At 36.0% G+C, this 72,089-nt stretch overlaps 1 protein-coding gene across 1 annotated transcript; it reads left to right on the forward strand.

Annotated features, from left to right (window-relative positions):
- Positions 1-13,658: 13,658 nt before the first annotated feature.
- Positions 13,659-41,915, forward strand: LOC129269583 (arf-GAP with dual PH domain-containing protein 1-like). The gene is made up of 5 exons (XM_054907095.2): positions 13,659-13,861; positions 22,630-22,776; positions 28,713-28,796; positions 32,405-32,539; positions 38,214-41,915. Exons 1-5 carry the CDS (start codon positions 13,718-13,720, stop codon positions 38,463-38,465), a joined length of 762 nt encoding a protein of 253 aa, XP_054763070.2. The 5' UTR covers positions 13,659-13,717; the 3' UTR covers positions 38,466-41,915.
- The last annotated feature ends 30,174 nt before the right edge of the window (positions 41,916-72,089 follow it).

A 72,089-nucleotide genomic window follows, 5' to 3' on the forward strand; every position in this document is an offset into this window, starting at 1 on the left:
AAGAATTCGTCTCAACTGGGCCCGGGAGCATGTCAGATGGACCAGACAGCAATGGCGTAGAGTTCTGTTCACAGATGAGAGCAGATTTTCCCTTGACCACAATGATGGACGTTCGAGAGTCTGGAGGCGACCAGGAGAGAGATTTGCAGACCCCTGTATTGCAGAACATGACCGTTATGGGGGAGGCAGCGTCATGGTGTGGGGAGGCATCACCTACGCCAACCGTACTCGTCTCTACGTGGTCCCAGGGGGAGCAATGACAGGAGTGAGGTACAGGGATGAGGTCCTTGAACCTATAGTGGTGCCATTTGCAGAAAATGTGGGACAAAACATCATTTTCATGGATGACAATGCCCGTGCCCACCGAGCTAGGGTGGTGACCGAGTTCCTTGAGGGCCAGGGGATTGAGCGTATGGAGTGGCCAGCGAGGTCCCCGGACTTAAACCCGATAGAGCACGTCTGGGACATGATGGGGAGGAGTCTCGAGCAGCTCGAAGCCCATCCACTTGGACTGCAGCAGCTGGGTGTGGCTCTGGAGGCTGCATGGGATGCACTGGACGTCAGAGACATCAATCGCCTCATCAGCTCCATGAGACAGCGCTGTGAAGCCGTTATTGATGCAGGAGGTGGTCACACTCGTTACTGAACTGCCTGAAAGACACTCAGACATTTGTTTTTACCACTTCATGTCGGTAGCTGATACCCCTCGGGGCCCACTTTTCAGGATGTGCAGTGATGCGAGAGACATTGTGCAACAACTGAAACCACCCATGCGTGAAATTGATTACAGCGTGTTTAAGGACATTTGTACACTTGTGATTTTCATTACAGATCGAGCATGCGATCTTAAGCACAAAGGAGTAATGCCGAAAATTTGTTTACAAATTATAATTTCCTCTTATTAAAGCCTCTTTATTAATACTATCTATTGTCCACGGCGGGCTGCATTTGCATATTAATGAGTCAGAAAGAACGAGGATCAAGGGTATTTGAATTCCAGACTTAATTCCAGACTTAAATTCATGTAGTCTCAATATAATGTCAAAACATGGAATGATGTATTAAAATCATGCATTTTAATAGGAGACTGAGTTTTTTTTTTTAAGTCAAGCATAGACATAAAATGTCTTATAAAAACTGGAAAAGTTAGATTTACATTTATTTATTCTTTTTGTCAATTCCTTTCTTTCTTACTTGTTTCTTCAAAAGTAATCATAATAACAGAAATAACTCCTCGTATATAAGTACACTTGATTTTATAATAGAGTTTACATAATAATGATAATCTAGCTGTTTGTTGCAATGTTCAGAATCGTAACACCAAACAAACTAGAATCTGGGGATTTTAGGTAAATTTCTGCAAATGTCCTAGCGTTAGACCAATCAGCTCTCTTCATAATCTCATTTAGGGTGACACCTTGAGAAAAGGCTAATGATGTTGATGCACTACAAAAAACTATTAATGAGCAGAAAAAATGTTTGTATCTATGCCAGATGCAGAAATGAAGGCTTTCATCCACCTAGCCAAAGTACATGTAGTAACATACTGATGCAGCTTTCTTGAGGAGATGAAAAGCTTTGTTTCTTTACTTTCTTTACTCAGAAGTTCAGTATGCTTAATATATTCTTTGAGAGTAGACAAAACACAAAGCTTAGTATAAGCGGGGTACGCTGGTAATTTTTACTATTTTGTGTGTTGATACCCTTTTGGGGTGTTGAAATCTTTTTAAAGTAGTTCCTTAACATGAAAAACTACAAATTTTTTGGAAATGTGCATTGAACAAATGTCAAGATACACAAGAGACTGTGTCTGTTGGTTGGAAACAAGAGTCATTAATGCTAGTTACTTTTGACTTAAACTAAGTAAGGACATTCTCTGGGAATGAAGAAAGATAATAGATATAATTATATATAATTATAAGTTTAATTATACTTTGGCCTAGGGGGTCTTTATTGAATTTTCATTTTAACAGACGACCAAATAGTGGGTGTTTCCCAACAGGAAAGCCATCAATCGCCGTTAAAATAGACAAAAGTAAGTTTGTTTGTTTTATTTTTATTTCTGCGTTCACGATACATTGTCCAAAATATAATTTACATTGTTTGCAATATATATACAAAAAAATCCATAATGTGTACAATATATGGAGCGTTGTGGCCCAGTGGATTAATCTTCTGACTTTGAAACAGAGGGTTGTGTGTTCGAATCCCAGCCAAGTTATGCGATCCTGTAAAAATGCGAATAACTCTCTTTTGTAATTTAAAAATAGAAGTCAGCTTTGTAGAGCCACAATTTGCCCAATGTTACAATACTGTAGGTTATACTGGAGTACTAAGGAATTATACAATAGGAATAAAGTTTTAAGAGGCAAAATAAATTTTAACTTGGAAATAATTCCAATGCTTCTCGAAATACACATTATGATATGATAGAGATGCTCATTCCAAGATAACGCTTCATCTATGATAACCCCTAAAAATCTAGAGTGAGTTTTCCGTTCTAATGACTTGCCATCATTCTGTAAGTGAATTTGAGTGTTCGAAATATGAGAATGATGTTTTAAATTCATGTAAAGAGTTTTTTGTGTGTTCAAAGATAATTTGTTAGCTTTGCACCACTGTGATACTTTATTTATTTCATGATTCAAAATACATGAGGAAATAAGATTTTAATGAGAAAAATATATTTGTGTCGTCAGCAAATAATACAAAAGATAAAATGGATGATGTATTCATAATGTCATTGACATATAGTAAAAATAATAGTGGGCCTAAGATGGAGCCTTGAGGAACACCGCAAAGTGAATCAGAGTCATAACCATAAAATGCGACGTATTGTTTTTGATTTCTTGAGTAATATTTAACCCCCAATAGACTGGGCTATTTCGATGCCTAAGAAGACTGGGGGGGTGATTCAGCCCCCCTTATGATCTCGGCCGTTGATCGCGCGATCGCGACGGAAATTGGCATGCGCGTTACCCATGGCATTATCTACAAAACTATAATATCAAATTCTGCGAAAAATCTCATTGCTCATTAACTCTTTGTCCGCCAAGTTCGCCGATTGGCACACTTGCTGCTTCGCCAAGTACGCCGATCGGCACAAATCTCATGACAATCCGATTACATTGATTTATAAAATGCTATCAATCACAAAAGCTAAGCTCCCTAAGCTGCACTTCCTGCCTTGCCATTGAAAAAAAATAGCCTAGGCTTAGAGTATTGGGCCTTTACTATTTTTCTTTGACAAAGGGGTTATAAGTAGCTTGTTCTCATATTTTGTAAAAATCTGGGAATGAATAGCCTGTACACTTATAGTTTGCCAATTGAAACTTGAAGGTTTCCATTGATCAGAGATATATCTTCTAACCATGAGTAAATATTTATGAAATATACATCAATAGAAAGCTAATTTCATACAACTTTACTGTAGAACATTTTTCTGTAGGAAAAAGCATAAAAACGTTAAAGCCATGTAAACTACGCATGCAAATCCAGAGCACCAATTTCTGGTGTCCACAGAATTAATCCGGCAATAGGGGATTCCGTGCACGGCGGACAAAGAGTTAATTATGCTAATTTATGCGTAAAATCATAAGTTTGCTCTAATTAATAAAATAATGCCCCTAAAATGCAAATTTTTGTTTCACATACTCTAGATAGGCATCTGATCAAATTTATTTTTCAGAAATTTCAACATCACATTTATTTTCTTGTGTATTCTATTGTTTTCTAAATTTCTTATGTATTTCTTTGTTTTTTTACTTTTTGTTTTTTATTGTTTTTTCAATGGAAATTGTTGGGGACTTTATTTTGACCATAAAAAAGATAAAGTTAATTGATTTTAAGCAGTAAAAGGAAAATAATGATACATTTATGAATTTTGGCTAAAAACACTATGTGCATTGGATTTGTACACAAATTCACGTTTTTGAGTAATTTTGGGTCTGCATGCACTTACAAAATGTTGCATAATTTCGGAACCGCGTACCCGGGGGTCACAATTTTGGTCTCAAAAGTTGCGCGAGACTTGAAAGGAAAAAATCAGCGAGCGACGCGGTCAAAAAATTTCAAGCGCCGGATTTATCGCGAAAAATGTTCTTAGGGTTAAATCAAAGGTAGGATTGACCTCGTACGCCATAATAATTAAAGGTCAAGTCCACCCCAGGAAAATGCTGACCTGAATAAATAGAGAAAACTAGCATAGTGCTGAAAATTTCATCAAAATCGGATGTAAATAAGAGAGTTATGATATTTTAAAGTTTTGCTTATTTTTCACAAAACAGTGATATGCACAACTAGGTGAGTCAGTCGATGATGTCCATCACTCACTATTTCTTTTGTTTTTTATTATTTGAATTACACAATATTTCATTTTTTATAGATTTGACAATAAGGACCAACTTGACTGAACCATATAGTATTAAACAATGCTAATTCCACATGTTCAGGGAGGAATTAATCATTGTCACTTGACAATGAGAAAATTAGAATATTTCATTTTTTATATAATTAACAACAAAAGAAATAGTGAGTGGATGATGTCATAGTCTCCTCATTTGCATACCAGCCAGGATGAGCATATAACTGTTTTGTGAAATTTAGCAAAAATTTAAAATGTCATAACTTTCTTATTTTACATCTGATTTAGATGAAATTTTCAGTGTTATGCTTGTTGGATTTTTCTCTTTTTACTCAAATCAAATTAAAGAATTGCTGGCACATCAAAGCCTACCTACCCCCTCTGTATTTTACCAATTTATGGAAAAATCTGCAAATTTTGAGCCCCATTGAGGTAAAAAAGTGTTTCTGCTATTATAGCAATCCACTTTCATTGTCTTAGAACCACATAGAGACGAAAGAGTAATTTTTGTCTTGCCTGCATAGCAGAGCGAGACTATAGACGCTGCTTTTCCGACGGCGGCGGCGTCATCAACATTGAAATCTTAAACAAGGTTAAGTTTTTGAAACGTCATCATAACTTAGAAAGTTTATGGACCTAGTTCATAAAACTTAGACATAAGGGTAAAAGTGTATCCTTGAATATCATGAACGAGTTTCAGGTCACATGATTAAGGTCAAAGGTCATTTAGGGTCAACATACTTTGGCCATGTTGGGGGTATTTGAGAAATTGTCATAATAACTATGAAATTTTATGGATCTAGTTCATGAAACTTGGTCAGAAGAGCAATCAAGTATCCTTGAAAGGTCCTATGAAATACAGCAAATATGCTGATTTATTCTTTAGCTTAGTGGTTACTAATTACGATTCCATCTAAATTTTACCCAAAAAACATCCAACATCAGGTTCAAGGCAGTTTTATATTGAAAATTAAGCCAAATTCGCCCCGCCCACAAAAAATTCAGCCCGATTTGGTTTCGTTTATCACGTGACAATTATGACGTCAGGGAAGGAAGTTGCTGAGTGTTGCTGATGTTTGGAGCGTGAAGTGCCTATTGTGGTTGCACGTGTGGATTAAAAGTAAATAAATTGAACTGCTAGAATAATATTCAGAACGTGAATCTTCAAAGTCTGAAGAATCAGACGCAGCTGATGACGATGCTGCAGCCATGATCAAAACCTCATAAAAATCTTTAAAACTCTGTTAAGGATGAGCTCGGTCGAAACAGCAACTACACGAGGAACGTGTACAATAACTCGGGGTCCGGCTGCACAGCTGGGAAAGCCTTCCTTTGATGACGTCACAATGATTGACAGGTCGATCGGTAGACTCTTTCAAAAATTTTAGTGGGCATTCCCGTTGAAGTTTATTTCCATGGAATAACTCAACACCGGTTCGTCGTACACAGGAACCGATGGCAAATTCGTATTTTTCAAGTAAAACTACCTAATAATAGATAAGTATCTAGAATAAGATGGAATTTGGTGTCATAGGACCTTTGAACATCCTGTGCTAGTTTCAGGTCACATGACCAAGGTCAAAGGTCATTTAGAGTCAACAAACTTTGGTAATGTTGGGGTTATTTGTGGAATGGTCATCATACATGTAACTTTAAAAGTTTATGGATCTAGTTCATGAAACTTGGACATAAGAACAGCAATGTATCCCGAAATACCCTGTGCGCATTCCAGGAACATGACCAAAATCATTTAAAGGTCAATGAACTCTGGCTGTGTTGGGAGTATGTGTTGAATTGGCATCATAACTTAGAAAGTTTATGGATCGTCATGTAGCTCATGAAACATCGATATAAGGATAATCAAGTATGAATGATTGTTTTGCACATGTCTTAGGTCACATGATCATGGTCAAAAGTCATTTTGGGTCAATGGACAATATTTTATTATCATATTAGTGTTTTCTTCTGTGAATAATTATTAGCTGTTTTCAAAAGCAGCACTGCTGCTTTATCGAATTGCGTAATGCAGGCGAGACTGTCAGAGGCGTTCCACTTGTTCCTCTTATCAGTTACATATAATGAAGTGCTGCCACATTGACGCCTACCGCCATCAGGGGGTTGCCAAAATCAATCTCCCCTTTTCCTTATTCTACCTATTCATTGGAAAATCTACAAATTTGGAGCCCACATTGAGGCAAAAATATGTTCCTACTATGTAGCAAACCACTTTCATTGTCTTAAAACCACTTGGATATGAAAAAGTAGCATTTTCTCTATCTGATACATAGTGCTTGATATATGGTTGGTATGTTTTAGTTGTTCATGGGTTCTGTGACAGATTAATGACTCGACAACTGACGAATCTAGACGGTAATTTGTAGTTAGTGACCATCGGCTTTAATCAACATATCTCGGCTTTCTGTTTTCTCGGATGGGGGCGCTCTTGCAACATGCGATACATTACATTCACCCCTTTGTTTTTAATAGTTTGTTTCCATATAAATATAGATTTTTGAAGAAAAACTGAGCCTTTGGTTTCAATAACTGAGTTCAATCGGGTAGTAGATCTAAGTTTTTAAAAATAACGAATTTCCGCTGGTAGTCTTGTAGTCATTTCCACACATATTATAGGCTGTAAAATATTGTCCAAAAGTTTGAGTTCTGTTCCGGGTGGCAGTTGTAAATTAACTAGTCATCGCAATCAAAACGCTGAGTTTCCAAATGGTCCAACAAAGAACTAAACTCTAGAAATTTATAACTAAAACGTTTTTCCTTTGAACGTAAACTATATACAGAAGTTCTGGGGCGGTATTCTGAGGTCATTTTATCTTTAAAATATTTTATTTTATCTCTTAAAATGAAATTGGTATTCTGAGATGACATTTTATCTCTCAGATAAATTTCAAAATTTTATCTTGAGCTTCTATAAATGATACGCAACAGAACAGTGCCTGCGTAGACATACCCATCGCATATCTGGACATTGAAACGCGGATGATGTGCTTGCGCCCATGTTACTTTGATGTGCTTGCACCCATGTTACTTTGAAGGAAAAAAATAAATGAACTTAAAAGAGGGTAGGGGCTATTTTATATCCATGACGTTGATTTCATCAATATTTCAAGGTGAATAAACCCCAAATGTTGACATGAAATGAACAAGAAATATATATTTATTGAGAATAACACCTTAACGTTATTCCTGTACTATCAGGAAGTATTTTGTAACTTTTCTTGACTAATATTTTCTTTGAAATGATGCTTGAAAAGATGCGATATAGACTTCGAAAAAAATATGAGATTAGTGTCATTTTTGTTTAAAAGAAATCTCTGTAAAGACATGCATGCTATAGTGCAAGCATATTTGAGGTCAATAAATTGACGCAATCTTACTCCTTTGCCACACCTGGTGGAATGGATTTCCATTGGTTGAGTGGCATGAGAGAGCTATAAAAGCATTTTCTAATTGGATAATTATTAAAAAATAGGTGTGTCTTATAGAGATAAAATGAAGATAAAATTGTTCTCAGAATACCAATTAAGAGATTTTAAGGGTATTTTATATCACTGATTTTAACGGAGATAAAATATTTTATTATATCTGAGATAAAATGGATCTCAGAATACCACCCCTGGGCTTGATCTCAATAAACTCCTCCATTTTGTTGCCATCTGTGTGGACATTACGTAATCCTGAAATTGTACTGGCAATTGTCTTTCTCTGTGACGATGATCCCGAAGTATGGGCCTTGGCCGTGCAATGTCATTATCTGGCGGGTCACCTGGAATGCCTGGGACATTGGCTTCGAAGTTGTCGATAGATCTCTCACATTCACCTTCTTGAGGAATGATATGTTCCTTCTTATGACCTGATTTCCTCTCTTTGCAACAATTGTGCTGCAATGTCTATGGATCACTCTCATTGGTCTCGGGTCAAATGGTGAACTTGCTTTAGACGTCTTGGGTTAACAAACAAGGACAACATTTCCTTCTTTCAGGTCACTCTCTTTATTATGCAGTTCTTTGTCTGCATTCTCCTTCATCCTTTGTTTCTGATCTTCATCTCTGACTTTCAACTCTCTTTGTTCAGCTGTTTCTGCTTCAGGTTGTGTGAATTGAGGTAATTCACACTTCTGTTCTTGTCCATTCAGAGCTTTGCTTGGAGAAATGTTTGTTGTGTGTGGAGTAGCTCTTTACATTCAAAGAAGTTTGAAGAGTTGTTGTTTCCAACTTCTTCCTTCTGTGTGAGCTGTTCTAATGACTTTGACTAGGCTGTTAAATCTGTTAAATCGCTCAACGGCTCCATTGGCTCTTGGCCATAGTGGTGTCACTTTCCTGTGTCGGGATCCAAGGTGGGCAGCAAATTTTCCAAACTCATGACAGCTGAATGGAGGGCCATTGTCCGTTTTCAGTATGTGAGGTACTCCTTGCCTGGCAAAAATGGCATGGAACTAGGGTAATGCTGCTTTCGCAGAAGTTGTGGACACGAATTCTACTTCTGGATATCGGCTGTAGTCGTCAATAACAACCGATAAGTATTCTCTGGATGGAAGTGGTACTAGGAAATCGGCTGAAATCTCTTTCCATGGTCCACTTGTTAGTGATGTCATTCTGAATGGTTCTGGTTTTTCAGCGGTGCTGTTCCTGCTGCTTGACAAGGTATGCATGATTTAACTTCCTCTATGACCATTCTGTCTATTTCTGGGAACCATACCTTTTCCCTTATTAGGGCTTTTGTTTTCACAATACCTTGATGAGAGCTGTGTGCAATTTCAGTTGCCTTTTGTAAGTGAGATGGGAAGCACCAGTCTTCTTCTTCTAAGTATGAGCCCATCATGAATTATGAACTCGTCTATACAATGTTTGTATGGCTTCAATTGAGAAGGTTCCCAGTCCTCTCGGTTCTGCATTTCAACGGCTTTTCTCAGTTTCTCCAACTTGTGATCTTCTGATGTTGCTGTTCGAACTTCGGTGGTCATTGCTTTAGGGACTGCATTAGCACTTATATAGTTCAAGTAGTGTTCGTCTGTATTAACTGTTTGTTCTTGTTGTTGGGGGTGTCTGCTCAGGTAGTCAGCTGGATTTTCCTCATCTCTACCAGGTTTGTACCGAAGAGTACAGTTGTAGGGCATCAGTCTCAGCCTCCACCTTTCTATTCTTGCTGACATTGGAGTTTGTTTCTCAAAGATTCTTAGTAGTGGTTTGTGATCTGTAATCACCTTGAATTTGGCTCCATAGAGGTACAGATGGAAATGTTCTATCCCCAAACCACTGCAAGCATTTCTCTTTCTGTCTGAGAATATCTGGACTCTGTCTCTGATAGTGTTTTGCTGGCATAGAATATGGGTTGGTTATTCTGGCACAGCATTGCTCCTAGTCCAACTGGACTTCCATCCACTATTAACTCTGTTGGCTGAGTTGGGTTATAGTATGGCATTGTGTGAGAGTTTGCCATGGCCTTCTTGAGTTTCTTGAATGCTTCCATTTCTGGCCTTTCCCATTTCCACTCTATATCTTGGTGTGTTAGCTGTCTGAGTGGAGCTGTGACAGTTGAATAATCTGGTATGAATCTGGAAATGTAAGATGCTAGGCCAAGTAGACACTTCACCTCTTGACACATGTGATACATTACAGTGCTGGCACATCAAAGCCTACCCACTTAGGGGGCTGCCAGCTCTATCAGCTACATATGAAGATGTGCTCACACGCCAAAGCCTATCCCCATCAGGGGCTGCTGAAATCTGCCCACCCTTTTGCCTATTTTCTCCCCTCATTCAGGCAAAAGGGCATTCCTGCTGTATAGTCAAGCCAATTTTATTTTTGAAACCACTTAAAGATGAAAGAATAGATTTTGTTCTATCAGCTGTATGCAAAAAAGTTCTAGCACATCCACGCTACTCAATTCAGGGGCTGCTGAAATTGTCCTACCTTTTTGCCTATAGATTTCCCTCTTTATTAGAAAAGTCAATGTTTAGCCCCATTGAGGCAAAAAGATATTTCTGCTATGAAGTAAAGCCACTTTTATTTTTTGAACCCCCCTTGGATGAAAGAGTAGACTTTTTATATAAAGAAGTCCTGGTACATCGACACTGACCCTCTTCAGGGGCTGCCGAAGTCTAGATTTTGCCTAATCATTAGGAAATTTGTCATCTTGGAGTCACCATTAAGGAAAAAAGCATTTATGATAATAGTAAAGTCACTTTAATTTTTTGAAACCACCTAGAAAAGAAAGAGAGGCTTATTTCTATCAGCTACATAATTAAGAAATGCTGGTACAGCGGCCCCTACCCTTGTCAGGGGCTCCAAATTGGCAGATTTTCCTATAAATTGGCAAAATACAGAAAAAATGTGGGTGACTTCAGCAGCCCCCTAAGGGGGTAGGCTTCCATGTGCCAAAACTTCTTTATAATTATATGTAGAAGATAGAGGAAATTCTTTTTTTTTTTCAAGTGGCTTCCAAGGAATAAAAGTGAATTTATTACATGGCAGAAATGGGGAGGGGGTGGTCTCAATGAGGGCAAAAAAATGGCAGATTTCCCCATAAATTGGCAAAATATGGAAAACGGGAGGGTGACTTCAGCAACCTCCTGAGGGGAACAGGTTTCGATGTGCCAGCACTATGTTATATGTAAGTGATAGAGGTAAAACTACTCTTTCATCTCCATGTGGTTTTAAGACAATGAAAATGGATTGCTATGTAGCAGAAACACCTTTTTGCCTCATTGGGGGCTCCAAATTTGCAGATTTTTCCATCAATTGACAAAATACGGAAAAGGGGAAGGTTACTTTGGCAACCCCCTGAGGGGGTAGGCTTTGATGTGCCAGCAATTCTTTATATGTAGCAGTGTGAATAGCACGCGCTTACATGTATGTATGCTAGTCACACCAACAAAGGCAAGGCAATACCAATTGAGTCTATTGTACTCTCTTGAAAGGTATAGCGAGCGCATTGTAGTCGATGTGACTATCACACAGAGGTTGCTTTTTGGTGTCATTTTATCACAATACATTCGGAGGTATTTTCTAAGCAAGCTAAGACATTAATACTGTTATGAAGCATATCAGTATTCCCATTAATATATCCTCTTTCGTGTCGAATGCTGAAAGTTTCCATTAGTTGTTGATGTTAATGACAAAACAAAGATATCAATGCACATGCAAATTTTTGACCAAAAACATGGAAATTTTGGTATGAATTCTAATATTTTTCAAAAAATATTTACTGGACTGTCCAAAAAACGATTGCAATCGTTTTTTACTATCTAAATCATTGTGAAATGCGTATTCTTTTAAGATTTTCCCATTGTCTGTGCAAAAAATATGATTTTCATGAAAAATACAAGATGGCTGACAAAATTGTGGTCCTCTAGGCCTTCCATACAGGATATGACCTGGCAGGAACACATTTCCTTGACCACTGTCTTCATGCCAACATGATGGGATTATCAAACCTTTTGTACCCATTCAACTTAATAAATTCTCCAAGCCCCTGGTCTATATGTGTAATATGAATTACATGTTTCTCTCGCATTGCAATCTTGCCAAATGTATTGACAATAAGTATTTTTTTATCCTTTGATTCTTTGTTGTAATTTGAGTAGGCCTACACACACATTTGCATGAAAGAAATTCCCTGTTTTTCTACCAATATACAAGACTCGATGTTTATATTGAATATATATTAGCCATTTCTTAATTTTATTCAAACGAATGTCATCCATCTTTTAAATTTGTTATCTTAGTCCAGGATAGAAGCGGCATAACCTAGTTTTTTCATATATACAATATTTTTTTGATGGTTTCTTGTCAATTCGAGGGTGCTGATTACGAATCTGAATGATACCACTCGTGTAACCTTGAGCATTTTCTGCAAATTGGCAAAATCCAATATGGCCGCCAAAATATGCAAATTACCCATGAAAATCATAGAATTGCCCGTAATTGGCTATAAAATGCATGATATTGTGTGGCAGGAGTGAAATACTCTCTGAAAAAAATAGTTTTTGACAAAACATTTATTTTCTGGATATTCAAAATGGCCGCCATGGGCCCCCTGTATACTCATTATGTACAATATGAATAGAGAAAACTAATTTTCACAAAAATTAGCACTAAACTGCAAAAAAATTGTGATCTATGAACGAAGTACTGTATGCAAATCATCATTACTAACGAGATTTATCATTCATAATACGTAATAACTATAGGGCCTATGGCGGCCATTTTGAATTTCAAAATACAGCATTTATCACATAATGGCATATCAAATAATATATTTCGTAAACATATGTTTTTAGTCAGTATTCCACTCGTTTATCTTAATAATATGCATTTTAGTGCTCACTCTTGTGAATTTGTTGGCCCCCCATTGCCATCGTTCATAATACTCATTGGGCCAGTGGCGGCTAATTTAAGTATCAAAATCAATTTTCCCATACAATGACATAATTAATGATACATGTACATGTATATCTGTTAGTAATGATGATTTGCATATTACTTCGTTCATATATCACTATTTCTTGCAGTTACGTGCTCATTTTTGTGAAAATTAGTTTTCCCTATTCATGTTGTACATAATAGAGCATTACAGAGGCCTATGGTGGCCATTTTGAATATCCAGAAAATAAATGTTTTGTCAATTTTCTTCAGAGAGTATTTCACTCTTGCCACACAATTTCATGCATTTTACAGCCAATGTGCGGGCAACTTTGTGAATTTCATGGGTAATTTACATATTTTGGCGGCCATATTGGATTTTGCCAATTTGCGGAAAATGCTCAAGGTTACACGAGTGGCATCATTCAGGTTCGTAATCAGCACCCTCGAATTGACAAGAAACCATAAAAAATATTGTATATATATGAAGAAACAGGGTTTAGTCTATTTTCTATGGGGCCTATCCTGGTGGGTGTTTCATAAAGCTGTTCGTAAGTTAAGAACGACTGGTGAACCTTTCTTACGCGCATAACCATCGCCAATGAATATACCATTTACCACAATAAAGGATCACCAGTCGTTCTTAAAGTCGCTCTTATCTTACGAACAGCTTTATGAAACGCGACTTTAAGAACGACTGGTGAACCTTTCTTACGCGCGTAACCATCGCCAATGAATATACCATTTACCACAATAAAGGATCACCAGTCGTTCTTAAAGTCGCTCTTAACTTACGAACAGCTTTATGAAACGGCCCCCTGGACTCAATCCGATATGTCATTCTAGATGCAAAAGTACAGGTAGTAAAATATCCGGAGCATCTATTCTCTCACTTAACTTTGTCATAACCTTCTTGATTGATTTCAGGGTTCTACGAGAGCAATGGATCCGTGCAAAGTATGAGCGTCTTGAATTCATGGACTTAGACAAGCAGACTTATCGGTCAGGAAAGAAGACTGGATATCTGTGGAAGAAAGGCCGGGATGATAACAGGTTTCAACATAGACTCTTTGTCCTATCAGAAGATGATAATACACTCAAGTATTATAACAAGGAAAATGTAAGCTGTCCAAAAATATGTTTGCCTTTCGGATGGATTAGCCTTTAAAATGATTCATAGAGGAAGTGAAATCCAATACATTTCATTAATTATACAAGTTAATTGGTTATTTATGAATGAGGATCGCACACGATAAAAGTATGCCAGCTTCGAGATTTGTAAACATCAATTCCACTGAAATGACTCTTTCCTGCCTCCCATATCAATTACAGGAAATTGACTGACCTTTTGTGTGACGTCAAGTCCAGGATATTGTGGAGAGAGATCTATATACAAATGTTCACACATAGAATGTCATTTATATTCTCAAAAACCATAATGCTTTTATCAGGGTCTTATCCTCATGCCTTTTATAAAGGCTATCATTATGTCATTGTTTTGGTATTGAAAAAGGGTGAAAGTTATGTGAAATACTTTTAACTGTTTACAACGCATGAATTTTTGCAGTCCTATTTTATTCAAAAAAATAGATAGTACAGTATGTAACATGTTATTAAAATTCTTTCCTAACCGATTGGAGATGTCAAAAACATTTTCCAGGGTGGAATTTCATTTGATATGAAGAGGGATAGACTGTATGAATAATGAAATTGTTACAGTATGTCTCCACTTACATATGACTACAACTTTGCAACCAATAATACTACATGTAGCTAATAATAGCCGAAGTTTAAATCTTCAATTTTGTTGTCTCGCCTGCATAGCACAGCGAGACTAGAGACGCCGCTTTTCCGACGGCGGCGGCGTCAACATCAAATCTTAACCTACATGTAAGGTTACATTTTTGAAATGACATAACTTAGAAAGTATATGGACCTAGTTCATGAAACTTGAACACAAGGGTAATCAAGTATTACTGAATATCCTGCCTTGGTTTTAGGTCGCATGACCAAGGTCAACGGTCATTTAAGGTCAATGAACATAGACCATGTCGGGGGAATCAATATCGAAATCTTAACCTTAAGGTTAAATTTTTTAAATGACATCATAACTTAGAAATTATGTGGACCTAGTTCATGAAACTTACACATAAGGGTAATGAAGTATTACTGGACATCCTGCTTGTGGTTTCAAGGTCAAAGGTCATTTAGGGTCAATGAACTTTGGTCATGTTGGGGGTATTTGTTGAATTACCATCATAACTTTGAAAGTTTATTGGTCTAGTTCTTAAAACGTGGACATATGAGTAATCAAGTATAACTGAACATCCCATGCCAATCTCAGGTCGCATGACCAAAGTCAAAGGTCAATGAACTTTGGCCATGTGGGGGGTATCTGTTGAATTACCATCATAACTTTGAAAGTTTATGGATCTGATTCATGAAACTTGGATGTAAGAGTAATCACGTATCTTTGAACATTTCGTCCGAGTTTCAGGTCACATGACCAAAGTCAAAGGTCATTTAAGGTAATTGGACTTTGGCCATTTAGAGGTAATTATTAGATTGCTGTCATAACTTTCAAAGTTTATAGATACAGTGTATAAAATGTGGATATAGGGGTAATCAAGTTTCACTGACAAGTTTTAGGTCACATGATCAAGGTCAAATGTCAATGAAAGTAGTATTGTATCATTATATGAATGGTGTTTTTTGTGAATAATTATTTGATAGTAGTTTTCAAAGTCAGCACTGCTGCTATATAGAATCGCATGATGCAGGTGAGACCGCCAGAGGCATTCCACTTGTATAGTTCCAGGTAGTGTGAGTGAAGCTACTAGCGAGATTGAGTAGATATTAGCAGATCCATGTCTTTTATGGCAATAAGAACTGATGTCATGACTTTGCTGAAAATTAACTTATAGACCTTTGTGTTTGACAGTTAACTACATGATTCTCATTTGTTGTTACTTCTCATGACCTTTTAAATTAAGAGTAGTACTGTCATGAAAGAATGATTAAGAGCAAAAGAATTATTTAAAAAAATGGGCTAGCAGATTTTTTCTATCAGGCAAGCAAATTAATTATGTTGTAGAGACCTGTGAATATAATCCAATTAATGAAATAAATATTGTATAAGCTGTTATATTCACATATTAGTTTTAGGGATCAAACACTTCCACAGCATCTCAGAGAAGCAAAAATAGTGCAAAACATGTGCAAAAATATGCTCCTTAACTTAGCCTCTATGCTGATGTGTCTTTTGTACATAAACATGTCCCTGTAGAGAACAGTTAGAAAGTATAAAAATAGTGGCTTTAATTTCACTTTTTTGTACCTTTAGATGATTTTCTCATGTTACAGTTTGATCTGTAAAAGCATGGACCTATTACGAATGGACATTCAACGAGAGCATTTTATGACCACCACCTGTTTCCAGCTGTCAAAATTGCTGTCTAACCCTTAACTTTCTCTTTACGCGGTTTTTACAACGACCGCCCGGGGTGATTGTTTACACAAGCTCCTTTCGCCCGATGATCGTCACCGATCGATCACTGGCCCTCTTTCGACCAAAGACGGTCATGTTGTAGCCCCGATTGCCAATAGGGAAAGTCCTTACATTACCTAGAATGCAATGCGCAATTCATATCCGGTTTTTTAGTACATTATTTTAGGCTCTCTATAATGTGCGATTGTCGTCTGTCCATCAAAAAAAATCCCGTTAAATTTCATCAATCCTGTGGAATTTTATGCCCAAATGAAAATCAACTTCTGACCGAAGGTAAGCGCTACTATCGACATCGATACTGTCCGAAAAAGCTGAGATTTTAACGTTTTTCCGCAGATTTTTTCGTCGAATTTCAACTGCTTTTTTGCCGTAGATATACGGATCTGCAAGGTGATGTCAATGCATTTCATTTCCGGTTGTTAGCGATGTACGTAAAAAATACGTTTATGCACGCCTGTTTTCTTGTTTCTGCTATCATTTTCATAGCGCTAACGTTCGCTGCTGTGCGTTGCTTTTGATAAAGTGAACGAACAACATCGCAATGGGTAGGAGCAGCGTACAATTGATTTCCGCTGTCAATCAGTGAGAGCATGTTTTACGACCGGCTTGATGGGTGTCAGCTGCCAGCGCTCTGTTTATAAAAGGATTAGCGGCGACGGTCTCTGTGTCAAAGGAGGGGATTCGTTGAATGTCCATTCGTAATAGGTCCATGGTAAAAGCAATCTTTGGAAGTTGTGTTTTGTTAGATTCGTTTTTTTTTAAGTTGGTTTAAGTGCAAAAATGTTCAATTTTGTGAACAGAATCTTACACCTCTAAAAATAAATCCTGTGGTCATGTGACTTATGAATATTAATGAGTATGCAAATAGATGCCAATGTACCTATAGAGTCAATCAGATGATAATAAAATCAAATTATTTTGTGGAAGATACATTGTAATATTTCAGTGAGTGAATAAATATTGATAAAAATATGTTAGAAAATAAGTTAAGCTCTGATTTTGTTTGAAATATAAAAAAAGTGAAATTCTAGCTAACTTTTTTAATTACTAACTCTACTTTCTCAATCTTATTTTTTAGAAATATTGGTGCATATCTCAATTTTTTCACCACACAGGATATTTGCAATAGCACAGCTTTGCTGTTTGGGACATTGGCACTGATAACTTAATGTGCCAAATAGGGCTGTTATCTATAACGTCTTTATTGCTTGTCTTGTCGATTATCAGCTGTTTTTTGCCACTCAGCGATATCAATAACCTTTCTCTCATTGTCGATAATACCTGCTATTATGTAGGGACATAGCGATTTTCCGCGATTTCATAGAATTCATGGTAACGGCCTTTTGAAAGTGACTTTTCAAATGGAAAATCACGGAAAACGTATTTTTCCTCAAACTGCACAGACCAGCAACATAAATACGAATACTTACTAGCCACAAACGCGATCTCACCCCCACTTCGCTATAATCATGACAATCCAAACATCGTGACTGCACTCCACTCCATTCGATCGAAAACATCACAAGCGCAAGCTCAATTTTACCGAAGTACCAACTAACCTAGCAGCAGATGGCCGTGTGTTACTGCCCTCTACGTTCAAAGATGTGTACAGCATGATATGAAAATGGTAAATAGGCGAAAGAAGTCAACTGCTCAGAACGATGTCCTAAAAGCCCCCAAATTATCGATGAAACTTCATCCAACCCTAAAATAATGCTAATAACGTGAAAGGTGAGGATGTATTTATGCTTAATATGTTTGTTAAAAGATATTAATTTATTATGTAATCCTTTAAATCCAATGAACGCAGATTTTTAAGCGTTCATGGTACAGTAGCAGATACAAATTTTTACCAACGTGAGTATGTCACATCATTTTAATGCATACATAAAGTTTGTATTGATTATATTCTTTTGTCGATAGTTATTGATAGCGGTTATATATATTTTTAGCGATATATCGACAGAGAATTTTCATAATGATAACAGCCCTAGTGCCAATATTTTTGTGCATTATTAAATGTGAGGTCGATGAGCAATTTGCAAAAATAAAAACCCCTGCGATAATTACAGCTTATACAGTAAATGAGTAAAACTATAGGCTAATTTATTTCCATATTATTATAAATAGTTTTCTAAAAAGCTATATTTCAAGATTACATGTAGCTTCCTTATAAATCCAGAACTATGGTGTGAAAGAAATACAATTGTGCAGACACTTTCAGGATATATCTGTGACTGAAAATTTGTCTTTTTTTCTGCCATGGATAATAATTGTAACACATGAAGTGTCTGGAATGATATTAGACTGCTATTTCTGGTCATTTGTACATTTTCATGGCTTCATAGTACAGACATAAGTACATCAATAATTTGTATGTACTGCTCAGATTTTGAAGTGATGTCAATGTTAACCAATATGTTTAAAGCGCTAAATTGTTGGCTGCATGCAGGCATGGTTTCAGCATGGAGCTATTAACACAGAAGGAGATCCTTCTTTCAATTCCTCTGTTAATCCTTTGTTATCGCTTCCTTCTGGCGAAGGAACAATATCTAACATCAATCGGCGAGCCGCCAGGCGAAAGTAAGAGCCCGCTTACGTAACGCGATAAGCCTGCTCGTAAAATCTGAGGTCAGGGATTTTTTTAATGTCCCTGCGATGCACCGCTGTAAATGACGTTCTTCCCCATAACTTCCCTTCGAGCTGTGGTTTTTTTTCTAAATCGAAACACGACTTGCTGTTCTTCCAACATCCATATCTCTTAGTATGGATTCCTGATGTACGTTTTTGATGAATGGTTGAACTTCTGAGATGAGCCCCTTTGCATACATATAAAAAATATGTTACAATCTGATTCGACCCAGCCACAGTACGTTTGGAGAAAGTGGGATATTAGTTATATAATGTATGTCTGTTTTTCTTGCTTTATTTTGAACTTGATTTCGATGCTAAGATTATTCATTCTGTCGTGTTCGCCTTGAATATATAACGACGAATCTACAGGGCATTGCTATGGCATTTGTCGCATTGGTGAGTATCCTTCGGTGCCCCACGTACTCCTATTTGTGTAAGTTGAAGGTGAGTGTGATGCCGGAGCTCGCCGTCTCTGCTCATTCACACAGTAAAGGCCTCAGCTATGGACCGTTTCAGAAAAAATATTAGAATTGACGCATTTGAAGAGATAGATCTAGACCTAACTTTTATGATATTTCCTTGATTGTGATCTGTAAATTTTATTTATATTAATATTACCCATTAGGTCCAAATATCAGCATTTTAAATTGCATTCGATCAACTTTCCCTATCTGATTTAGGGCTGATTTACGAGCAGCCTGCGCCTGTAAGTGTGAAAGTGCCGTGATGGACCACCCTGCTGTGAGGGGATTAGCGGTGCCATGGTGGGGGCAAAGCGTTGGAGAGAGTCAGATCTCCTTGTGTTAATAGCTCCATGGTTTCAGGAAGTAGAACCATGTTATCATGTGACACATCATTGAACACTCAAGTTTAAATGAAAAAAAAAATGGTGAAAATGGGAAGTTTTCATCACTTTAACCCAGGTGAGGTGAATGGGTACCTGGCAGGAATTTATTCCTTGAAATGCGTGTGCGCTGTAATCTTATACCCCTTTCATAAACCCAATTATGCGGCTAATAGCAGCATAATTTGGTCGTAAAATCGGAGGAGGACCAGAGTTATCCGCATTTTTTTTATGCTGCAATTATCCGCATAATAGCGGCATCGGGACCAGATTTTGACTTTATGAACGCATTTTCAAATAATGCAGATAATTGCCATGGTGCGGTCACAAGGTCACCCTTTTCCAACACAACCGCATCGGAGGGGGCGTGTGTCATGACGATTATCCGCCTTTTTCAGGACGGGCGCTCGTAAAAATAGTGCAGATTATTTTCGAAGTTTGTGAACGCAATTTTTATTGAATTATCCGCATTACTCTTAGGCGGCTAATTGGAGGATGGGTTTATGAAAGGGGTATTAGTAATTACGGCTGCCAAGCTACAGCTGGGGTAATAATATCCAAGTCCTTTGGAAGCGCATAGAGACATTATTCATAATTGTGATATGCGCTATACAAGAACTGTTTATTATTATTATTAAGTAATTTGATAAAGCATTTGCCTGTTTTATCTAAAAACCAATAAGTTCTTTGTTATGAAAGGCAAGATATTGTTACATCTGTATGTATTTGTTGATTGTGTTACCATGGTGATAATTATTGATATACAATGATACCATTCTTTATGCTTCTTCTTGATAGCCCACTGATAAAGTGATACAGCATGTAAAACTGCATTTTGAGTAAATCATGTGTGCACATGCAGATTTAGGCGGGCAGCAGCTGTGCACTGCCTCAAAGAAAACTTTGTAAAATTTTTGTCACATGAATTAGGCCTGAGACAAATACCCTTTTTGCCATTCCATTGTTCGTCAGGGTAAACGATCAAATAGTTTGAACAATTAAGATTCCTAGATCAGAAATCACCAAAAAGTTGATATATTTTCAGACCTACCAGTGGTCACATGTGATGCCTGGTCACAGGCACAGCCTTCATTGACATTTCTTTAAAAAATTCATTAAATCTTAGCATAATTTTCATTTGTTATCTTGTGCTCTGTTGTCAAATATCAAAGGTTATAGCCATGTACATGTACTTCTGATATTCGAATGTCTGACATCAGTAATCAACATCTGGCAAATATTCAGTTAGTTTAAAAAGTCCTGGGGGGGGAGTCAAATATATTGCTGTACACCCGCGTGACCAAATAATTTCCAAACACCCCCTAAACAAGTTTTTCTCTGTGTGCAAAATAACCCCCTAAACAATGTTTTTCGCTGGCTTTATTTTCACATTTTGGCCCCTAAACAAGTTGTTGCCTAAATATGACCTCAGGGAATAAGCTTGGGGGAAAATACATACCCTAAACATGTTTGGCTAGTCTTTAAAAAAAAAGCTTTGGGGAAAAAAATATACCTTAAAGTTAAATATGTTTGACCCCGCGATTGACCATTGACCAGTCTTTCAAAACCACCCTTTTTCTTGAAAATCTGTGTTTTTGATACGCTTTGTTTATGAGTCCACGCGCGGACCGCGTCCAAAACTGCAAAAACACCCCTTTAAACGTGTTTTTGGGGTCACGCATGTGTACAGCAATATATTTGACTGTCCCCCCCCCCCCTACGGGTAAAAAGTAGTATGTGGTGGATAATTGTTGGTAAACTGATCAAATGCATCGATTGTTCGAGTTTTACTAACAGATTAATATCAATTGGGTCCAGATCATTTACATGTAGTAGAAGATCAACTAGACCTACATGTACACATCCATGGGTTCTAGTTTAAAGATGGATATAAAACAAGTACACTAGGCATTTATCTAGAAATTATAAGGGCAAATTCTTTGGATAGGCTGGCAAACTGCCTCATATTTTTAAGTGATTTAAGTTATTGTATTGCCAGTCTATCCAAGGATATCTGCTTTCTGCTATAAATCCTTTTAATAAACAGAGGGCTGGCAGCTAACGCCCATCAAGCCGATCGTAAAACAAGCCGTCACTGATGGACAGCAGAAGTCAATTGTGCGCTGCTCCTACACATTGCGATGTTGGTCGTTCACTTTCAAAAGCTGTACACACAGCAGCGAACGATGGCGCTATGAAAATTTTTTATGTATATCGTTAACAACCGCTCACAAATTGCATTGACATCACCATGCAGATCCGAATATCTACAGCAAAAAAAGCAGTAAAAATTTGATGGAGAAATGTGCAGAAAGGCATTAAAAATGCATCTTTTTAGGACAATATTGATGTCGCAAGTCGAACTTACCTTCGGTCAGAAGTTGAATTTCATTTGGGCGTAAAATTCCAGAGGATTGGCGAAATTGAATAGGATTTTTTTCTGATGATCAGACGACAATTGCACAATATTGACAGCGTGAAGTAATGCATTGCATTGTAGGTAATGTAGGGACTTTCCCTATTAGCAATCGGGGCTAAAACATGACCGTCTTTCGTCGAAAGAGGCCAGTGATCAATTGGTGACCGTCATAGGCCAAAAGGAGCTTGTATAACAATCGCCCCAGGCGGTTGTTGTAAAAACAGCGTAAAGAGAAAGTTAAGTGTATGACAGCAATTTTGACAGCTGGAAACAGTTGGTGGTCATAAAATGCTCTCGTTAAATGTCCAGTTGTAGTAGGTACATGTACATGTTTTCACACAGACTCGTGTAATGGTGACAGTTCAAAGTTCAAAAGAATAGAAATAGATATGTATGAATTGAAATTACAGATTTGATTTTTTAAAAGTTTGCTATAGATTTGAATGATTGATTATCCTGTACTTTATTTTTCTTATGCTTTAGGCAAGGGAGCCCAAGGCAACAATATTATTGTCCGAGTTGAATGCTGTTTTTACTCCAGAGAAAATTGGTAATCCTAATGGCCTACAGTTGAGTTATATCAAGGAGAATATGACCAGGAATATCTACCTCTATACCAATGATGGTAAAGTAAGTATGCAATGCTATGCCAACTTGAATATTGGAGTGTTTCATGTATGCTGATACACTACTTGTATTTTATTTCTCATGCACCAATTTGGTGGGAGTTATAATAGACTGTGGGATGCGCTAAAATTGTGACTTTCCGTGGGGCAGCAAATGCAACCACGGTTCTTGGACATGATAATATATAAAATATTACCATCATAACTTTGAATGTTTATGGATCTGATTCATAAAAATTGGAATGAAAGTAATCAAGTATCACTGAACATCTTGTGCGAGTTTCAGGTCACATGACCAAGGTCAAAGGTCATTTAAGGTCAATGAACTTTGGCCATGTTGGGGGTGTTTGTTGAATTACCATCATTGAAAGTTTATGGATCTGATTCATATAACTTGGACATAAGAATAATCAAGTATCACTGAAAATCCTGTGCGAGTTTCAGGTCACATGACCAAGGTCAAAGGTCAATGAACTTTGGCCATGTTGGGGGTATTTGTTGAATTACCATCATAACTTTCAAAGTTTATGGATCTTATTCATAAACTTGGACATGAAAGTAATCAAGTATCACTGAACATCCTGTGTGAGTTTCAGGTCACATGACGAAGGTCAGTTAAGTTCAATGAACTTTGGCCATGTTGGGGGAATTGTTGAATAACCATCATAACTCCGATAGGTGTATGGATCTAGTTCATAAAACCTGGACATAAGAGTAATCAACTATCACTGAACATCTCATGCGAGTTTCAGGTCACATGACCAAAGTCAAAGGTCATTTAAAGTCAATGAACTTTAACCTTTTTGGAGGTAATTGCTGCCATAACTTTCAAAGTTTAAAGATATAGTTTATAAAATGTGGATATAGGGGTGATCAAGTATCACTGACAAGACTTAGGTCGCATGATCAAGGTCAAATGTCATTTATTGTCAATGAACATAGTATTGTATCATCATATGATTTGTGTTTTTTGTCAATAATTATGTTATAGTAGTTTTCAAAGTCAGCACTGCTGCTGTATTGAATCGGGTGATGCAGGTGAGACTGCCAGAGGCGCTCCACTTGTTATTATTGTTTAAAAACTCTTGGTCTCTCTTCTGAAGAGTGAATGTCTGGTTTCTTGCTAGGGTGTTAATATCATCACATTGTTTTAATTGCACTTGTTTACAATTAATTTAATTATTTACTTATTACTTAATTAATCCATGTGATTTATTAATGTTTTCCCTTTTAGAAATTTTTTCTTTCTCAGACAGATTCTCTTCTGAATTAATCTTGTTCTTCAGTTGGCTTCTTGGCTTGTCCCTAGACCTTTGTCCTTCGAAGCCGTCTATTCTTTATCTAATTAGCGATAATTATCTCATTTTAATTCTAAAATAAAAGAAATAATTTTCTCCAGGTGGGCTTCCTTGACTGGTTGACTCCTCCGGAGCCTTATTTCAATTAACGTCTTGTTTCATGTAATTAATAAAAAACTTTGGATTTTTTCTCTCAGTTGATCTTATTTTTGTCTTCGGACTCAAGTTTTAGGAAGTTGGTCCTACTTAATTAATTACCTTAATTAATATTATAATTAATAATATCTGAAAGGGACCTTGGTTTGTCTAACTTTCTTGTCCACCTCCTCCCCGCCCTTCCTCTTTTTTTGCCACTCTTTGTTCTTTCAGGTTAAGAACTTATCAGGTAGATGAGCTCCTTTGACTCATCTCTTGATGACCCCACGTCTGCCGCTGGGGAAGAGCCAGACATGGTATATTTGTCCCTGTGATCAACTGCGGACATCCATCACAGCCTAGCCTCATGGGCCTGCATGCTGTTGGTGGTTCGGGTCAAGCCACTTTACACCTCTCCCCTCCCACCGCAGACACTGCGCCCTTGGGCGGGGGCGATCTTAGTGCAGGAGTGATGGGGTCCGGGGTCTGATCTCAACCGCTCGCTCTATCTCACATGTATGTGTTGTGATGCAAGCCGTGCTCTACTTCCCATGACACTTCCAGTTGAGCTGATTGGCCAGATTTGTACAATTCCACATAGACAGCAGGTCTTTTGCGGCTCTTTTATACTGGCAGGATGGCACTCTGTTGTTTTTCTCAACATGTTTGACTGCCCTCCGAGTGGTTTTCTTCAACCAGTGCTCTCGATTATTCCAGGCCCTTGTCGGGCCGCTGGAAACAGACCAGCCTGCCACAGCTCTCTATCAGAATCTGCAGGTTGTCTATTCTCACACATATGAGATCGGCTTCTGGGTGCCTCCCCTGACACTGAGATCGTTTGCGTTGATGTGGCTTGGCTTACTTTTATCCGTAAGTCAAAGAGTCTCAACTCTGGGCTTATATTCGCCCCGTCTTTGCCTTCTCGGATAGGTCCAGCGATCGTCTACTCAGCCGTGCAAGGTTCAGTCCTTCGGATCGCGACTCTTCCTTGTTGTTTTTACTGATTTTTCGCTGGCGAAGAGCCAGACATGGTATATTTTTCCCCGTGATTAACGGCGGTGAGTATAAGGGCAACAGAGTAAGACCCTTTGTGAAGGGCTCAACAAAGGGTGGAACCGTGAATTCGCGTCCACATGCCCTGAGATAGAAGGGTAGAACCGTGGAGTCGCATCCACATGCCCAAGAGGGTGGAACCGCGCCCACGTGACCAAGCGTTCAGGGTGGAACCGTGGCGCTCTGGCCACGTGCCCGAAAGGTGATAGCCAAGGATCCCTCTTCAAGACCTGAACCTATTATGGGGGAGTGTTGTACTAGTAGAGAAAACCTCAACTCCAGGGCTGCTTGACCCACTGGCTATTGGGTCCAACAAGCCCAAATTAAGAGCTTGGGACCCTTTTCTTGGCACAGACTAGGCTTGATGCTTTGTCAGTCTCCGTCAGGGAGCATCAGCAAAGGGCTACCAGCCCCTAGTTGCTAGAGATACGAGAGCTCGACCCCGTCAAACTCACGATAATCTGATCAGGATGGAACCGTGGAGCTGCATCCAGGTGTCGCAACTCTAATGTTGCTTCACACGCGGGTCAGGTCCCCCATGCTCCCTGTCAGCTGTAGCCACTGTGTAAAGCACCAGGTGGTTCAAGTAGACTCCCGCCATCTCTCCCCTCAAGAGTCGCCGGTCTTTTATTAAATGTCGGCCCGCTTACCTCCACGGATGACCCCTGTTAGTATGCAGGTGCTTCCGACATACGGCTCTCAGCCCCAGCATGTTTGCAAGCTCTCAACCGATGGCTGGGCATCGCATCCTTACAGGTTGCGCCGATACGCCCCCGAGCAAGACGGGTTCTTACCCTCACGCTCTCCGTCAGTTTAGACCACTGCTATGGACGGCCGGGCTAATCAAGCAGTCTCACGCCAGCAGTCAGTTTTTTCATGAAATTGCCGGCCTGTTCACCGGTTAATTCTCCCATGGCGGTAGAGGCAGAAGTGGGCGGTCCGCTTATTCAGTGCCGATATCGGACTTTCTCGTTCATCCCGCAACTGGCGCCTGGGGTGTTTACCCGTGCGATCACCATGGTGGCGACCTACTGGAGTAACCAAGCCTTGTGGCTGTTTAATAAACAACTGGGTTCTCGTCATGGACTTCGGGAAGTATTGGTGAAAATTTTCCTCGCCTCGTTCTATCCCTTCGCCCGTTTTTTCAGGCAAGGGGATGGACACTCTTAGCCAGTCTCCTGTCCCTAGCCTTGACAGGGCAGGGCTGATTATTACCTTGCTCGATTCTGTCTGGAACGTAGCAGTATAAGGACTTGTGTCTGGGTATGACTGTTGGTTTACCTGGTCTTTCTGAATGACATCTTTAGATTGTCGTTTACACATGAAGCCATGACAGAGGCATTTTTTCACCAGAAAAATCTCGAGCGCATACTCGCGGCTGGGGATTCCCCCGTCCAGTGGACATCCATCGCAGCCTAGCCTCATGGGCCCGCACGCCGCTGGTGGTTCGGGTCAAGCCACTTCACACCTCTTCCCTCCCACCGCAGACGCTGCGCCCTTGGGCGGGGGCGATCTTAATGCAGGAGTGATGGGGTCCGGGGTCTGATCTCAACCGCTCGCTCTATCACACATGTATATGTTGTGATCCGAGCCGTGCTCTACTTCCCATGACACTTCCAGTTGAGCTGATTGGCCGGATTTGTACAATTCCACATAGACAGCAGGTCTTTTGCGGCTCTTTTATACTGGCAGGATGGCACTCGGTCGTTTTTCTCAACATGTTCTTCAACCAGTGCTCTCGGTTATTCGAGGCCCTTGTCGGGCCGCTGGAAACAGACCGGCCTGCCACAGCTCTCTATCAGAATCTGCAGGTTGTCTGTTCTCACACATATGAGATCGGCTTCTGGGTGCCTCCCCTGTCACTGATATCTGAGAGGTTCTGCATTCCTTTCGTTTGCGTTGATGTGGCTTGGCTTACTTTTATCCGTAAGTCAGTGAGTCTCAACTCTGGGCTTATATTCGCCCCGTCTGTGCCTTCTTGGATAGGTCCAGCGATCGTCTACTCAGCCGTGCAAGGTTCAGTCCTTCCGATCGCGACTCTTCCTTGTTGGTTTTTCTGATTTTTTCGACAAAATTCGGATCGTTCTTTGATCATCGTTGGCCATCGTTTCGCCTTTACGACGCTTTTGTGTTGGTCTCGGATGATCTAATATCCCCAATTTGAATCTTACAAGACTCTTGAGATTTTCTTCTCAAACGTCGAGCTTGTATGGGTTTAGTCCGTCATGGTGCCTGTCAGCTGTTCTTGATGCTTTACTAACTCCTTGAGTCGGTACTTAAGGAATCTTTCGTCTGTTTATCAGTCGAGATCCCCCCTTGTTTCTGTAACCAGAGGCGTAGCTTTGCATGCTTATGCTTTGCTCCCAGACACTTTTATGGGTTTGGCGTGGAATACGCGTGACTTCCACGCCTTATTATCTAGAACCAAACATTCATCAGATCCCTTACCTTTTGGAAATAGGATCTGGTGTCCAGGTCCGTGAACTGGTTATTCGATTAGTCAATGTGGGTTCACGTGTCGGTTTAACCCTTGTCTGCTAATCTTTCAGCGCAGTGTTTCGCGACTTTCTTTGCGCTGGTTTTTTATGCATTTAGCTCAGCAGGCGCTGAGCTCCTGTTAAGAGGATGAGGTCCGCGATACCAAGAGTATCGAATCGTCATGTCTTCTGTCGAGATTTCTTCCCTTGACAATTTGAGGGCCGCTTTTGCACTCAACCATCACTTTCTGTCGTTCCCTTGGAAGACTTTCATCTGAGATGAGTTTCCCCCAGCTCTCATAGTGGCGGCCTCTGCGCTTTCCTCTCCCTGTTCTCTTGCGTTGTCCTAGACATGCCTCCCACGCTTTGAATCCGTGTTGGTCTAGCAATACTTAAGGGGATGTATCCCAGTTATTGAAATAAATCATGAAAATACTTAATGATATTTTCTTATTTATGAGATGACTGGATGCATCCCTTTAAACCCTCCTACCGGCCCCTCGCCTTGCATGGCAACATGTCTCCTCGGTTCACACTCAGAAGAGGACGTGACGTGGCCGTGATTGAGTAACTGGGCGTAATGCTCAGGTCAGGGAGATGGGTTACCACGCAAGGAATTTTGTGTGCGATATTGTCTTCAGTTAGTCATTCATGTGGATGAATAGGAATAGTTAAAGGGATGTATCCAGTTTTCTCATAAATAAGAAAATAACAGTATTTTCATGTTCTCTCTGTTCTGACATAAATGATATTAATACTTTGCAATGAGCATCAATTTCAAATATCAATAGATTTAACAATGACAACAAACATTTTAAATGAACATTTCAAATATTAATGGCAATAACATTGTTATACTAAACATCTCATTGATCAGTTATAAATATGCATGCAAATATTTAGCTTGTGTTAGTATAATTTATGTAACTCAAAGTATAATTGATGTATTTGTTTGGCTCGACTTCCTTGTATTTCAGGATATAGTTGATTGGTACATGGCCATTCGGCATGCAAAGTTCAACAGACTGAAAGTAGCTTATCCAGGGGCCTGTGATGAAGATGTAAGTTTCTATTTTCTATATTTTTAATTGGGGCTTCTCACAAACAGATACGCTCCCTATATCTTTGGAATATTAATTATACCAATATCTGATCATTTCACATTGCTCCTCAACTGATTTGCTGCAAGTGATTTAGGAGACAGTTTTGATGTTTCTTTTTACCATGAGTGCAAGTTCATTCGTATGAAGTCATTCGTCCCCAATTCTCAACATGTGTTTAATAGTACAGTTATCAGATAGAATGGGGTATTGCACTTAGCTTACTATGAGGTACTTAAAGGTCAAGTCCACCGCAGAAAAATGCTGACTTGAATAAATATAGAAAAATCAAACTAATATAGTGCTGAAAATTTCATCAAAATCGGATGTAAAATAAGAAAGTTATGACATTTTAAAATTTTGCTTATTTTTCACAAAATAGTGATATGCACAACTAGGTGGGTCAGTCGATGATGTCCATCACTCACTATTTCTTTTGTTTTTTATTGTTTGGATTATACAATATTTCATTTTTTTTAAATTTGACAATAAGGAGCAACTTGACTGAAACATATAGTATTAAACAATGCTAATGCCACATGTACAGGGAGGAATTAATCGTTGTATCACTTGCCAATGAGGAGAAAAGTAGAATATTTCATATTTGACATAAAATACAAAAGAAATAGTGAGTGGATGACGTCATAGTCTCCTCATTTGCATACCAGCCAGCATGTGCATAATAACTGTTTTGTGAAATTAAGCGAAACTTTAAAATGTCATAACTTTCTTATTTTACATCCGATTTTGATGAAATTTTCAGTGTTATGCTTGTTGGATTTTTCTCTTTTTATTCAAATCAACTTCTTGTTGGGGTGGACTTGTCCTTTAACCCCGCCCCTTTTTAATACGCCTTCACCTTTAATTTACCTTCCTCGCAATACTCGTACCATGGCCTCGGATAAAGAGTGGGTGCTTGCAGTTAGTTGAGAAAAGCTCAGTATGGTCAGTTCTCATAGACAGAAACTTTCTCGAACATATTTTCGTAGATTACAAAATTATGACAAAGTCTAGACTTGAGCCTTGCCAGTCACCTCTAACCTTAGATTTTCAAATGGAAACTAGATTTAATTCATCATGCAGACGAATTAGGTGGTCTGTCGTAAATAGATAAATAAAGAGACATAATTATTCAAACGTATGAGTGGATATAAGATTGAAAGATAAATAGACAGACAGATAGACATACATATTTAAACAGATACATGTAAGAAAGATAGATAAATAGATGGATGGATATATTAATAGAGGATAGACAGATATTAATATATAGATAGATATATAGATAGATAGATAGATATAGAGATGTATATAAACAGATAAATATGTATTAGATAGATAGACATTAGATAGATATTGATTGACGATAAAAATTACGATGATGAGGAGGATGATTATGATAATGATTGATGACAAATATGATGATGATGATAACGGTGATTATGATATTATATTTGATATACACATAGATTCAGAGACAGATACATACATGTACATCGGTACATACACAGATAGACAGACAGATAGATAAATAGATGGATAGATAGACAGATAGATAGACAGAGAGAAAATAGATTGATTTATTTATTGATAGATAAACAGAATAACATTTCAAACATATTTAATAGATAGATAAACAGACAAATAAACAGACATAATACTTTAAACAGATCAATAGATATTAGATTGAAAGATGAAAGGTAGACATACATAATTTGAACAGATAGACATATATAGATAGATAGATAGATAGATAAAGAAAGATAAATAGAAAGACAGTCGGATAAATCATTAAATAGATTGATATATAGATAGATTGTCAATATGGTTTCTTGAAGCATCTTTCTCCTCAAATGGCATTAATTGATTTATATGATTTTGTTACCCGTTCTTTTAGTAAAAAAGAGCATACTATTGGAGTTTTCTTGGATTTAACAAAGGCCTTTGACTCTATTGATTTTTCAATTTTATTACACAAGCTTAAGTTTTATGGAATCAGAGGATTATCTTTATCTTGGTTTGAGAATTATCTTTATGGTAGAAGTCAACACTTTCTGTAAACACATCCGATTCACTAAACATAACATGTGGCGTGCTGCAGGGCTCAATCCTCGGCCCCCTGATGTTTTTAATATTTATTAACGATCTTCCTAATTGCTCAGATGAGTTGAAATTTATTTTGTTTGCCGATGATACCAACATTCTTTACTCAACAAAAAATTACTTATCAATAAACAACAATTTTAATGACAAATTAATCAATGTTTGATACTGGTTTAATTGTAACAGATTATCATTGAATGCTGAAAAGTCTAATTTAATCTACTTTCATAGTAAAAAATCTCAATTTCATACAAATATTTCTGAACAACTAAAGATATCAATGAACGGCAAGATTATTCAGAGAGTCCACTCTGTTACATTTTTAGGTATTTTTATAAATGAAAACATGTCATGGACTGATCACATTATGTATATTGCAAACAAAGTGTCAAAGGGTGTTGGTATCATTGGTAAGCTGCGAACAGTATTACCTAAAAATATACTGAGATTGCTTTACAATACATTTATTTTACCATTTTTGACTTACTGTAATGCTGTTTGGGCAAACACTTACAAATTTAAGTTGAAGTCCCTTTTTTTATTACAAAAGAAAGCTGTTAGAATATGTTCTTTGAATTCATATTATGCCCATATTTACTACACTGCGCTATTTTCTACATTCATTCTACTTACAAACAATACGGTCAGCGTTCTTTCTCTTATGCAGCTTCATTTCTTTGGAACAATCTCCTCCTACAAATTCGCAATGCTAACAGTGTTAATACATTTAAAGTTATGCTTAAAACTCATCTTTTTAATCTTAAATTGATCATATCATATGTTTATTGGCCCATTTGATGGTATTTCTTTATTCATGATCTTGTGAGAAAGTTGTAAATTGTAATATTAGTTTTGATACATTTTGTTGTGCAAAGTATTTCTATTTCCTTTATACTTCATTTTCCTTTCTCTTAACCGCTTAGAGGCAATTTTGCGGTTTATAAAATTATTATTATTTATTAAAACGAAACTCTAATTTCAATTTCATTTTATTTGTATTTTTTTTGTTTGTCCCATTGAAGACACCATTAGAAAAAATGGCATCGAAATCCAAAACCCGAATGATTTCGCATGCGCACGCGACCCGACGGATTAGTATAAGCCATAGATTTTGGAGTTCAGAAAACAATTTCATACATTATATAAAGATAATGAATCTATCATACAACTTAAATTAATTTTGTGAAAATTCACTGAAAATTGTGTTTTATAAGAGAAAAGATCCACTGTGATTGATCTTCATGCTGAGCTTGAGTGGTTAAAATGACGTCATACACGTGCACGTCGACTATGACATAAGACACGGGCCGCGAAATGGTTTTGAAAGTGGGGGGCTGACCATACAAAAAATCACAATCAAATGGTCATTATTACGTTTTTGTATGTGTTTATTATGATAGGTGACATCCCACATACTGTTAAATGTTTAATTTTTTCATTGTTGAATATTTGTTGTCTTCTACCAGCTGGCCCAACAGTTAACCAGAGACTTCTTAAAGGAAGGATGGCTAAGCAAGACTGGTCCCAAAGGAAATGAAGCATACAAACGTCGATGGTTCTCATTAGATGGCAGATTATTGAGTTATTATCAAGATCCTTTGGTGAGTTACATGTATATTGCAATGCAGGTGAGACTGCCAGAGGCGCTCAACTTGTTTATATATTTGTATGACTGGAGGAGCCTCATTTGTGACTCAGTGCCTCGGAATCAAGGGTTTTCTTTAAAAATGTTATTTTTACGCAAAGATATTTTTTGACATATACACAACAAAAAAAGTAAGTCCCCCTTAAACAAACATCAATAATTTCGGAACCAATGCTAGTTTTTAATATATTTTTACATGAGCGTGTAGGTAATTTTATAAGCTACCCTCTGAGTAAATGTTATGGACGTATTTTACGTCATGCTTCAGTGAGCACCGTTAGAAGGCAAAAATGTCACTTTTCAAAAGTCACAAGCCAAATATGACTTTGATTCCATTTTATTGGAACTAATTCCACATTCTGATCATGAAAAATAGTCAAAAGGCTTGTAAATGGTACTTTCTAAAATACGATACAATTTTTTAGGCTAAATTTCACGGTTGAATAAACACAAGTCCAAATTTGCTATAATTGGATTTTTTACACATTTCTATCAATAAAAATGATAGAATATGATGACAGTTATTTTTGGGAAGAGTATCTTCAACAATATTCATCGTTTCAATGAACATTTATTGAAAACAAAAAATACTATTTTCAAATATCATAGGCAAGTATTGTTTCATTTTGGTAACTGAAAATGATTTTTTCTCAACTTTTTTGTTATGTTCATGACCAATTAACATGCTTCAATGATTCAAAGGCGTTGAATTTAACAGTCACGCTTGAATGAACATGTGGAATGTGATTAGCTCTTTTTTACATTATTGGAAAAAGTGCAATTTGTAACTATGGATATCTGTCACAAACCTTGCATGGTTCATTTGATTTGATTTTTATGAAAATCCCGATGTTTAATGCATCAGTGAGCACACAATATTAGAAAATTATGCAAATGAGAAGAAAGTTCAAGGCATTGGCCCCACTCTGTGCCGTATCGAATTGTTATTTTGGTGCGCGCGCCTTTTGGTTAGTGTTACTCTGAAGCCATGTGCGAAGTTTCATGAAATAACTGTTGGCAGAAGTAATAAAAACCGTCCATGAAACAAACCCTCATTTCATATTTGTTAAAATTTTGACTTCTTCTCTCATAGACTTGTGTACATTATGGGTGCATATGTTTAAGAAGAAGTAACCCCTTATTCAATATGGGGGAACTTTTTTTCAAGGCTGTCTTTAGTAATGTCATTTGACAGTAATGTTTATCAACCTATGGGCAGAATTCTGTGCAAAAATGAAATCGATTTGTTTATTTATGGATGAGTGAGCACGAATCAAAGTGGGAAAATTGGTATTTTCAATGTCACAGACTCATTTTTAAAGGGTAATAAAGTGAATATTGGGGGCAAATTCGGTTTCAATTGTGAATTTAATTGCTGTGTTTTTATCATCCATCATTTCTATCACCACACACTTTCCGAACTTTAAACCTTTTCATGGTTGAGCGAGCACATTCGAAAACTTAGGAATGAATACTTTTTATACTGCATAAATGTATTATTTTCCTCACAATTTCTCATGATCAGTTTAATTTATGGACAAATCAGTGGTGGATCCAGAATTTTAAAATGGGAGAGGGGCCTTTAATTGGGGGAGCCACCAACATTTTCAAATTTTAACATGATCTAACAAGTTGTAGAGGATACTACCATGAACCCCTATGATGATACGTCACAATAAAGGGGCCGCGGAACAGTTTTCAAAGTGGGGGGAGGGGGGCTGACCATGCAAAAAATCACAATCGTATGGTCATTTTTAAATTTTTGTACATGCTTTTGGAAAAAAGTGGGGGGCTGAGGCCCCCCCCCCCCCTGCTTCCGCGGCCCCTGCAATATTGTGCTTACTCAACCATGAACATACGATATCAAAATTGTGTGTGGAGTGGCTAAATGATGGATAGTAAAACAGCATCAACACCATAAAATTCACCTAAAAACAATATTTGCCCAATTTTGTATTTGCACAATTTGAAAAACGACTCTTGTGACTTTCAAAAATGGTCATTTTTAATTCAATCTTCAATTACTCATGCATGACTCAATTGATCAGTCTCATTTTTCCCCAGGAGTTGCTTGAAGGTATTGTTTAACTTTGTGAGCAGCCGATTTAAAAAATTCTCAAACCAAGATGAAACATGTGAACAAGTGCATGTATTAGAACTAATAAACCCTGAAAACAACCATTATTGAGAATGAAAAGCTAAAACTACAAGGCAAACCCCAATTTTGTAAATAGGCGTCTTATAGACGCCTAAATAGTACACATAAGTGTATGGGATGAAATTAAATATTTCAATTTTTGAAGCACTAAATAATTATTTTTGAACGCAATTTTTTCTGGGCTTCATTTTTGTAACATATCACAGACACAGGTGACAAGTGTGACCTTCTAGCTCAGATTTTTTAAAGTCAAACCAATGTTAACCAATCACTTTAATGAGTGTATAAAACCACCTACTAAATATCATATCTCAAATTAATTCCTTTCAAAAGTTACAGCAAATTGATTTAGGGGGGGGCTTACTTTTTTTGTCGTGTATATTTGGAAGCTTTGAATATTCCTGTCCACTCCCCAAATTTTTTAGCCAAAATATCAAGTCTAAGTACCTCAAAATATTTGTTAAAATCACCCCTTCTAAATTGCATCGTCAGAAGTTTAATTTTCTCGCACAGCTAGCTTTATGCGCATGTCTATTTTGTCTCTTCGGGATGAGAGAGATTTACTCTTTAGTCTTGAGGCAGTCTTTCAGCCATCAGCTCCTATTAACTTTCTACTGTCTTTGCCATATCTGTAGAGATCTAACATAACAGGTAGTTTTTATGCCCTTCCAGACAAAGTTTTGAGGGGCATTAAAGGGATGATCCGGGCTGAAAAATATTTGTATCTAAATAAATAGAGTAAAATTCACAGAACAAAATGCTCAAAATTTCATCAAAATCGGATAACAAATAACAAAGTTATTGAATTTTAAAGTTTATCAATATTTTATGAAAACAGTTGTATGCACATCGTCATGAATATTCATCAGGTGGGCTGATGATGTCACATCCCCACTTTCCTTTTTCTTATGTTATTCAGTTCATTTATTTTCTCTTTCAATCTTTTTACATTTAAAATGATAGTTCAATATACATATTTACAAAATATAACATTTAAATCATTTGTATAATACAATAATACTATGAAATCGAAAGAGAAGGAGACCAACTAAAAAGCAGAGCTTGTAGGGTGAAGGCCCCCTTTCATAAGTACATTTTATGAATAAAAAATCAGATGAAATAAAGAAATAAACAATATATATATACCGTATATAATGAATAAAAAATAAACAAATAAAAATTAATAAATAATAATAAAAATAAATGATTCAGTATACACTGTATACAAAAATCATGAAATCATAAATGTTTCATTATTTCATACATGTGTAAATGATGTGTCTCCATTATGATGAAATATGTTGCGACAATAAATAGATAAATGCACTTAAACAGCTGTCAATCCAATTGTTTTAGATCTTGGTAGAAAAAATTTGAATAAACCTAATTTCATATATTAAAATACAAAAGAACAAGTGGAGATATGACTTCATCAGCCCACCTAATGAATATTCATAAAGACATGCCTAGAACTGTTTCACCGGAATAATGCAAATCTTTAAAATTCAATAACTTCGATATTTGTTATCCGATTTTGATCAAATTTTCAGCATTTTGCTTTGTGAATTTTACTCTATTTATTGAGATATAAATATCTCCAACCTGGACCATCCCTTTAAGCGTCCAACCCCCCCCCCCCCCCCACTTGGTTTCCGCGCAGTAACTTGAAAAATATTTAACGGATTTTGAAAATTTTTGGTGTGTAGGTAGATGACACCAAAATACAGGCTAAGTTCGAATTTGGAGTCCGCAGGTCAAAGGTCACAGCTCATTAAACATGCGAGTTGGTTTTCGTGCAATAACTCAAAAAATATTCAATGAATAAAATAAAGTTTGGTTGAAGGGTTAGGCAGATGACACCAAAATACAGGCTAAGCCCGAATTTGGAGTCCGCAGGTCAAAGGTCTCAGCTCATTAAATGTGCGAGTTGGTTTTCGCATAATAAATTGAAAAATATTTAATGGATTAAAAAAATTTTGGTGTGTAGGTAGATGACAAAATACAGGTGAAGTTCGAATTCGGAGTCCCAAGGTGGAAGGTCACAGCTCATTAAATATGCGAATTGGTGTCCGCATAACTTATGAAATATTCAACAGATTTAAAAAATTTGGGTGCGTAGGTAGATGACACCAAAATACAGGCTATGTTTGAATTTGGATTCTGCAGGTCAAAGGTCACAGCTCATTACCGGTATATATGCGAGTTGGTTCAAAGGTCTAATTCTGTTCATTATATATATGCATATTGGTTTCTGCACGATATTAAGTTCAGTCATATTGAATGAATTTCGGATCGCGTTAAGCGGGGGCATCTGTGTCCTTTGGACACGTCAAATTTCTAGTATGTAATTATTGATAGAGATCAGAAAAGTGATACCTGATTTTATTATACCCTGCCAAAGTTTGAAAGGGGAATATAGGAATCAGCGGGCGGTCTCTTGGCAATCTTGTGGTTCAAACTACTTCCTCTATTTGTAACCAATTCATATGAAATTTGGCAAACACATTGGTCTTGAGGTAAAGATATGCAATGTACAGTTTGTTGCCATGGTAACAACATGTTTTTTGCGGAAATTAGGTAAACATCTTTCATTCAAATTACTTCATCAATTTTCCACCAATTCTCATGAAATTTCACTTCCACATTAGTCATGAGGTAAAGATATATTTATTTCATGTGTCAGAAGTCATTTGCAATGGTGGCAGCATTACCACAATATACATTGTGCTGATTGAACTATTTCTTCATTTTGTGACCTGTGCTCATGAAATTAGGCACACACATAGGTCTTGAGCTAAAGATGTGCAAGACTTATTTTGGCATTTGTCAGATATTGTGTTGCCATGGTAACCATATGTTATGGCCCAAAATCCAGGAAAACTGCTTGTATATCAAACTACTTCCCCAGTTTTTAGCCAGTGTTCATGAAATTTTGCAAAAATATTTATCTTGGGATAAAGACATGCAAGATTCATTTTCTAAATGTTTTGAAAACTGCATTTTCATGGTAATGCCAAAAGGGCGGGGGTATTAATCACCTTCAGTGATATTTCTAGATATTTATGAGACAATTGGCTGTATTTGAATGTGTCCCTCTAACCTTCCCCTATCCTTGCGCATCAGCCATGTCTTGATTTTTCTTGGCAGCTCAAAAAGAGTATAATGTTGTGTGTTAAAGAATGCATGCACAAGAAAAGTAAAAATGTGGCTGTATGATCAATCCTAATCTAGTATAACTGGTAAATGATAAATTCAGATGTGATTTTCTGTCTTATGAGAAGCCTTTTTCCAAAAAAAAATTCCACATCCCTGAAAAAAATCAGGTTTTAGTTGTGAAATATTACAATTTTCACCCACTTTTCTTTGAAAAAATCTTATTGATCAATTTCCTTCATATAAAATTTTGATGCTAGATGATAAAGTGCGAGTGGCATCCATTATGGTGATGTGGATTTTTTGTTCTATCACACAGGATGCATTCCCTAAGGGTGAGGTGGTACTAGGTACAAGAACAGATGGGTTTACTGTAAGAGAAGGAGTACCTCCTGGTCGTCTGGATCAACTGTATAGTTTCACCCTGGTGACACCCACGCGCCAGTACTATCTGAGCGCAGACCTGCAGGAGGAAAGAAGGCAGTGGATGGAAGTCCTCATGAAAGTTATTGACACTCCCCAATCAAGACAAGATAAAATGCTAATGAGCCTTGTCAACAAGGAGAAGTAGACAATTGAAACAAAGCTTGACACCACAACTCATTAACAAACGCATGTTGTTGTCTTGTACAGTTTTATTTTACCATTGAATTCTTTTAAACTTTTCTATTATTCAGAAAAAACAAAGATTTGCTTTATTTATGTATCAAATGTTGTCCATATAGCAGTATGATGCAATCTGTATTTTTAGGTCATTATCTTAGAGGTGAATGTGGTAATTTTGCATGAAAATATGGCTTTCTCATAATTTACCCATCTTAACATCCACTTCAGTACAAGAATTGAAATAAGACTTGAGTAAACTTTACTTAATGCTCAGCAATCAAAAGGTTGTGTATCAAAACATGCTCACCATATTAATATTGCATCGCTAATCGCAAATATTTTAGCCTCATCATACGTGTATATGGCATCTCTTCATCTATGGCACTTATCTGTTGGCATGTGAATGAATAATTGTAAATACATTGCATACAATTTATCATATTATGGAATTCTGGATGATTATGATTAACAAATTGATAGTGAGAGCAACCTTCCATATGATATAGCATACAATGTGAATCAAATTCTGACATCTATTGGGAAGAACTGTCATTAATGTAAAAAATAAAAATAAAAAATCTCCCAGATACTGCCCCCCCCCCCCCCCACGCTTTCCACAATAATATCTTTAGTCCCAAACAACTTACTCAACATAGTGAGGTCATTTTGTGTGTGGGGGTGGGGGTTCTTAAATATTATACATTGGTTGTGAAAGGTCTTGATTTGATGTTCTTCGCCTATTGTCATTCAAACCAAAATGTAATGTGCAGACTGACACTGTCATGCATTTAGCCATAATTATTTAGCCCACTTTAAGCCTAACGCAATGATCAATTAGTTAAATGATGGATAGAATATTACTCAAAATTAGAAGATAATGAATCAAAATCTATCAAAATTGTATTTGCAGGCCTAGAATAAAAAAAAATGAAAATTATTAAAATAAAGGAATCAATGAATACTATATTTAACTTATAGTTTTATGATGTCACTAGCTGCTTGTCCCTAGGTCTATTTGTTTGATAAGCATTTTTTTAAATGTTCATACTTATGAAACTACATATTATTTGTGTGCACTTCTCTTAAAAAATCTAGTTCTTTTTTTTTTCCAAAAATAAAAATAATTTCATCCCTGGATGATTTTCACCATACTTCAGATTTTCCCTTTTTTTTTCTTAAAATAAAGGACATGACGTTCAATCCAAATCCCAATTAGGATTAATAAGTAAAGTAGAACTGAACATGTATTTTTAGCTTTGTTGAACTAAAGAACTGGGAATCTTGGTTTTATTTACAGGATGCACTGTTTAAGAATAGTTGCAGGTCACTTGGTCAAGGTCAAAGATGTATTGTAAAGCATCTACTAAAGCTAATACCTCGGTCACATTTGCTCTATGGCGTCCGTACGGCGAGTAGAAAACAGCCGTTTTATTCATTTTTATTCAAACCACCTATATGACGCTGGTACAAAATAAGGCTAAAACGGCTGTTTTCTACTCGCCGTACGGCCGCCGTAGAGCAAATGTGACCGAGGTATAAGTCAATCCTTCGCACAAAGTTTCCTTCTGTATTTTTTAAGTGGGATTCATGCTTTTTCTTTTCATTCCTCCAAATTATGCATAGAGAAATTAGTGGGGATTTAGGAAAGATGAAGTCAAATAATATATGTGCACAGAAGGTGTTAATGTAACTTTGGTTAAATTCAAATGTAAATCATGAGTTGGTGAGAGAAAGAAACCCCCTTGCAATATATTACATTGTATCACTCTACATTCCCAATATGAATGTGAAACCATTTAATGTGTATTGGTGTTATGGCTGTGTCAATTTTCTGCCACATTGTTTCTTATGCATAAGTATGTTGTAAATTGTTACAAAAAATTTCGAGAAATTGTAAATATGTCACTTTTGATGACTTGGTATTAATCATTGTTTTTTTTTTGTACTCCTTTGCCAAGGATTAATGACAATGCTTGTTTTTATTTTAACAGAAAAGACCAAAAGTGCCATAGTAATATGTAGATTATAATTCAGGAAATTTAATGTAAAACCATGGAGGGAAAAGAGAAAGAGTGACAAAGAAATATCAATTAATTCATGAAGCTTCCAATTTCTAAAGAAGTATGAATATACAGGTGAATACACATTGTTGGCAGCCTGTGATGCTGCCAGTTTCATGTGAAAACTGAAAGTGATTTGTGTTGAAAATAGATAATTGGGAATATTTCAAATTTTAGTTAATCACAAAACATGAATGTTAAGCACATTATGAAAGCCTTATTGTGTCCTGAAATTGAGCGAAATGTTGCATGATTACAGTTTCAAAATGTGAAACACCCTCAGAATTTTCCAAGTTTTAAATCAACATTCCACAAACGTCCACATTACAAAAAAATAAGATTATTTCAAGGGAATGCAGGTTGTTTCTAAAAAAGGTAACAGAAGTTCAAAGGTCAGCTATATCAAGAATACATGATTTATTCTTGTGATTTATATTCTACATAAGTGAGTAACTCATCAACTTTGATTTGACACCTTGCTTGTGTCATAATTATCACAGGCCACTGAGTTATGATCCTTCAAAGGCAAAGGACACAAAACCTACTTCTTCCAAGTTTTGGGTTTCAGTGTACATGCACAAAACCTTCTTTACTGTAAGGTTTTGGTTTCTTCAGAGTTTTTCCCTTCAAATTTCAGTGAAATGCTATCCCCTCTGTTAACTTTTTGTGACTGACTGGCATTTACATATCAACTACAATGTACCTAGCTTCATTCTCTGTTGAACACGTTATTCATCTTACTTTAGCACCACATTCAATGTTTCACAGTACCTCCCCTGTCAACACAGCATGTCTTGCATTGCTCTTCTAACCATCGTAGGATTGTGACAAAGAACATTTATCTCATGTGAAACTTGTATCTGGCCTGTAAGTCTGTAGTTAGGTAGGAAGTTTTTGTCTATAATTTACAAGGAAAATACAAAACATATGCCTGACATATTTTATCTCTGCGGCATCAAAATGGGTTTGAAGGAAACGAGGGAGATGCTACTCCATCTGTTTTACCTCCATGGTAAATCATGTGTCAGTGAACATATACACGTGTGTTTTAATACATGTATGTGAATTTCATAATTCTATAGACTTTGCAATTAATCCTGTCACGCAATATATTTTTACATTCTACTTTTAAATCATTTATTTTGTATTTGAAATTGTTATTTTGGATAGATTTATATTTTAATTTATTTTTGAAATAAAACTGTCTTCCATTATGTTAAAGAAATCTTATAAGATAAGTCAATATGTTGTACAAAATGATAAGAAAACAAGTAGAATTACAAGTTTTATTTTTTTTTTTATACCAAGTGCTGAGTATAGGTCATATATTAAATGGATACATGTGTAAATCTTTACATACAATGCTTTTCAAGCTCTGGTTTATTACGCGTGAAGTATTGTTACGTCACCCTGTGTCCACACTCAATCTTGTCCGTTGGTTACCCCTGATGCTCTGAGTTTTTTATACCTCTGCCAGTATTGTAAATTCCTAAACCCTCAAGACCAAGGTTGAGGACAAAGCTTCAATACCCATGGTGATCAGAACAGGGAGATAACAAACACAAGAAAGGCATGCACAAAATATGGATGAAAATCACCTCTTATCCATATAGGGTACATGCCTTTCTTCTGTTTATTATCCTCCTTGAATTAACCCAGATTGATATTCATTTTGGATTTACTGAAAATTTATAAATTGCTAAAAGAGAATATGATACAATATTCGTTCGATATTGCACCTTTTCCTTTCAGTTTCAAAGTGCTGAACACGCATTACTCTGTGTTTAAACAATGGTTTAAAGGGTCAAATGCACTAAGGCAAGTTGAAAAGACAGTCAGGTGTCAAGTATGTCCAAAAATCCAAGATGGCTTTAAAAAATGGGGTCTTAAATGACTGCTGATAGGAGTCAATTTAGATGCCAATTTGAAAACCCTCTTAGACTTTTAGGAAAAATGGACAACTGCATGTCATTGTAACCAGTCCAAATGTAGTATTTTAACCATGAAACCATAGTATGAAACTTCAAAATTAGGGGTAAGCCCACTAGTCATAAAGACAAGTCATACCAACTAGTCATAACGTGTAAAATCCTATACCCGAAAGGTCGCTAGTCATAATAAGGAAAAGGGGTCATAAGGACCACGAGTCATAAGGTCCGATATAATGCAAGATGAGGGTCGTTATTGATAATGGACCATAAGGGTCATTGATCATAAGGATTGCAAGTCATAACAAACAATGAGGGTCGGTATTCAAAATAGCTGAGGGTCCCTAGTCATAAATGGGAAAAGGGTACATTAGTCATAAGGGTTGCCAGTCATAGGGGAAGAGGGTCGCTAGTTATAATAGTAAAAGAATGTCGGCAGTCATAATAATAGACAAGGGTCGCTAGTCATAATAGAAGATGCGGGTCACTACAGTGCGTCCCAAAAAAACTATACACTTTTGAAATGACTACCAAATAAAAAACATATCACTTTGGGGGAAAACACAGATTATGGAAGCCAATAAAGTCAACTTTCAGATGACACCAAAAAGTTGGAAAACTATTCATGCTTGAGCGAGCACTGCCCACTGAAACAAAGGGTATGAAAATTAGGCTGGGCTGGAATTAGCCTTCCAATTTTTGTCAGTTTTTGAGAGGCAAATCCTTTGGAACTTCTGATAAATTAATGATCAACCGTGACCAGTTTGGGTTGTTTAAGCAAGTTTCATAAATTATTAAATTGAACTTTAATGCATGAGTGAACACAAATTACACTTTTTTGGCAGCATTTCAACATAATGTGGATCTCAGCAATGTGTTCATGGGAGTTGGGAGAATAGGGGGTGAGATAGGACTTAAGTGGGAGAAGTAGGTTGATGGAATAAGGGTCAACATTTAGCCCCCCTCCATCTCTCCTGCCCTCCACTTCTGTTGAGTCACTGAGTGCTATTGTCATGTACGTGTGAAGTCCAGAGCAGTCTGTTGATTTAATGGTGAATTCTGAATTGGGGCATCAACTTTTTCCTATCAATCATAAATCAACAATTTATCAATAAATCAACTATTTCAATGTGCAATGTGATCAGTCAAACATTCAGTTTTTCAATAAATTATTTCGTAAATCATAATCAGTCAATTTCTTGGTAATCATTCAATAAAAAAATGACTATCAGCCACCGGTCACTTCAATGGCAGTTTAGTTTTGAATAGGCTACAATCCAGGAAGTGAGACAGAGAGAGATGGTGGAGGCTGGAAAATAGAGGTGGAGGGGGTACATAATTATGACTTTTAATTTGTAAAAGGACAAAAAGAAGAGGAATCAAGTCTTACCATATCTCGCCCTCTTGCTTGTAACATGTACCATCACATTACTCTGACTCTCACGAACACACTGCTGAGGTCCACAAGATGAATATGCTACACTAATATTACAATTCCTGTTCACTCATGCATTAAATTTCAATTTTAAAGTCAATTTGCCTAAGAAACCGAAATTTATCTCATTCATTAATTCAGCACAACACTCTAAGCTTTGCAAGTTCCAAATTACTAACCACTCAAAAAACTGTAAGGCTAATTCCTGCCCAGCCTAGCCGAGTTTAGTCTCTCAGGAGGAGAGAAGTGGGGGGTAGAGATGGAGGGAGGGGTTGCTAAATGTTCTGTTGACCTTTATCCCATCAACGTACTTCACCTACTTAAGTCCTATCTTACCCCCTATTCTCCTGACTCTCATGAACTCAATGCTGAGATCCACATGATAAGAGTCAAAATGCGGCACTAAAAATGCAATTTATGACCACTCGTGCATTAAATTTAAATTTAATAACGCATGAAATTTTCTCATACAACAAACTGATCACAATTGATCATTAATTCATCACAAAACCCTCAACTTTGCAAGTTCCAAACAAACAAAAAACATGAAAGAAGTCTTTCCCCCCAAAGTTATATATTTTTATTTGGCAGCCATTTCAAAAGTGTATAGTTTTTTTGGGGGGACGCACTGTAGTCATAATAGTAGAATAGGTTCGCCAGTCAAAATAGTATACAGATGAGTGTCACCAGTCATAATAGAAGAAGGGGTTTACCAGTCATAATAGTACAAGAGGGTCGTTAGTCAAAATAGTAGATGAGGGTCACCAGTCATAATAGAAGAAGGGGTTTACCAGTCATAATAGTACAAGAGGGTCGTTAGTCATAATAGTAGATGAGGGTCGCTAGTCATAATAGCAGAAGGGTTTCGTCAGCCGTAATAGTAGATGAGGGTCGCTAGTCATAAAAGTAGATCAGGGTCGCTATTCATAATAGTAGAAAGGGTTCGCAAGTCAATAGTAGATGAGGATCGCTAGTCATAATAGTAGATGAGGGTCGCTAATCATAATAAAAGAAGGGGTTCGCCAGTCATAATAGTAGATGGGGGGTCGCTGGTCATAATAGCAGAAGGGGTTCGCCAGTCATAATAGTAGATGAGGGTCGCCAGTCATACTATTAGAAGAGGTTAACCAGTCATAATAGTAGATGAGGGTCGCTAATCATAATAAAAGAAGGGGTTCGCCAGTCATAATAGTAGATGGGGGGTCGCTGGTCATAATAGCAGAAGGGGTTCGCCAGTCATAATAGTAGATGAGGGTCGCCAGTCATACTATTAGAAGAGGTTAACCAGTCATAATATAGATGAGGGTCGCTAGTCATAAAAGTAGATCAGGGTCGCTATTCATAATAGTAAAAGGGGTTCGCCAGTCATGATATTAGAAGAGGGTCGTCAGTCATAATAGTAGATGAGGGAGTTATACTTTGGGATCTATGCTCTATTAAAATGCAAAAAAAATATCATATGGGTTCATGTGCTTTTTTTTCTACGGGACTTCAAAAGTCGCCGTACTTGAATGATATGAAATGTTGCGCAATCAAGAGAATTATGCTTCTCTTAGACCTCACGAATTCACCAAATGACTTTAAATCATCTTTACTCTGTCGCTATCGCATCAAACTTCATCAAATTTTCAGGATATGTAACTAGTAAGTGGATACCAAAGTAGAAGAATATCTTTTAATTGGCAAAACTATATCTATTTGGAGTCAGCAGCTCTCTCAATTGACAAGAAGTGTGCATAAACTTTTTAAAAAATCTTCAAAAGACGTGAATCTACTCGAAAAGCTGCACTTTATTCAAAATCCATGTAATTTTCATCAAATTCTGCAAAATTGTAGAAAAATTCATTGCAAAGGTGTGGGGAAGGTAAAAAATATGGGGTCCATGTGCTCGTCTTTTAAGTATCAGTGTCCAAAGTGTTGCGAGTTGGCTTTAAACAGCCCGAAATCCACCGAAAACAAATCAAAAGTCTAATACAGTCCAAAATGTCTATACGAATGGTTCCTTAGTTCTGTACCCAAACATTCAAACCATGTAATTTTCATCATTCTCTCTAGCCCAAAATCCGCCGAAAACGTGCAAAAGTCTAATACCGTCTAAAATGTCTGAAATACGAATGGCTCCGTAGTTCTGCTCCCAAACACTCAAAATCCATGTCATTTTCATCCTACTCTCTAGATTTGTATAGGAATTTATTCTGAAGACGTCAAAACATTTAAACTATCAGTGTCCAAAGTGTTGCGAGTTGGCTAGAAACCATCTAAAATGCGGCTAAAACGGGCAAAAGTCTAGTACTGTCCAAAATGTCTATACGAATGGTTCCTTAGTTCTGTACCCAAACATTCAAACCATGTAATTTTCATCATTCTCTCTAGATTTGTAGAGGAATATATTCTGAAGACGTTAAAACATAAAAAATATGGGGTCAAATCATCAGTGTCCAAAGTATTGCTAGTTGGCTTGAAACAGCCCAAAATGCGCCGAAAAAAGCCAAAGTCTGTAAATACCGACTAAAATGCGAATGGTTCCGAAGTCTTGCTCCCACACATTGACAATCCATGTCATTTTCACCATACTTTGCTCATAGATACTTTAGCACCTGAATATTCCAAGTATGCAAAAATTAACATGGGTCCATGTGCTTGATTTTTTGCTATACTGTAGAGCTTCAAGGCACCAAAATGGATGTTCTTAAGAATTGCGCATTTAAATTTTTAGACCTAACCAGATCACAACAATGAGTTTAAAGCTCTATTACTCAGTCAAAATCCATGAAAATTTCATCAAATTTCGCAATACATTTAATTCAATTGAATCTTGAAGATGGATATTAATAATAATAGGCATTTATATTGCGCCATCTATTTAAAAATATTCTATTCCGAGGCGCACAAGAACAGAGAATGAGAAAGTTTGTCAAAATGCCAATAACTAATACCGTTAGAAAAGATAAGACTTCAGTTTAGATTTGAAGGTCTCCAGTGATGGTATAATTCTTTAATTCGACGGCAAATTATTCCAGAGAGAAGGTGCTGAGGCAGAGAAAGCTCGCGCACCATATGCTACACGTGTCTTGGGAGTCTTAAGAAGTTGCTGGTGTTATGATCTTAGGCTACGAGCTGGTGTATAAGCCATGACAAGGTCTTGTAGATATTTTGGTGCCATACCATTTAACACTTTCCAAGTGAGAAGTATTTTAAATTATATACGCTTCCGGATTGGCAATCAATGTAAATTTTGGAGAATTGGTGAAATATGTTGATATTTTGATGTACCAGTTAAAACCCTAGCAGCTGTATTCTGAGCATACTAAAGATTATTGACATTGCGTGAGGTTATTTTAAAAAGAAGAGCATTTCCAACATCTAATCGAGTACAAATATGTGTATAAGCAAAGCAGCAGACTTATGGACTTTCCTAATGCTGTTAACATTATGAATATTATAGTATACTGATTGACATATTTTCTTTACATGTGCATCCATGGACATATTTTCGTCAAATACAACACCGAGATTTCGAACTGATGACAAAGCTTTCATTAATTTCATTTAATTTCAAGGAGTCCCCAACCTGTATAGTGCGGTCCTTAATTAAATGACTTTGTGATTTAGAACTTATAATCAACAACCCTGTTTTACTTTTATTTAATTTCAACTTATTATTTAGCATCTATGACAGCATATCATCTATTGTATTTTGTAAACGAAGCCTGGCAGACAACTCACTAGCAGGGTCAGTTGGATCAAACGAAACATACAATTGTGTATCATCCGCATATTATGATGAATGTTTATGCCATGTTTATGCGCAATATTTGCCAGAGGACTAAAATAGATAGCAAGAAAACAACGGCCCGAGGAATGAACCTTGGGGCACGTCGAAAGGAAGTTTAACAGAAGATGACATATTTTCACCAATCTGACAACCTGTGATTTTTCATGAAGATAAGATGAAAACCAGTCAAGTAAAACTCCTCCTATGCCACAACATTTCAAACGGTATACCCATTTCGTTCATGATTAAAACAAATGCTTAGAATTTCCATTTTTTAGTTCGGAATGTCCAAAATTTTCAACTCGCGCTTCGCGCTCGGATTATTTAATTATTTAAATATTTGCTTCTTGGCGGCTAACTGCAAAAAGTCCTTAACAGGTCCATTTTCTACCAGGTCAGAACGTATATTGAAAATTTCTGCTCGCGCTTCGCGATCGCAGTATTTCTCTACATGTATAAGGGAAAGTTGCAGTACTGACGTCACTGGCTCTCAGCCAAATAATTAATTCCGCCATTGTAGACTGCATCCCTGAGAGGTTTTTAAAAAGACTAAATAAAACTGAGTATAATTTCATTCTGTTGAAGAAAAGGTTTAAAAAAAATACTCTAGCAAATGATTACACAGACAAGAATTTAGTTTTAGATTGAAATGGTTAGGCCGGTTGTTAAATGAGAACCAATGAATGTGAAAAGAGATGACTCATTACTGATTTGATCAACTGGGAGGTATCACTCTTTTATTGAATTGCAATTATAATCACATGAATCGGGTACCGCAATTTTACGGACAAAGTTAACAAGCCTGAATAGTCAGTTTCACTATGTAATTTCGCCGGATTTTTTTGGAGAAATTGAAAACTATACATTTTTTAAAACGTTATTGTAAAATGAATCAGGATAACAATGTTTTCATTTGCACCGACCCCTATATGGCCGCCATCTTTGATTTTTCAAAATGGCCGCCGTAAAGTGGGTTTTCAGCAATATCTCTGCTTCTAAATAACCTACAATCATAATTATTGCACTTAAACCACAATTAGTGAGGTCAAGGAATCTAGTGGTATCAAAACAATCAATTTTTGTTAAGAAAAAATATGATTTTAATTCAAATTTCTGTCTTTTCTGAGAATTACCAGACTCGAAATAACGTTAAAATTTAAGGTATGTTTTGGAAATGATTCGACCAGAATTTTACCTTTCAGTCAAGGGAATGTAACATCAGGATGTCGTAAATCTTTCATTAATCATTAACATGTGTTTCTGTTCTCATGATCAAGGTGAAATAGTCAGTTAGGGTCAATAAACTTTGACGATGGTGTGGTATCAATTTGAAATCTTAACCAAAGTTACATTTTTGAAATTCATAACTTTAAAGGCATTGATCTTCAGATTTATTTCATGAAACTTTTATATAAGAATAATTATGTATCACTTATCATTTTGCATGGGTTTTAGGTATTATGATCAATCAAGGTCAAATGTCAGTTAGGCTGGATAAACTTTTTCCATATTGTATGCTGTGGTAATTGCTTTGAAATCTTAATTAATTGAAGGTTGAGTTTTTTAAACATAAAATAGCTCTTAATGTATATGGACTTAAGTCGTGAAACTTTGATATTACCAGTGATCATCTTGCATAGAATTCAGGTAACTTCATCAAGGTCAAAGGTCATTTAGGTCAATGAACTTTGAACATGCTTTGGTAATTACATTGAAAACTTAAAAGGTTGAGTATGTTAAATGTATCATATATAGCTTTAAAAGTATACAAACCTCTATCATGAAACCTGGACATTAGGAAATTGAGGTATCACTGATCATTACTGTATGTGTGCCAGCTATTGCAAGATCGTGGTCAGAGGTCAAAAGGGTCGATGAACTTCGACCACCTTGTGGTATCAACAATGAAAAGTCTTTACCAAGCCTTTTTTGGACATATATTATTATAACTTTACAAGTATTAGGACCTATATGAAACTCGGATCATATTAGGGTAATCAAGATCACTGATCAGAAGTCACAAGATTAAGGTCAAAGGTCTTTGTGGCCATTGGAGTCTAAACATACTGCGATATCAACATTAAAGTCTTAACCGAGGTTAAAATATCTAAACATAATAAAATAAAATTAAAAGAACATATTTCATGAAAGTAAAACATTGTAGGTAATGAAGTATCACTGGTCATTCGGCATGAGTTTCAATTAACATGCTCAAAATCAAAGGTCACTAAGGTTCCATGAACCTTGATCATGTTGTGGTATCAGCATTGAAAAATCCTATCCCAGGTTACGTTTTTTGAAATTTAAGTATAACTTTGCAAGTTTGATCACCAACCTGGTGTATAAAAACCTGGGAATATTAGTAATTAGGTATCATTGATCAGTAATTTGTCTTGTGTTTCAGGTCACATGATCAAGGTTAAAGGTTATTTATTGTTAATGAACTTTGACCAATGCTGTGGTATTAACACTTAAAACTTAACCAAGGATAGGTTTTTGTTTTAAAAAAAAAACTTTTAAAGTATTGAACCTATTTTATTACTAAGCTTGGAAAGATTACAATCAACTATCACTGAACATTCTGTGCGAGTTTCAGGTCAGATGATCAATGTCAAAAGTAATTTAAGGTCAGTGGACTATAGCCGCTTTGTGACATCAACATCGAATGGTGTCTAAGTTTCAAGATAAAACTGAACAAGTCCCATTACGATAATTGCTATTTAGTACCAGCAAACTGATGAATAAAAGGTCTCTAGGCGTATATAGGTCAAAGATCATTTGTGAGTCAATAAACTGATATCCACTGACAAGAACTTTACAAACATATAAGATTCAAAATTTTCAAGATAATGTCAACATTATAAGTTTGAATTTAGTTAAACTTGGTTGTAATAATTAACAAATAACCGAAATTAGATGAGTATTGGGGGTGGGGTAATGCATGGGCCAAAGTCAAAGGTAATTTTAGATTAATTAGCTTGGTTAAGAATTGATATTTTGTTGATCATTTCAATGTATTTAATCAAATTATTTGAAACTTTTTATTGGTATTTGATATAGCAAATAATATGGAATGTAAAACAAGTTTCTCAGTCAAGGTCAAAGGTCTTGTTTCCTTGAATGCTCGAGCGTCCGATCAGGGAAGCCGTGCTAAAGTCTTAGAAACATTGTAATGTTGTAAATATTATCACATAGTATGATATAAATACACCTGCTGAGACAATTCAAGCTCTCTCTCTCTATATATATATATATATCTAAAATTGTCGATTTGATTTTAAAGAACAATAATCATGAATGCGTATAATTATATCCTATAAAGAATGTCTTTATAGTGATATATGTATACGCTTGAGTAAGCAGGAGTTATTATTTACTGTTGATCAATGTGCGCCAATTAAGGCACAAATTCAGTAATGAATCTAGATTTTAATAAAATCATAGTCATACAAGAGGTTGAGTTAAAGTCATTGCATTTTTGTTTTCTTAATGAACATATGGAATGCTTTCGAAACACATTTTTAGTATATAAATTCTCATGTTCATTCAAATGAAACTGTTGGTCATTGATACTTGAATATCCTATATTATTTCAAGGTTTCATGATATATGTCCGTTTACTTCTATTACTTCTAAACCTATAATGGAATTTTACAAACTTAACCTTCATTATAAGATTTTAATGTAGATGCCCCCAACATGGTAAAATTTCACTTATCCTAAATGACCTTCGACCTTGGTCATGAAACCTAAGTTTCATATTAGCTGATCACCAATGCTTGATATTTCATGTCCAAGTTTCATGAAATAGAACCATAAATTTTTGAAGTTAAGATGACATTAAAAATAGTAACCTAGCTAAAATTAATACCCAGACATGGTCATAGGTCATTGACCCTAACTGACCTTTGAACTTGATGATATGAACGGAAAACACTCTAAATGGTTAATGAAAGCGTATAAACGGCATCCTGGTGTAACATGAACCTTACTGAAAAGTGACATCATTTGCAACACATAATTTGACATTTAATGTAAGTTTTTTAAGTCTGGTAATTGGTTAAAAAAAAGACAAAAAATACAATTTAAATCACATTTTTTCTCAACAAAGGTTAATTATTTTATACCACATGATTCCTTGTCCTCATAAATAGTGGTTTAGGTGCAAAAATTATGATTCTAGGTTGTTTAGAAGTCGAGATACGTGAAAAAAAAATCCCTTTCATGGCGGCCATTTTGAAAAATCCAAGATGGCGGCCATAGAGGGGCCGGTGCAAATAAAAACGTTGTTTTTCTGATAGCTCATACAATAACCTATCAAAAAATATATAGTTTCAATTTCTCCAAAAAATCAGGCGAAAGCTAAAACATGAACATAGTGAACCTGACTAGAATGAGAATCAGGTCAAGCACTCCCCTAAATGAAATACATGCAACTGAAAGTAACAAGCTGAAAACAATTCTTTGGTATAACGAAAATATTACATTCAACAAAAACACTCTATTTTTTAAAGGATGGAATGAAAGTGGTCTAACGTTTCTAGAGGATGTAATTTGTGATGGAAATTTTCTCTCCACAGAAAAACATTGCTTTAAAGCTCAAAACCAGAAAAGAAAAGTGTAATGTAATAATAATGATAATACATATGATTTATATAGCGTATTTTCCATTTTGATTAAATGCTCATTTATTGATTTATGATTTATTACTCTAAATTAAGAAAATCGATACCCAAAATTTGGAACACGTCGATTCCATATACTCAGCCAAAGTAATTAAAACCACATTTACAAATACCATTTTTCATCATTGTAGATAAAGAAAACAGTGAATGTAGTAGCAAAATTCTTATATAAACTGCTTTGTCCCAATAACATGCACACCAATACGTGTTGTGCTTACTGGGAGAATGAGCTAGGAACCCATTTTGATTGGGAAGTTATTTTTAAACGTAATCAAAATCAAGTTCTAGAGTGCAAGTTACGAGGATTTAATTTTAAACTTCTTTATAACGTATTACCTGTGAGAAGAAACCTACACAGATGGGGTTTAGTGAATGATAACCAATGTACACATTGTGAAATGGGGGAAGATATATATCACGCATTAATTTCTTGTGATTTGAATAAATCATTTTATTAATATTTGAAAGAAATTATTAAAAGAGCATTTCATACAGATTTAGAATTCAGTTATAAAATTTTGTTTAAACGTGGAGTAGACGAAACTTTGTATTTTCTTCTGACCATTGCACTTGGTGCATTCACAAAGTCATTGATTCAAGAAACATAGATAATCTGAAATATATATTCTTAAGAGAAATAGAAAGTAGAGTAAAAATGAAAGCTCGGTACAGAAAAAGATATGTTTATTTACATTTAAGATTTGTTATATGTTATAACTTATATAAGAAATTGCCGAATCTGTATAAAACTCAGTAAATTTTTGTTTTCACTTAATTTCTCCAATATGTTATAACTTATATAAGATGATTGGAAGATTGCATAACTATGTAATTGTTTTGTATCGATACAATTTTTTCAAAATGTCCTGTCATCTCCATGCATGTTCATTTTGAAAATGTGTTATGCTGTTATGTTGTAAATAAATCCTCTAATAGGAGGCAAAAAAAATTCTAAGAAAGGAAGTGAAAATATAAATCATAATATGACAGCATATTATGCTGTCACAGAGATACTCATCAGTTACCAGTGACCAGCGACCCCAGTTTTGATTTCTGAGTTCACTTAGCCAGTTTTCTTTTCTGTTCATGGCGAGTATTGCCAGCGCCCATTCCAAGTTTGGTTTGTTTGATTTCTTGTTCTATAGTCGTCCTCCATGTCTCTTTCGGTCTGCTCTTTTTCTTGCCCTTGTCCAGCGTAGTGATGTCTTTTTATGTCTAGTACTGTCCATGCGCAGTACGTGTCCCAACCATCTTTACCTTCTTCCAGTTATTTACATGGTTATGTCGTAATTCCGAAGGTTCTTTATTCCGAAAACGAAATAAGGTTCGTTGTTCCGAAGGTTAATCCGAAGGTTAATCCGAAAATAAAAACCGGGAAAGCAGAGGCAGAGGCAAGTGGGGGGGGGGGGGGACACCGTTGCTGTTCAATTGTTATGAGGATGGAAAGGCAAGGGCGGCCGAATGAATTTTCGTTTGGGAGGCAAAGCCAAAAATGAAACTCATACGTAAAAATTGGCACTTTGGTAATATTTTCACCTTGAGATTATCATCTGCGTGAAGTCATTGTGTGTTTTAAGTAGAGAAAAGCCTTTTTGAAGTGACTTCTGATTATGGAAAGATGTATATTTAGGCTTTATTTTTCGCGAGAGTGTATAATGAGCAAGCGGCTTGGAAAACAATTTCAAAGCTGAAGTTGTAAAACTCGTTTTCTGGGGTCAATTATTCTTAAAATGGCATTATTGCGAGGTGTTGCGAGCGTGAATCACAAGCTAAAACTTTAGGGCATTTCAATAAGAAATTAAAATTAAAAAAAATCCAAGCAGGTTTCTGCTGTCATTAAAAAGATGTGCATCTAACTAAAGAATTAACACGAGCGCAAAACGCGAGCTTAAATATATATTGACCAGAAAAAGGAACCTTTTAAAGAATGCATTTAGTGAACTCTTTTGGATACATATTTCACTAATCAAATAATTGAGAGTGCGAAGCGCGAGCTGAAAATTTGTAATATTCCAGTCTGAAAACTAATCTAAAATGTATACTTTAAAAAGCGTATTTTATTTCGAAAAACGGCACATTTTTTTTTTTTAATAGGGAATTTCTCATTTTGGAAAAATAGAATTTCCCTGTTTGTTTCTTTTTGGGGTACAAGTGCCCCCTGCCATTTCAATGGTGGGCAAGTTTATTGTTGACATCTAGGATGTCTGAATTTCAGACTACCTTATATGCAGGGCAGTAGCCGGGGGGTTCCCTGGAGGAAAAAGTGAAGGAGAGGAGGAAAGGTATAGAAAAGATTTTAAAAAGGCATATCCCATTTTCTAGTCAATTTAAACAGATTATTATGCTCACGATTTGATTTTTGTAGCTTTCAGCGAGATACGCGATTACGCATCCTGTTCATGATTACAAAAATTGCTGAAATATATTTTTTTTAAATATGTTCAGCTCGCGCTACGAGCTCCCATCATTTGATTACAATGATGTATATTCCATTCCCGAACTCCAACTTACAACCTGTATGATATTCACTTTTCGTGTCAGTCGGCCACTCTGCCTATATATATATTATATCAAATATTTAAAACTCTTTGCATTCGCACTTATTGCTTAGTTAGATACTCACCATATTCATGATTACAAAAGGAGTTTAAGTTGCTAGAGCCCATGCACTAAAATTCTGCTCGCTTCACTCAGGGGCGGCGGAACCGGGGGCAGGGGGGGCGGGTACTTGCCCAAAAAAATTCCCGTAGGAAAAAAGTGCCCATTTACAAAATGGAAAATACCCTTTTTTCAGAATGAAATGTACCTTTTTCAAAATGGAATACCCTTTTTGAAGTAAAACATAATAAATTTTATAGGTCACAAAATCACAAAATTTTGGGCTTGCGCTTATTAGCACTCTCATCAAATATTTTTTTTACAAGAATGCTTAGAATGTCCAGTTTTCAGGTTGGAAAATCGGAAAAATTCAGCTCACATCAAGTATTGTTTAGTAAGGAACTCATGCTGTTCCTGGTTACAAAAAAAATGCATAAAATGTCCAGTTTTCAGGTTGGAATATCGCAAAATTTAAGCTTGCGCTTCGCGCTCGCATTATTTGATTCGTGAGATATGTATTCTATTCATGAGTCACTAAATGCAGTCCTTAAAAGGTTACTTTCTGGTCAGTATATAAACAAATTACAGCTCGCGCTTCGCGCTCGCGTTAATTCTTTAGTAAGATATACATCTTTCTCACGATTACAAAAAATGCTCAGATTTTTTAAGTTCATGTCTTGTTACATGAAATGTCTAATAGTTTGAGCTCGCGATTCATGCTTTCAACATCTCACAGTGATGTCCTTTTAACCGAAATTAGCGCCATAATTGACCAAAAGTGAGTTTTACAAGTTCAGATTTGTTTTTTCCTAAATATATATGTTATCAATCAGAAATCACTTCAAAATGGCTTTGCTCAACTTAATTACTACAAAACACACAACTTCTTCACGCAGATGATAATCTCAGGTGCAAAAATTTCCGTTTCCACTTAAATGCCCATTTTAACATTCTAAGTGCCCTTTTTTACTTTGCCCCCCTAAACGAAAATACTCTCCGCCGACTCTGGCTCCATTTTTAGTAACAAAAATATAGCCCTCTTCATAATGATCCAACATGTTAAACAGTCCTTGATGATCAATTCGATCTTCACACTTGCATTGATTTGTTTCTTGAGATACACGACTCGTTCTCTATTAAAAGTGTAGTCAAAGCCAGGTTTTCACATTGAAATATAAAAAAATCAGAGCGCGCTTGCATCATTTCTTAGCAAGAAATTCATTTTTTTTTTCATGATTAGAAAGTAAATAGAATGACCCTTTTTTTAGTTCTAAACCTCGAAAAAGCTCGCGCTTCGGATTTGCAACAACCGTTATTGGATATATATCTTGTTCTTTATTGAAAACATCCATACACTGTCAATTATTTTCAGATCGAAATACAAAAAAAAATAAGTTCGCGCTTCGTGCTCACTACAATTGTTCTTTTAGATACCCATCTTGATCATAGGTACCAAAAATGCTTAAGATATCAAGCTTTCAGATCAGAATATAAAGAAATATCAGCTCGCGCTTCCTTCATCTGTTTGATGAGATACGCCTCTTTATCCTCCTCATGAGTCACTAACAATCTGAAACAGGTACTCTTTTCCTATTTTCAGGTCAGTATATTACAAATTTTAGCTTCTGCTTTCTGCTCGCAGTAATTGTTAACTTAGATACGCATATACAAAAATTACTATGAGAGTTAAAATTATTGTTCAGGTGTGAATGCATACAATATAAAAAAATTATCTTGCCCTCGCATTATTTATTTAAGCGGCCGATCGGGGAAAATGTAAGGAAAATCCCCCCCCCCCCTCCGCATTGGAGAAAGCTGGATCAGCCCCGAGAGGTAACGGAACTGATCATGAACTACAAAGGGTTCACTCTTTTTTTTTTATTCGGAACCCCCTCATAGAAAATCATAGCTTCGGCCCTGATATGCACGAACACACAACACCCATAAATGAGCATCCCTCACGCAACATACACACACATATATAGGCCTACTGTTCGGTGGATACGAATTTAAATGCATTCCATTTTTAAATTTCACATGGATTATAATAAAAAAAAGAATATTAAATGTTAAGCTGTTATCATTTTAACGTCGTTATCAACACTAGGCGTAACGATCAATACAATTTTATTAATATATATTCTTTATTATCATTTTTATTATGATCATCATTAGTATTATTTATATATTTATTTTTATTACTAGCAGAAGCTGTTATCAAAAATGACATCCCCTCCAATACAAATCCTATTATCTGGAGGTTACTCGCACGCGACCAACACACTTAATCCTCTTCATCCTAAATTCATTTGCTTATATATAGGCAGCAATTGCTTAGATAAAATCGAAATTAAGCCTATGCTTGATCCGGGCGCCTATTCTTGATGCAATACATGCTTTGGCCACAACACACACATGTATCATCGATCGTTATTCCTATCATTGCATAATATCGTGTTATCGTGTAATAACAACACCGTTTTTGTTACCAACATGAATTAATTTTGATTTCGGAAATACGAACCTTATTTAATTTTCGGATTAACGAACCTTATTTCGTTTTCGGACTAACGAACCTTTGGAATTACGAACCTCCTTTCGTTTTCGGATTAACGAACCTTCGGAATTACGAACCTCATTTCGTTTTCGGACTGACGAACCTTCAAAATTACGAACCTCATTTCGTTTTCGGACTGAGTGACGAACCTTCGGAATTGTTTGTTTGTTTGTATTTATTTCCATATAAAACAAATAATATACATAATCAAATTACAAGAAGAAAAAGAAAAATCGTCAAATGAAATATGGAGGATTGCCCATTTCAGCGGCATTAACATAATGCCGCTGTTCTTCCATGGGGTCCTTTGCAACGTAAACATGGTAAATACGTATTATAACAAAAAATACACAATACTTAATCAGTAACATAACAAGGAAAAAAAATGCAAAGACTAAAACTAACTTACGGTTAAAAAATATCCCATTGTGGAAATGCCCCCCCTCCCCTTTAACCCACCCTACTATTGATTACTTAAACGCCCAATTTAGTATGTTATTACACCGGTTACTATCGTATGGCAGTGAATAAGGGATTGCGGATTTCAAATATCAAAATAGTCAAAAAAATTCTGAACGTGTTTATTAAATATATTAAGTGTGTCCAGCTGGAGTAGCTTGAGTGGTAGTTTATTGTACAAGACAGATCCACGATATAAGAATGTACGTTTACATTGATTTGTTCTTGGTTTGGGAAGCATTAGGTCTGAATTTGATCTTAGTCCATAGTGCTTTTCGTTAAAAACAAATTTATCAGTCATATAATTACGAACCTCATTTCGTTTTCGGACTAACGAACCTTCTGAATTACGAACCTCCTTTCGTTTTTGGACTGACGAACCTTCAAAATTACGAACCTCATTTCGTTTTCGGACTGACGAACCTTCGGAATACCAGGATTGACATTCGAAAAATAGGACAGATCAGACAATACCTTACGACCCAAGCGACGCAGGCCTTGGTCCATGCCTTCATTACCAGCAGGCTTGACAACAATAACAGTCTCCTTTTTTGGACTTCCGCAAAATCTCATCTCTCAGTTACAAAGAATACAGAACACTGTTGCTAGAATTGTCAATAAAGTCCCTCGAAAACAGGATATATCCAAATCACTCGAGCAACTGCACTGGCTACCAGAAGAGAAACGTATCCTCTTCAAAATCCTCGTCATAACATTCAAGAGCATCCAAGGAAAGTCCCCCTCATACATCGCGAGCATGATCAACACCTACCAACCCTCCCGATCACTTCGGTCATCCAACAAAAACTTTCTAGTTGTTCCCAAGGCAACCTCCAACATCCATGGCGACAGAGCATTTTCAGTTGTGGCTCCTACACTCTGGAACACACTTCCTCTTAGCTTAAGATCCCATTCTTCTCTAGTTCCTTTAAAGTAGCACTTAAAGAGAAATGCCAGTATTTGCAGTAAACACTGATTTCATGAGAAAGTCTGTAAAAACAGGCTTAATTGTCAGTATATCATCGAGGATCTAGATCTGGTACAGTTACATAAACTGAACTTTGTGAAATCTTGAAATCTACGCTGAAAAATGTTCACACTGAAGATCACCAACACAGATAAGCGCACGTGGGACAGTGTATTATTATTGCTGGAATAAAGACCCGACGGAAGTGACAGAATCCGCGCTTATTTTGCTTATTTCTCAGCAATTACACAATTTCTTCCAGAATCCTTTGGCACATATTTTTTATTCATACAAACAGACACTTGGGTGGTCATTATATTAGATTCTGTAAAAAGTCATTTTGAGATCGTTACCAAAACTGGAATTTATCTTTAAGTCATATTTATTCCGTAAATAGTATGAGTATTACAGTTAATATGTCCGTAGTTAAGTTAGTATTTTAGATATGTAAGGTAGTTACGTTGGATGTTTAGTTAGTTAAGTTGATATGTGAGTTTAGTTTATTAAGTTAAGTAGTCAGGTTTTGTGATGTAAAGCACTTAGAGAAAATTTGATAGGCGCTATATAAATATTGAATTATTATTATTATATTGTTCAAATTGTTAAATGCACTTGCTGCTTTCCCAGGAGATGGGGGCAGAGTCACATTTCACTCTGGGAGCCTAATTGACCTTAAACTTAGGGGGCGCCCCCGGGGGCCAGTCAAATGTATTGCTGTACACATGCGTGGCCAAATTATTTCCAAACACCCCCTAAACGAGTTTTTTTCTCTGTGTGCAAAATTACCCCCTAAACAAGTTTTGAGCGGGCTTTATTTACACAATTTGGCCCCTAAACAAGTTGTCGCCAAAATATGACCTAGGGGAAAAAGCTTGGGGGAAAAACATATCCTAAAGGTTGGTTGGGCTGCAGTGGCGTAACAGGCGGGGGGGCAGGGGGGGCAAGCTGCCCCCCCCCCCTGGCGGAGCTCACCGGGAAAATGAAGAAAAAAAAGGGAAAAAGAAAAAAAGGGGAGAAGAAAGGGAAAGGGAAAGGAAAGAAAAAAGGGGGAAGGGGAAAGGGAAAGGAAAAGGGAAAAGAAAACTAAGAAAAAACATAAAAAAAGGGAAAACGGAAAGATGACGGGAAAAGGAAGGAAAAAAGAACAAGTGAGAAAGAACAATTCGCCCCGATATACAAATACATTAGCATGATTAGTAAGACAGGGAAATAAATTAAAGATGACAAAAAGGCAAACAAAAGCGGGAAATAAAGGCAGAATGGAATTAGCCAAAATCTAAATTGGAAAATAAAGAATAGGGACAAGATAAAGTACACTACCGGGCTGCCGAGGATTGAGATAACGAGCGGGAAGAAAAATGGATGGTATATAATGTCGTATGAAAGTCTATCATAAACTTGCTAAATCTCCAAAGGCTCTGTCCAAGAGTCAAGACCCCGTGCAGTGGGGGCTCCTCATCTGTAACCTTTAATGGGTTCTATAACGGGCCCCTATATGGACCCTTCCTGCATTAAGCTTTACGTTGAAGCACTGGCGTACCGGGGGTGGTTCCACAGCCAAGGGGAAATAAAAGAAAATAAAGGAGGCAGCGAAATGAGATGAATGAAAAAAAATATATGACATGATATTTTCTATAATGATGTAAAAATCTATCACATAAGTAGAATTTCATTTTAACAGGCCATTTTTTTTTCTGGCTCGCTTCGCTCGCTGGCGACTTTTTACAAATTTTCCCACATTTGCTATGGTGTGCCCCTCACAATATTTGGATGATTACGATACACAACTGAATTGAATTTATGTGTTGTGTTAAAGCTATATAAATATACACGCAATTTGATTAAAATAAGTGGCCATCTGTAAGGTTTAAAATGGCTTTGATATCAAGAGGTTCCGGGGCTCTGCCCTGGACCCCACCCATAAAGCACTGTTATATGGATGAGTTTGGACCATGGCCCCCAAAAGTTCTACAACCGAACAAAAAAAAATGAGGAAAGAAAGGAAAGTGTATTATATTTTTCTGAATATCACGTTAAAATCTATCTTCATGTTAGATTCTCATGAAAAGGTGATTTTTTATCTCGCTCGCTTCGCTCTCTCGGGACCTATATTAAGCTACTTCTTGCCAGAAGCGCCATACTCGGCCCCCTCGAGCATATAGAGCTTCGCCCTGATGCTCACAATCATAACAAAAATCCTGTTCACCGTGGCGTACAAAAAAAGAGAGAAAAAGGAAAGAGAGGAGGGTGAAATATGATATCATCTTTTAAACATTATGTCAAAATCTATCACAAAATTTGATTTTTGCTCGCTCGCTTATATATATATGCCCGATACGCCATATCGCCCCCTCAAAAAATTTGTCTTATAATAATAATAGAGTATTTCTAAAGCGCCAAATCCACATTGATTATGTGCTCAAGGCGCTGCGAAAAGGAAATAAGAGAAAAATTACACAGTACAGGAAGGGACAAAGATAAAAGAATGACCATGACGCCATTGCCTGTTCCATGATATGACCGGGAAATTTTGGGCTCTTGCCCCCCCTGGTCACCGACCCCTGTTACGCCGCTGTTGGGCTGGTGTTGGAGTTAAGTTGGCGCTCTTCAATCTATTAGATTATCTGCGCCAGGTCGTTTCCGAGTTAGTTTATACTTAATTCCCGCGTCAATGTCCTCGGCGTTAGACTAGTCTGACCTGTCATATAGCGAGGTGCAATGTAATTATGATTAGTTACCACCACCATTAAATTGTGCGTTTTTGTACTTCATAGTATGCAAACTTATATAAGAAGCTAGGTCGAAGCTCAATTTTAGTAGTCTAAGAATTATCACTAATCATCAGAACAAAAGGAAGAGAGAGAGAAAGAGATGGAGAGAGATCAGTGGAATATTCTTATTCGAATCTCTTTGTTTATTTTCACATAATTCAGGATGACTTTATAATCTGCATTTCTTCCCAATAATGTTGCTAGATCTGATATTGGCTTGTTTAATTTCAGGCTTCTTTGCATAATTCTTCTTTCTCTTTCATATTTCTTACATTGTAGTAAAAAATGTTATATTGTCTAAGGAACCTGACAATGGGAATACGTTTGGATAGTCTTTAAAAAAAAAGCCTTGGGGAAAACATACCCTAAATATCCCAGTTAACACATAACGTTATAACAACATTTTTGAAAGATCTTAGAAATGCTTTCAAAGAACATTTCTTAAGAACATTTGCATTATTCCCCTTATGTTTAACATTAAATAAACGTTATTATATGCTTTTACGGATCCCATCCTTCAAAACAAAAGTAACGCTAGGTGATCGAGCATTTGTTTGTGCAGCCCCTTAGCTCTGGAATAGCTTACCCCTGGAAGTTAGGGAAGCACCATCCGTAAACAACTTTAAAGCAAAGCTCAAAACACATCTATTTAATCAATAACAAGCTTTTTAGGAGTCCTAAATAGTGCAGTAGAATATATACTTAATGGAATAGTTTCTGCACTCGATAAATGTATATACTATTATTATTATTATTATTATTATGATATCAAGCATATAATGTTTAGATGGCCTGACAAGAAAACATTTTCGGACATTTTTCAAAAAATGTTATTAAAACATCTTATCAAAATGTCCAATCTTGATGTAAAAATGACATGAAAGAATCATTCTTAAGAAAACAAAATAATATTTTTGTAACGTTTTTATAATGTTACATAATTAATGTAACAATAACATCGTTAAAACGTTCTTAAGATGTTATGGCAATAAAATCTTATGTTACAAAAAGTCATGAAAATATGTTTTCGAAATATTTCAACAAACCATTTTTGAAAAAAAAATTCTGATGTTCTCTAAAATTTTTCAAAAATGTATTACAAACAATAATTTTGACGTTTTTGTGATATCATTTTAAGAAAAACACAACATTTTACTGTTATCATTATACTGTTATATCTTGGATGTAACAATATCATTTTAAAAACGTTGTTAGAATATAGTAAACGTTCTTGAAATGATATGAAACTATGGTTTTACAATATTTTAACAAAACATTTTTGGAAATTGTTTTTCAAATGTTTCCCATAAATGTTTCAAAAATATAGTAGAAACATCTTCATTTTTACGCTTTTGTGATGTAATATTAACATTTTTTGTATCTCACTAATGAGGGGTATGAAAAGGGAGAAATCTCTTTTATACAAGGACAGTCAGTTGTTACTCTATTATACAAACATGGCAATAGGGGATCTCTGGACAATTGGCGACCAATCTTTACTCAATATCGATTACAAAATTGCAGCTCGGGTTTTAGCGGTGCGTTTACAGAAAATTTTATCATCAATTATTTCAACTGATCAATGTGGATTTATTAAAGGTAGATCGGCATCCGAAAATGTTAGACTTGTTTAAGTTATTATTGACTATTGTCAATTTAAAAGTTCCCGTGGCATTATCATTTTTTTAGATTTTCGAAAAGCATTCGATATTGTGAACCACTCATTTCTGTTTGAAACATTAAAGCGGAAGTTTAAAGAATCGTTTATAAATTGGATTAAGACGTTATACAGTGCGTATAAAAAAAGTTAACACTTAGAAAAATTCCTGTAAAATTATAAATTAGGAATATCCTAAAGATTTTTCTACATTTTAAGATTGGTACAGATCCATTTAAGCAAATGACGATGTAACTGTCGAAAAATATTTCCGCTTGAGTGAGCACCACTTACTTTTGAAAAGTTAGTGAAAAATGATTTGCGCAGTACTTTGAAATAGTTATGCGAATAAAAGTTGACAAAAAGTGCAATGGGAAATGTATGAGACACTGGCGTAAATCCGTGTTGATGGGTGGGGGGGATGACTGAAATATTTTGGCATTTTTTTGCAATCATGTTTTTAGATATGCAAGGAATTGTCATTGATATGTCCACAGTGGCGTACCGTGGGTCACGGCATTGGGGGGGGGCACCAGCAAAATTTTTGAATCACTGAGTGAGTGCGCTAGTGAGCGCGCGAAGCGCGCTCAGTTGCCAGTTATACTGACCTATAATAGAGACATTTTAAGGACAATGTCATTAAACGGATATGTATCTCACTGATCAAATAATGCGAGCGCGAAGCGCGTGCTGAAATTTTTTATATTCACACCTAAAAAGGGACATTATAATCAAATTTGTGTAATAATGATAGGTACCTGTCTCGCTAAACAATGCGAGCGCGAAGCGCGAGCTGAAAATTTAGATAATTCAGACCTGAAGTGGGGCATTCTAAGGTTTATTTGTAGGAATTAACTAGGACCATACGTATTTCATTAACTAAGTGATGCGAGCGCGAAGCGCGAGCTGAAAATTTTTGATATTCAGATCAGAAGAAGGGACATTTTAAGGACTGAATTTGGGAATTCATGAAGAGCAGACATATCTCACCAATCCACTAATGCGAACGTAATCACGGACAGGAAATGTTTCATATATACGAAGACCTTAACATGGGGCAATCACTTTTTGAGACATGAAAAAGAAGCATATATGTCACTACATAAAACAATGATAACTCAAGTGCTAGGAAATATATTTGGTTTGTATTGACTTGAAAACGGGATGTTTTAGTACAACAGGATTATATATCTCGTTAAACAGACAGTGCGAGCACCAGGAACAATGAAGACGTAGGCCCTGGGCAAATCATAAAGTTATGATAAAAATGCTTCTTATGTGATGTAACATAACATAATTATGATATAATATATTATAATGAATAATATTTTCACTATGTTTTTCTTCCTTTCTCCCTCTTTTCCCCCTTTCCCCGTTTTTTTTTTTGGTCAGCCGATGGGGGGATGTGCCCCCCATGCCCCCGTGGTTACGCCACTGTATGTCCATATGGCAAATACCCCTCCAATATTATTATCTTTTTTACCCCATGATGGTTTAATGGTTTTATTAGAGATTACATTCATATTTTTTTGACATTCCATCTTAATCCCTTCCAAAGACCCTAACATTGATGAATTGGAAGAAACGGGGGTTTGTCTTCAATGTTATAATAAGGACATAAGTATTTTGTTTGGAAATGGTGAACAGGCTCTTTTTTTGCATTTTATGTTTCAATAATATTGTTTTATTTGTTAAGCGGTATTTTAGGAAGAATTTTCACCAATAAAACAATTATCTTTTTTTCGTAAAAAGTGGGGGGGATGTTTGTACAGGACATCCCCCCCTCCTCGAAAAGTGGGGGGATATATCCCCCCCATCCCCCCCCCCCCGGGATTTACGCCAGTGGTATGAGAAATGTTTCGCAGTGTAAGTTTGATTTCGCCCTTTCCCCTTGACACAGCGTGAAAACGAGCATTTCTGCGCAAACAGATTTCTGCGAGCTTTGCAAACATGTACAGTGCTCACTCAAGTGTAACCTTTTGTCAAAACTTTTACTTTCATTGGATAGATGTGACCCAAACCCAAGATCATATGTGAAAAAATTACCCACATGTTCTATAGTTTTCAATTCCCAGGGCTTTTTCAAAGTGTAAACTTTTTTTTTTATACGTACTGTATAAAAATGCTCACGTTATAGAGTACTACAGCGTGGTTGGTTATCAGAATCATTTCATATTTATATAGGTGTAAGACAAGGGTGTCCATTATCAGCATTGTTGTTTATTTTGGTTGCAGAGATTTTAGCAATTCGTAATAAAGAAAATGATGAAGTCAGAGGTATAGATATTTCAGGAAATTGTTTATGCTTACCACACAGAGAGATAAAAATAACACAGTTCTTTTTTTTTTGTAATAGTATTTATTAAAATCATACAAGTAACACTTGTCACAAAGTCAAATAAATAATTATTCATTATAAAAAAAAATTGTACAAAAAAATAGAGAATATAACATTCAAATCATCTAGAATAAAATAAATACTTAGTCTGTAGAAAAAAATACAAATATGACCCAAAAAAAAGAATTTATAGCGAGTCGCTATAATTTTTTTTTTTTATAGCGACTCGCTATAAATTCTTTTTTTTAAACTAAAGAAGTAACAGAAGTAAAACACCCTCCCATCCCAACTGCCCCCCCCCCCACATCCCATCCAAGCCCAGGAAGCGCGGCCTGCTTCCCTCCCCTAAACCCCAACTACCCACCATATCAAAACAAAACAGTTCGCAGACGATACGACGATATTTATTAATTCGTTTCAATCCCTTCATAATGTTATGAAAGAGATAAATAATTTCGGTAATATTGCAGGTCCAAAAGTAAATTGGAATAAGACAAAGATGTTCAAAATAGGGATATTTAACCTAGAAAGAAGCGAGTTTGATTTTACAGATGATCCTGTTAAGTATTTAGGAATATTTGTGGGAAAAATGAAGAGCATATACGAAAGCTAAATTGGGAAGGGAAAAGGTCAATAACATATTAAAAACATGGAAAATGAGACAGCTTACATGTTGTGGTAAAATAATTATTATAAAATGCTTAATTGTGCCTCAAATCGTTTATGTTGGTACAGTTATTCCAATGCCAGACTATATATGCAAGGGTTTACATAAGATAATATATCGTTTTTGTGGAATTCAAAGCGTGAGAAAGTTAAACGTAATATTTGTGTCAGATCGATAGTTGAAGGTGGTCTTGGTATGATCGATCTATACTCGAAATCAAAATCACTTACATTGCCTTGGATAAATTCCCTTTTTAATAATTATGATACAGTTTGGAAAACACATTTCTCGTTTTGGTTAAGTTACATAGGAGAAATTCCCTACTGTTTTCAAATAAATTATCATCCAAAACACATGTTAAAGCTTTGTCGAAATAAGGGTTTACCAATGTTTTATATTGATATTGAATTTTTATATATATGGGCTCAATTACGTTAATTAGATGAGCATAATATTGAAAATATATATCATGAAATATTATGGAAAAATAGTAATATTACAAGAAATGGACAACCTTCAAATTTTCAGGAATGGAAAGAAGCTGGTATTTTATATGTTAATCAAGTTGTATATTAAGGTAAATGGAAAGATATATCATTTTTAAGATTTTTTTTTGATGTTGATAATTAAGTATTTAGTTCTGGATTTTTTAAATTAAAAAAAGCATTTCCTGCCCATTGGTTTGAAAAAATAAGTACGATGAAAGAAAAACAAAATGACTCTCCAGAACAAGAAGAAATCGATACATCTGTTGGTGAATGTATTAATATAACTTGCACCAGAGCGAAAAAATATTATTTGTTTTTACAACAAAAGAAGGCTGATTTTTATATTTTGGACATCTGGGGAAAACAACTAAAATTGCCAGAAAATTTAGTTTGGAAAGATATCCTTCATTTTAAATTCAAAAAGATAAAAGATAACAGAATTAAGCAATTCAATTTCAGACAGTTACATAAAATATTACCTTCTAGAGACAATTTGTTCAAGTGGAAAGTTGTAAATACAAATCAATGCGAAATCTGTAATGAAATCGAGATCATTGGTCATTTTTTTTTTTTTTTGCATAAAGGTTAAAGTTTATTGGAAAATTATATCGAGGATGATTTATTTTATTTTCAAAGAAGAAATGGTGATAACTATGAAAACATTGTTAATTGGGTATAAAATAGACAACCCAAAATTTGATCTTATTAATTTAATGATCAATGTACTTGCCCAGTTTGTAGTTTATAATCATTATGTTAAATGCAACCTTCACAATCTAAATCATAGCAATAAGAGATTGATCACGGAATTTGTTTCATATTTGAAGTTTTATTTAAATCATTACGGATCTTAACAATTCTGTTATAAATATTATATCATTTGACTCTTGAAAAAAGTTATTCCTATGTAAATATGTGTATAATAAATTTTTTTTATATGTAAATATTTTGAAACAATAAATCCTCAAGGAAGAGGCAAAGAGAAAAAAAATAGTATCTCACTAACATTTTTGATGAAAAATCAACATTTTAAAAGTTTTGTTAGAATATTATATAACATCAACCTTAACAGAAAAGTAATGAAAATATGTTTTTTATAATAGTTCAACAAAATATTTTTGAAAAAATTGCCAAAAATATTTCAAAATAAATTAAAAACATCCTTATTTTAGTGTCCTAATAATACAATTTTAACTTTTTTTAACTTTACTATCATCTTTATAAAGTTATACATGGGATCTAAAAATATTTTTAAAGGTTGTTATAATATTATAGCAATAACATAAAAACGTTCTTTAAATGTTATATGAAACACTAAAAAAGGAGGAAAAATATTGTTTAACATGTTTTAATGATGTAAAATTATTTCAGAAAAAAATACATTTTACTAACACCGTTCTTATGATGATATGCATTATGTAAAAAAAACATTACAAATATGTTGTTAAAATATTATGACAATAACATAAAACATTCTCGAAATGTCATGATAATATGTTTCTCAAATATTCAAACAAAACTTTTTTAAAGATATTTTTTGATAATGTTTTCAAAAGTGTTTTTAAAAATGTATCAGAAACATGCTTATTTTTACTTTTTTTAAATATCATTTAAACATTTTTCTAGAAACAACTATTTACTAACATCTTTATAATGTTATGCATTGGGTGTGACAATAACATCAAAAGAATAATTCGCCATTGTGTAATTTTTGTAAAACTGAACCACAAACTTTGATACACTTGTTCTGTTTATGCCCTATTGTTTGTAAATTTTGGACGGATGTATATACTTGGTTGAAGTTGTCACAAATTTTCAAATATTGATATGTATTTTGGATTTCCAAGTAAGTTTCGACATCTATCAAACACAATCATTTTATTTGCATAGTACTTCATTTTCAGAACAAAATGTCAAGAAGGACAACTTTTGTTAGCTTTATTCATAAATGAGTCGAAATTTGTTGAAAATGTTGAAAAGTTTATTGCGTTTGAAAAGGGCAAGGAGATGTTACATTATAAAAAAATTGAGACCTTTTACTAATCTTGAACTAAGTTGAGACTTGCTTTTATTTGTTATGTATTCAATGATTTACTGTACTTTATCTTCATTACGATGAATATTGATGTATCTTACTGTACACGATGAATATTGTACATATATTTTGTTTTATTGAAGGAATAAAGATTTAAAAAGAAAAAGAAAACATCAAAAGTTCTCGAAAAATTATGAAAATATGTTAATAAAAAATAATTAAACATTTTTGAAAAATTAGTTTTCAATTTTTTCCCAAAGTGCTAATGAAATATACAACAAACATCCTTATTTTGATGTTTTTATGATATCATACTTACATATATTTTTGAGAAACAAAATAGTTTACTAACATTGCGATAAATACACTGGATATAACAAATACCATGTTAAAACATTGGTAAAACGTAATGATAATAGCATCAAAAGTTGTAGAAGTTATGAAAATATGTTCTCAAAATATTTAAGCCAAATAATATCTTGAAAAAAAAATTGTTTTTCCCAAAACGTTAATAAAAATTAACTCTAAACACATTCTTTAAAACGTTTTAATAACATAATAATACAAATTTTTCAGAACAAAACGTTATAAAAATGTTATTAGAATATTACATCAATAAACACTTAACGTTCTAGAAAGGTATCATGGACTGTGTGTTATAAATACAATAGTCTCTAAATATACGTTTTCAGATATCTATACAGAGAATAAATTGACATATAATTGTATTTGTATAGAGAAACTAAAATGTTTTGAGAGGAAAAGTAATTGCTTTGCTACTTGGTAACATATAATTGCGGTTAAAATGTTTTGAGTAGTTTATTAGCATGTTATTCAAGTGGGTCTATATTATTAGACTATACTGGCATTATGGGTCTTGAAACTGGCCAGAGTACCGTATAACCAAGGAGCTTCCATGGTAGTATATACAACAACACTTTAATTAAGGCGCTCATTCAATGAACAAGGTGCGTACCCTACGGTATATTTCTACTCTTTTGTGGTCTCACCCATACCCATAGCTGTGGAGGTTCGTGATTTTGCTAATTTTTCTAGTTCTCCAGCAACTGTGAGTATATTTTGTTTTGTTTTGGTCCTTGTTTGTATTGCTCCGTAGGCGTTCGGTAGGGTCTAACCCAGGCAGGGGGCTCCGCCTCCGGCCCTCGAAGCGGGCCGGTGTACCGGCGGATCCTGCACCTGGCAGATACTGTTCTAGGACTAGGCACTAAATCCGCCGGCGGATCGTTACATAAGGTTCAGTTCTGGACGCAGGATCTTCTGTTCCTCTATGTCCAGCTCCTGGTGATAAACAGTGACGTCTGAAGAATTAGCGCGGTCTACTCCGGCGGATTCAGTATGATGGGGTGTCCAAACTTCGCGCACTTTTCAAAAATATTCATCAGGCTGATTTTTTTTCACAAAATATTCATAATTCATACAAAAAGAATTCAAGAAATAGTTACCACATTGACGGCAAGATCGTAAAGTATAAAATCATGGACGAAAATGTGAAGTAGGTCAAGGGCTTTCGCCGGTATCGCGATCTCAAAATTCTATGCCGATCGGCGAATGCGCGCTGTGCTGGAAAACCGTTCAGAAAAAGTGTGACCTAACTTCGCGGACCAAAGTTTTTGTGGAGATTTAAACAGAAACTCAAGCTGAAAAAGTGAAAAATTTATATCAGATTGATGGCAAAATGCTATAGAATCGGTTAGTACCATATTTAACTCACATTTTTGATGATTTATGCTTGCAAAATGGTGATATCGTGATGCTTGTTGAGAATATCAGATTTCTTCAAAACGGGCGCTAACGGCGACAAATTTGCCGATCTTTTGCCAATATTTTCATGAATACTGAACTCATCCTAAAGAAACTTACACCAAAGGGTAATTTTAGGTCGCTTTTCACGTTGGTGATGTCAGATTTTAAGGATATTGGCTAGTTTTTTAGATAATGACCGTCCGCGAAGTATGGACACGCGCGAAGTTTGGACTCACTGCCATACTACTACTAAAGTACTAGTACCGTAGTCACAGTAGTATGATGGTGGGCCCCAAGTCTGCGCACCTAACAATTTGAGTTAAGATTGAACATGAATTTCTTCTTTTTTCAAAAAAAAATTTTGGTTAATAGTGTTCCTTATATTATTAAGAGTAAGTGTACCAAATTTCTCATTAAAAAATGAAAGAAAATATAAGATTTTCTTGAAAAAACCTCGGGCAGTCATTTTCAGATTGAAAAAAAAAAAGGTACCCCATGTCTGCGCACTCATTCACTTTGCACACGATTCGGGGATTTTGGTGAGAAAGGCTGCATTTTGAGGCCATCACATGAAATACCTCGAATTTGTTATTTTTCCACCATTTTGAGTTGGATTTTTAAATGAATACCTGTCTATGTATTGCATGTGTAAAGTTCGTGCTCGTTGCGTATCTTCTTTTACTAGAATCGCGCAGATACGCGGGTGCGCAGACTTGGGAGACCGCGCAGACATGGGGGAACTGACCATACTACTAGTACTAATACTATACTACCACTCTCTTCGGAAGATATCGTTCTTGCGCTATCGCGATCCCACCCATGGGTACATTACCGCCGCCGTGCTCAGGATAACCACGGCACTGGCACGGCACTTGCAATAAGTTTATGGCTATTTTGTTAAAATTAGAAATAGATACCTATTTAAAATGAGATAAGCTTTGGATATGAAACTTACCAAACGATATGAAGCCAATTTCATTTCCTCTCTGTCTTTCTGCCTTTCTGGTAGGCCTACTTTTAATATATCGATGAATTTTCTTAAAGTCGAAGCAGGCATGGAGCTAATTCGCTGGTTTTCTCTATATGCACAGAGAGGGCGCGCGATATTATTTAATAAACTTGCTTGTTTACGTCGTTTACGTCAGATCAGCTGTACTGCTGGTTGCGTTCTAGGCACTCCGCATTTTTTTTTGGTGTTCAGCGTTATTTTATGATGTAGCGCCATCAGCGATTATACGTGAGATGCAACCTGTTGATTTTTTTGGTACAATTTCCTATTATGCGCCGACGACTTGAATCTAGACTGTTCGATAGGAAAAATTCGCATTTCGATTGTTGTTTGCGTAATTTCCACCGCAGTATTAAGGATCGGACGGAGTGTCTTGGCTGAGATTTGGAGGTTAGC

Source organism: Lytechinus pictus, chromosome 10 (genome assembly GCF_037042905.1).
Source record: "Lytechinus pictus isolate F3 Inbred chromosome 10, Lp3.0, whole genome shotgun sequence".
Lineage (NCBI taxonomy): Eukaryota > Metazoa > Echinodermata > Echinoidea > Temnopleuroida > Toxopneustidae > Lytechinus > Lytechinus pictus.

Coding starts and splice junctions, on each gene's coding strand:
- LOC129269583 (XM_054907095.2), top strand. CDS start 13,718: ATGGACTTAGACAAGCAGACTTATCGGTCAGGAAAGAAGACTGGATAT. Junction 22,777..28,712: donor TCTATACCAATGATGGTAAA/GTAAGTATGCAA, acceptor CTTGTATTTCAG/GATATAGTTGATTGGTACAT. Junction 32,540..38,213: donor GTTATTATCAAGATCCTTTG/GTGAGTTACATG, acceptor TCTATCACACAG/GATGCATTCCCTAAGGGTGA.